This window comes from Thamnophis sirtalis, unplaced genomic scaffold (assembly GCF_051295495.1).
Source record: "Thamnophis sirtalis isolate CommonGarterSnake01/CBP01778 unplaced genomic scaffold, rThaSir2_p1.2 scaffold_6, whole genome shotgun sequence".
NCBI classification, from domain to species: Eukaryota; Metazoa; Chordata; class Lepidosauria; order Squamata; family Natricidae; genus Thamnophis; species Thamnophis sirtalis.
The window spans coordinates 120,426,184-120,498,272 of NW_028261386.1; the positions used below are offsets into that span (position 1 = coordinate 120,426,184).

At 38.0% G+C, this 72,089-nt stretch overlaps 1 protein-coding gene across 1 annotated transcript; it reads right to left on the reverse strand.

Moving 5' to 3' along the window:
• Positions 1 to 8,137: 8,137 nt before the first annotated feature.
• Positions 8,138 to 41,759, reverse strand: MEI4 (meiotic double-stranded break formation protein 4). The gene is made up of 5 exons (XM_087719039.1): positions 41,594 to 41,759; positions 40,070 to 40,315; positions 38,430 to 38,965; positions 26,907 to 27,038; positions 8,138 to 8,612 (listed from the first exon to the last, which is right to left on the reverse strand). The coding sequence occupies exons 1-5, from the start codon at positions 41,757 to 41,759 to the stop codon at positions 8,355 to 8,357; spliced, it is 1,338 nt and encodes a 445-aa protein (XP_087575165.1). The 3' UTR covers positions 8,138 to 8,354.
• Between the last annotated feature and the right edge of the window lie 30,330 nt (positions 41,760 to 72,089).

The following is a 72,089-nucleotide window of genomic DNA, read 5'->3' on the forward strand; positions in this document are numbered from 1 at the left end:
CTAGGCAGGGAACACGCTTGGCACTTAACTGGATTGAGTCAGAACATGATAACCAGTAAGTGGAACCCTTAATGTTTTGATGTTCTTTTCTTTGGCATATTTGATAATTCTTCCAGATGGCATCATTACTATGGATTGGATTCAGTAGGATGCCCTCAAGGCAATAAGGGCAAGCACAAAAGATCTTCATTAGGACTTCTAAGTAATATATCTGTTAATGTAATAAATGTGACATACTCTTCTTGCATGGTTTTGTTTGAAAAGAAAAATTGCGGTTCAATTGAAGGATCCATAGCTTCCTTCTAACAGCTATATTGAATACAGAATAAGAGTTGGAAAGGACTTTGGAGGTCTTCTAGTCTAACTTCCTATTTTTGGAACGGGTTGGTTTGTTGTCTGAGGACAGGAGGAATAGAACTGGGTAGAAATGGAAACAAATCTTAATTACATAGTAGACTTGTGGAGTTCATGTTTCCCACCTCAAATTCCCACCGCAAAATGAGAGGGCGCTGAAGAATGAATGAATGAATGTTTGCATGCAAGCCTAAACTGCTTATTCTTGTTCTAGTTGCTGACTGCAATAAATGTGGGAGAGGTAAGATGAATTACTTTAAAAGTGACTGCCCTATCAAAGGCAGGTATTTATCATCCTTTGAATACCACAATGAGAGGTTCCACCACAAAACCGCGGTAGACTAAAGCGCGCTTGACAAAAGCGCGTACGTGACGTCATCACAGCGCGACGAAAACAGCACGCTGTGAGCGGTAAACTTAAAATTAACGCGTAAATCTAAACCTAACCCCCCCAAACCTAACCCTAAACCTAACCCTAAGCCTAACCCTTAACCTAACCCTATACCTAACCCTTAACCTAACGCTAACCCTTAACGTAACCCTAAACCTAACCCTAACCCTTAACCTAACCCTAACCCTAACCCTAACCCTTACCTTTATGTGAATTGGCTTGCTTTAAAAGCGCTTTTTAAAGCGCCCTTTTTTCTCCGCAGTCGTATTTGTCGCGCTGATGACGTCACGTACGCGCTTTAATCGGGCGCGCTTTAGTGGACCGCGGTTTTGATGGGTCACGCAATGAGAAACCATTTTATGGAATCAGATGGGGTAATTCTTGCTTCTCCATTTCACTTTAGATTGAACATGACAATAGATGTCCCAAATTTGAAAATTCCTCAAAATATAACTTTCTATCCTGCACTTTGATTACAGATAATCCTTGTTTAGCAACTGCCTCTGATAGCAAAAATTCACATGATGGGGATGAAAAAACAACTTTAGAACCTTTTGTAAAGCAAAGGGAACCTGAAGTACGACCGTAAGCACAGTTGCAGTTTTACTTAATGACCATTTCACTTACTGACAGCTGAAGATCCCAATTGTAGCTAAAAAAGACTGCCTATAAATAATTTGTTTCTCATAGAATTAAAGCTTTCCATTATTTGTCAATGATCATTTAAATAACTTTGTTAATTAGAACTTAGAACACATAAAGGTATCATTACTTTTTAAAAATGGTTAGATACACACAAACAAAAGTAAAGACAAAAAATAGATTATGGTGAGATACCAGGCTGACACTGAGTGTTACAAAGGGAAATCTTTTCCTTCTAGCATAAAACAATCAGAAGAATGAAAGGTAAGAAAAATAATTATCTTTATAAAATGATGTGCTGACATATCTGAATATTTAGAATGTCTGCTATCTTTTTCAGACTTGTTGAAGACTTGTAAGGCAGTAAACAATTGTCAAAAATACTTAACTGTGATATACTTGACTGACATATACTTCTTTATACTGCTTGCTGCAATTACTGCTTAAGTGACTCCTATGCTATGATGTAAATTTGTTTAGAAAGACTTCCCTGCATATTTGGAACAAAATTAAAAGTGCCAAAATAAAATATTCAGGATTAGATTTAAATAATTTCACTTCTGAAGCTCTAGAATATCAATTCTGACATAAACCTTTGGTGGGAGAAGAGAGAAAGTAATCTGAGGCTACCCGGAATATATAACAGGTTTTTTGGGGGGTGGGGGGGTCCTCTGTGGCAAAATATTTCTCCACAGCATGGTTGCAATATTCCAGTTTCTTAAATTCAATTATGTAAAAAATCTCTTGCATTGTAAATCTAAAAATTGACAGTGGGGCACAGTTTTGCTCCTTGGAGTGTCAAGTCACTGTCTGGGAGTTAAGTATTCACTATCATCATTATGATCATCATCATCATCATTATCATCATCATCATGTCAGTTTAAAAAGAAAAGAGCCAAGAGGAGGGGAAAGGAAGGTGCTGGAATGTTTTATTTCATATCTTTGCACCTTCTACTTTTCCACAAGTGGACATCTGGACAAAAAAAGATATACTGCAGAATTCTTGTGTAGTTTCCAGATCTTTGTTTGATTTCATCTTCTATTGCATCTGAAGAAATGCAAATGAAACTGAAAAGCACATGATCTATAATTTACAGAAAGCATCCTTTTTATTTATTCTACTTCTCCATTATGTCTGTCGATTGAGTGGCAGACTTTCACGTCTGCCTAATGAGCAACATTAGCTTGATAGGAAGCACGTTGTGCTGAGCTGAGAATCAAGAGTAATTTTCAAAACTAACATGCTAACAGAAAGCTAAATCTACTAGAGTAGCTGTTTTGTCTGGCTATCTTCTCTGATATAAGTGATTTTAGAGCCTTACTGGGTAAAACATCTAATTGCTGGCAAAATGTTTAATTTGATGATTTCATCTTGTTTTATCCTAGCTCAGTGAAAGAATTTGGCTAATTATTCCCTTCAGCTATAAGTCTTGAAGGGTTATCGGAATATGTTACTACTTTGGTTGAGTAATTAGACTCCACTCCATTTTTGTGTTAATGATTCTCTCATTAACTAAAGAAGTTTAATGATAAAAACAATTAACAGTGAGCACAAAAAGAAATGTGAGCAACTGCCTAGCTGAATTATTGAACAGAATATAGTAAATTCACGTTGGTAAGAAAATGAAAATTAAAGCTACAACCAAATCAAAAAAATTCTCAGAGCTCACCAGATGTTTGGATGCAATTTCCATCCACACCTAAACCTGCCACTAATCTAGTGGTTAATCAGACCACTTTGCAGCCCAGGTAAAACAGTTCTCCACTCACGCCTTTTCATATTGGGAACCATTAATGGGAAAGATAATTCAACATAAGGCACAGGGAATTTTAAACTCAAGACTGGACTACTGTAATGCGCTCTACATGGGGCAGCCCTTGAAGAGCATTCGGAGACTTCAGCTTGTGCAGAATGCAGCCGCGCGATCGATTGTGGGTGCACCTTGGTACACCCATGTTACACCTATCCTCCACGAGCTGCACTGGCTGCCTGTTGGACTCCGGACGCGCTTCAAGGTGCTAGTCGTTACTTTTAAAGCCCTACATTGTATTGGACCTGGGTACTTGAGAAACCGCCTCCTGCCAATTACCTCCCTACGACCAATCAGATCCCACAGATTAGGCCTCCTCCGGATACCATCAGCTAGCCAATGTCGACTCTCGACCCCCCCGGGGGAGGGCCTTCTCTGTGGCTGCTCCGGCCCTCTGGAACGATCTCCCCGTGGAGATTCGGACCCTCACCACCCTTCAGGCTTTCCGCAAAGCCATCAAGACCTGGCTGTTCCGGCAGGCCTGGGGCTCATGAGTTCCCAGTCCCACTTGAATTGTTGCGATAGTTGTGTAGTTTTTAATCTGTTCTTGTATCTTGTTTTTGTCTGGTTTGTTTTTTGTATTTCCCCCTTCCCCCCTTGTTTGTTAGCTGCCCTGAGTCCCTCGGGAATAGGGCGGCATACAAGTATAATAAACATAACAACATAACATAACAAACAGAAGAAATCTGAAGAGCAAAGAAGAGATGAGGTTACGACGGGCAAAATAATAGATTCTTTGATGATGAGAGTAAACATTGGAAAGTTGACTCCAGAAGAAAGATTAATCAGAAAATGGATGGTCAAAGAGCTTTGTATAAACCAGGGGTGCTTAAATCTGGTCCGCAATGCCACCCTGAAAATAGCGAAGGCCCGTGGTGCCTCTGCTAGTGAAAAGGAAGCCTGGCATGGCTGCATGCGGTCCTCCTAGACCCCATTTTTGGCCACGATGATCTCCTTTGGCCTTCTGCCAGTGAAAATGGAGCCTGGGGAAGCCCCTGGGATCCATTTTTGCTGGCAGAGGGCTGCAGAGACCATTATGACCAAAAATGGAGCCCAGTGGCAGAGGGCTGTAGGTTATTGAGGCCAAAAATGTGGCCCCTCCAGGCTCTGTTTTCACTGGCAGAAGGCTACAGTAGGCTGTTGCAGCCAAAAAGCTTAGTTTTTGCTGGCAGAGGACTAGCAAAACAAACTAAAAGCAAAACAAAAAAAATGAGAAGTTTTCCCTTTTGTATTTGAGCAAAAGAAGGGACGGGAAAAGAGAAAGAGGAAAGACAAAGAAAGATGGGAAGAGAGCAAGGAAGGAAAAAGAAGGAAAGAGGGGAAGGAAGAAAGGAGAATGAAGAGGGAAGAAAAAAAGAAAAGGAAGAAAGATTATAATGAGGGAGTCAGGGAGGGTCTGAGGGAATGCCCGCCTTAACATTTGGCCACCAGCAGCCCTGCTGCCCATTTGCCAACTCTTTTTCTCCTTCTGACCTCTGCTGGTCGTCTCTCATCCTATTGTTGAGGATGCTTTGGTTACAAAGCTGTTCTGACCCCCTCCTCCGTCCAGTAATGAAAGCCGAGACAAGCTTAACTAGAATGTACTTTAATAGCAAGAAACCAAAACCTCAGTGGTTAAAAGCCAAGCATAACAAACAGATAAGGACCTTGACAGCAACTCAGACAAACCTTGGCAGCAATCCAGCCTGCCAAGTTAGTTACAAGAGTTCTCTTTAGTCAATGCGTTGACTTCTGCAAGAGGGGCATGTGCACAAGCAGTGTTTTTTATAGTCTGGAGAGGAGCCTAATGACCACCAGCTGAGCGCAATTACCTCCTGTAGTTGCGTAACTGTTCCTGATGCCTATTAGCTCTTCGATTCCAGGCATCCAGGAATAACTCACTGCTGGCTTCTGGATCACTCTCCCTTGTCTTCTCCCCACTGGTCCAAAGCTCAGGCGCCACCTGTTGGCCAACCAGTCTCTCTGCGCCCTGCTCAGAGTCGGAACCCTGTTCAGGGTCCCCCACATCTTCCAGAGCCGACTCATAGGGCCCCTCGCTGTCGGAGTCTGGTGGCATCTCCAACGGCTCCTGCTGGGCCACAACATAAAGCCAAGTCTCCTTGGATGGAGAGGGAGTGGGCTTCTCTCTGACATTTTGCCCTCCCGCACACACCATGAACCTGGCCAAGGAGAGTGAGAACAGCAGCAGCAGCATTGAGGAGGTAAGCGCAGCTGGGCACCTCGTTGGGGAAACAGGGCTGGGCTGGAATGTGGGGTCCCAGTGCACTGGGAACTCGAGGGGCAGGCTGGGTGCTCGCCCTCTACTGCCTAGAGCTCTGGACAGCCTGTGCTGCCATCTGGGGGTCCTTCGTGTGGCCCAAGAGGGACAGCGAGGCTCCTCTGGAGGACAAGAGTTTGGCACTCTCCCTGGTCTCGCCTTCCTCCACTGGAGACAATGGATCCCCCCAGCCCTGCCCGGGCCACCACAGGTGCCCCGACATGAAGGATGTTGAGTTGACCCCTACCCCAGCCCCCCGAGGTCAAATATAATCTTGATGTGGCCCTCAATGGAATCGAGTTTGACATCCCTGGTATAAACAAATATCTGTCTTTAAGAGTAGATAGAACATATATAGAATTTAAGTAGAGGAAAACATTTTGCCTGCAATAATAAAAAGAATAACTTTAACTTCGTATTTTCAATGTAAATAGTGGCATTATTTTTAAAAGCTATTCACATAATTATGTAGGGTGATGAAAATGTTGCATCTGTATTGTGCTTTTTATCTGTTGCAATTTATGTATGTCTTATAATTTTAGACAGTTACTTTTAGTAGAATAATGATTTCCATTTTATTTTTTTCTCATTAATCTTGATTAATTGTTAAAATGGCTAAAGGCCAAGGTACATATTATGTATGTAAATTGCCGGAAACATTTTTTTAAAAACAGCAAAATTTCCAGTTATTCAGAAACTTACTATATGTTCTACAAAAATGAGACATTGGGAATTTTCACCTAATGGTAAAATCTATGTGATATGCTTCTATTAATTACAGAGGATATCTGGAATACAAGAGGGTTTATTTAGTACTTGAAAATGATAGATCTTTCCTAAGTATAGATATGCCAATCATTTATTTCTTGAAGAAAGTGGAAAAAGCCTCTAGCCTTTTGAACTTGTCTTGTGATTTCAATTTTAAAAAGTCCTTGAACTGTATATATCTGCTAAGAGTTAATATTCTCCAGAGATATGTTTTGAAAAGGAAGATAACTATGGAAAATCAGTGAGAAATAGAATTTGCATCAAAAAGCCAAACAGTGACATAATTAACTATGGTCAATTAAGGTACCATTCTGGGAAATTTAAAAACAAAATACTTGATAGAAAAAAATCAATTTTGAATCCACATTAATATTGCTCATTACAAGATGTTTTAGGAAGCAATTCACTACTGAGTCATTAAAGTTGAAAAGGGAGACCAGCTTATTTATTCAACATTCCCCCTTCTCCATTGTAGAATAATCATTTTAGGTGACTCAATATTAATTATATTGGAATAAATTTTATATATATTTAAAATTATATATATAGTAAAGGTTCCCCTCATACATATGTGCTAGTCGTTCCCAACTCTAGGGGGCGGTGCTCATCTCCGTTTCAAAGCCAAAGAGCCAGCGGTCTAAAGAGCTCTCCGTGGTCATGTAGCCGCATGACTAAATGCCGAAGGCGCACGGAACGCTGTTACCTTCCCACCAAAGGTGGTTCCTATTTTTCTACTTGCATTTTTATGTGCTTTTGAACTGCTAGGTTGCAAGAACCTGGGACAAGTAATGGAAGCTCACTTCTTTACATGGCGCTAGGGATTCGAAATGCCAAACTGCCAGTTTCTGATCGACAAGCTCAGTGTCTTAGCCACTGAGCCACCACATGCCATATGTGTATGTGTGTGTGTTGTGTGTGTGTGTCTATGCATATATAAGTATACACACATATGCACACAACACACATCTAAATTTCAGCAAGGATTACACATTTGATTTATACAGTAAACAATATCTAAGTCTAATTATTTTACCTTGTAGACAGTGGTGGGTTTCAAAATTTTTTAGAACCTCTTCTGTAGGTGTGGCCTGCTTTGTGGGAGTGGCTTGCTGGCCATGTGACTGGGTGGGTGTGGCTTGCCACGCATGTGACTGGGTGGGTGTGGCCAACTTGTAAAATGTGGTGAAACTCACTTAACAACATTCTTACTTAGCAACCAAAATGTTGGCTCAGAAACTCTGGCATTTGAAGCATGCAAGTCTTAAAGCTGTCAAGTTATAAGACCCTTGCACCCCTAACCCTTTAGAAAAAAACCCAGGGGTGTTCAATCTTGACAGCTTTAAGACTTGTGGACTTCAACTCCCAGAATTCCTCCTCCAATCATGTTGGCTCAGGAACTCTGGCATTGAAATGTGCAAGTCTTAAAGCTGTCAAGTTACAAGACTCTTGCATCCCTAACCCTTTAGAAAAAAACCCCCAGGGATGTTCAACCTTGACAGCTTTAAGACTTGTGGACTTCAACTCCCAGAATTCCTCCTCTCGCTCTTCATCTTGATGATGGGCGGATGGGCGGAGGGAGGGAGCGGGAACCAGTTCTAAATGGCACTGTAGATTTGTGAAACCTCTTCTATAGAAGAGGTTAGAACTGGTAGTAGATATCTAGGGTGGAAATGTATTTAGTGCTTTCCAATAGAAAATAGTTCAGAACCTTTTCCTGAAAGCTGTTGGGTGGGAAAATATAGCCTACAATAAGAGTTCCCAATCATGAAGACTATTCAGAAAGCTAAAACCTAACTGGGTGCTTAAGTCTGAAAAATATAATAATTAGGCTTATAAATTGGTGCCCTTCATTGCACTACAATTTTAAATATTCTAATATCTGAATTCATAATTGCAGAGCTAATTTTTAGTATCAGAGCTAAACTGCTTTATTCAAAGGAACATATTATAAATGTTGCTCAAATTTTAGCCACCAAAAACTGAAGTGGTGATCATGAAACTGCCAAACACCCAATCAAGCAATATCTGACACCAATAAAATAAAAATGTATTAACACCTTTGCTTCAGAGCTTCATTCTCATTCGGTGGAGAATTTTAGTTGCTTCCTGCCTCTTTCTTAGCAAAAGCTGGTCAGTTTCTTCCTTGAAGTTCTGTTGGTGCTGCATTCAAAAGTGTACCCAAGCGCCATAAATAAATACAGAACAAAGGAAACTCATCAGAGAGATGGAGGACAGCTTGATCAATGTCCTGCAAAAACGTTTTCTTCTCTTTTTCTTCATAACCAAGACTGGTTTTGGTTTTTTGCTCTCTGTGTGTTTCAAGAAGCTGTTCCAAAATGTTACAAAGAAAGAAGATATTTTCATACTGTGCATTGTATTTGGCTTGAATCTGGAATGGGAAAAATAAATAAATAGCTGCATCAGTTTGCAATCAATGATAATAAGCAAATGTACATTGAAAATAATCCCTAGAAAAATGTGTATTATAGATCATACAATGCATTAATTAAACAAGAAAAATTACAGTGCTTCAAAGGAGACACGTCTGATTTTCTTTGTTTCTAACAGATCGATGAAAATGATTGGCCATATCAAATTAAAGTAGTAGTAATATGAGGAAACCATCAATAGCTTGATTAATCAATTATGCATAGATTTTTTTTCAGCCTCCATTTCAACATGCTTTTTTTATTAATGTAAGTGTATTGTTTTATTGAAAGATGTCAAAGTTTGCTTTTCTTGAATAGCAATGAAACAAATGCTTTGAATAGTTTCCACTTTCTATAAAGACAATCTAATGGGCTGAAAATGGGGTGGAATAATATCTGATTCCAAATGACAGATGACCTCACCCAGAGGCCTCATGCCAAAGTTAAATAAAAGATGTGACAGTGTAGAATTTGGATACAGTCTCTTCCTTAATGCCAAAATTGAATGAATTCAACCACAGAGAAAGCTAAACCATCAAAATACTAAGTTCCTCAATCATTGCAGTTAAGCCAGCAGGATACCACGGTTGATGGTATGGAAAGCCTCTGAGAAATCAAATAACCAAAATGTTGCACTACCCATAAATAAGTGCAACCAATGCTGTCTCAGTATATGTTTGAGCCTGAAAACCTCATTGAAAAGGATGCATATAATCAGCCTAGATAGATAGATAGATAGATAGATAGATAGATAGATAGATAGATAGATAGATAGATAGATAGATAGATAGATAGAAGTTTATTTATATGCCGCCCTTTTCCCTGGGGGGACTCAGGGCGGCTCACAATCCAAGAGGGAGGGGGAGACAAACTTTTTAACATATAAGACAATACATAATTAAAAAACACAACATTCATACCATTCGGGCGGGTTACAGTCTTAGCCCCAGGCCTGACGGGATAGCCAGATTCTGAGGGCTGTGCGGAAGGTCTGGAGGGTGGTGAGGGTACGAATCTCCACGGGGAGATCGTTCCATAGGGTCGGAGCTACCACCGAGAAGGCTCTCCTCCGCGTAGTTGCCAGTCGGCATTGACCGGCAGATGGAACTCGGAGGAGGCCTAATCGATGAGATCTAATAGGTCGCGTGGAGGTAATTGGCAGTAGGCGGTCTCTCAAGTACCCAGATCCACTACCATGTAGGGCTTTATGGGTGACAAGTAGCACCTTGAAGCGCACCCGGAGATTGACAGGTAGCCAGTGCAGCTCGCGGAGGATAGGTGTTATGTGGGTGAAGCGAGGTGCACCCACAATCGCTCGCGCGGCCGCATTCTGGACTAGCTGAAGTCGCCGAATACTCTTCAAGGCCTCAGTGATAACATCTCCATCTCTTGGATAAAAACTGTCCAATATAGTTAGGACTAGAGAAATATTATTGAGGAGGGGGCATGATACCACTCCTTCAAAAAAAACAGGGACAAGCCCCTGCTTCTACAAAACATTAGTGTGGCCTAACCACATGCCTTCCCCAGGACTGACTTCACAAATGGGGGACACGGATATAATAAATATGTGGTTGGATTAGCAGTCTTGGGAATTCTGCTTATCTCCTTAGGAGTTAGCAGGTTCTAACTTACTTTTATTTATTTGTTACATGTATTTGCCACCTAGCTAAATTTATTTGCCGTTTATCTCACCATGGCGCTACTCTGGGCAGCTTATAATAAAAAGGAAGAAATGAAAAGAGTGGAAATAAAGCAGAAGTAAAATAATAGAACAATGAAATAAACAATGGAAAATTTAAAAAAAAGAACACTTGTCTCAGCTAATCACAAAACACCACTTTGATGTGACTTGGGCAGTTGGAGTCCAATTCTGTCTCTATGGCCCTGTAGATATTCTTAAGATTCATCTTTCCCTAGCAGAGTAGGAATCACTTAAAAAGGTCTGATGGACAGCTACCTGGAGATTAATTTTAAACATTAAAAAATATTTTTGCCACTAATATAATCCCTAACATGGGGGTCTTATTTGAGTTTCATCACACACCTTATCTGTGATATAAATTTTATTATTTGAAACAGTTGATTGCCTTCTGTTGATATGAAGCTGCAGTTTTTTCCTGTATTCAATTTAATTCTGATATGTTAACAGACATTTTTCCTTGAGCCTTTTGGGGTTGAAGCTGGGTGGCTCTTGGACATCTCTGCCCTGAAACTATGGCTTTCTATTTAACTCCTAGTGTACATCTTAAACCTCTGGTAGAGAAAGGCATGGCTACCCACTTTTCCATAACAAAGAAGATTGAAGGTAAGTATAGAAGATGATAGATAGCATGAAATAAACTTATATGGAATTTACTTCAAATAGAATATCTTGTAATTCCTTAAGAAGAAAATATCTGCTATAAGGTTTACCAGCCTATATTAATTATTGTCTCATAATAAAACATAAAACTATAAGACAAATATAAAATTTAAAAACAAAATACACATTAGTAAGTTCTCTTTATTTACAGTTACATTGCCAGGCACTATTTATTTGTTAGAATTTGCTGGTTTAAATAAAGCATTGGAAGCCATTTTAAAATGAAACAATGTTCATGCAATTTTACATGTATTATCCGTTTATGGAGAACAATTAACCTACTTTTTGACACAAGAGTTTGAATTACACAGCAATAATATTACAGGAAAGGCATATGCAGCACACCCATATATTTACAGTTGAACATTTGGTGTGCATTCAAGAATGCTGAAAGGAAGGTATGATTAATCAGCCCATTGAACAGATAGAAATGAAAACAGCCCCTGTGAAAATTAATATTTAAGCTTCCTGTCCTCCTGATATTTTCTTTATTAAAAGATTCCAGGTGGTTGAAAGTAGATTAAAGTTCTAATTCCAATTGTTACTGAAAAAAGCCTGACACAATGTTTCTGCTACTCAGGCAAAATCTCTGCTGACTTGAAAAACCACTTATGCATATATATGAAAACATTAAGGTAAACTGGTAATTTCTAACTGGGTTCCATCCCAAGGTAGCTATTTTAGGAATAGGCAAGGCCTTTCAAAAGCCATTTTGTGAGGGCACCCATAACTTATCCCCAAAATCCCAACTATGCCTTTCAGTCCAAAAAGGTTGGTGACTCCTTTTATGAAATTTTATAATAATTAATTGGCTGCTGTTGAAAGATTACATAAACTATATGCCCCATATTTTGAACTAATACAGCATTTCAAATATTTTATTATTTGTTATGGCTATCAAGAATACTTGAAAACTTATTTATAGTCAAACAAAATTAACTAGTTCCATCTTTCTCAATCAAATTATTATGCAATCCTTCCCCACGCCAGGAGAAGGACTTATTCTATATGCATCTCTCTGTAAGGATTGCATTAAATAATACATTATTAGTAAGAATGGTAATTGAAGGTTGGATGATGATGATATTCCAGGTCTTTAGGAAGGAATTGATAGGTGGACAAAAATGACAAATAAATGTCTGGCTATGTGGCCAACCATAATAATAATACTCTTAAGAGTCATATGATTTAGCCACCTCAACCTATTTTTTTATTATCTTGGATCAGTTTTTTCCTCCAACAATTTGTATTTTGCATTGTTTATCTAACACATTTAAAGATTAACTTCTTTTTTAGTGCTTCCAACATTATTCAATATGAATCTAATATCAAGTAACTTATTTTTCTTGTGGTTCAAGATATTGAACCACAATTTTCCTTAGTATCATAGTATTTCTTCAGCTTTACTGATGGTTCAGCTTTTACAGCATATACTGTATTACAACTGGAAAAACCATAGCCTTGGCAATATAAACCATTGAGGAAAAGGATGATACTATTTTCTTCCATTTACAGAGAGCACTCTGCCAATTCTCCAGGATTTTCTCAAAGAAAATACATTAAAATTTCACCATGCCAAATTTTTAATCTGGAACCTGTGAAGAGCAATGTTGCTAGTTATAATTTTCTGACAGACTGTAAACTATAATGCTGAAGAAGACTGAAGCAAAGTAGAGGTTGGGTAGGTTTGCCTTTTCTTTGTTAGTATTTTTCTTTCTTAGCTGCGGAGCCAATATATTTTCTTCTTCTCCATTTATTTTGGACTTATCTAAAGAAGTCTTAGCTTTCCTTCATTACCTTCACATCATTTGGAACTAGATCTGCTCTCTACAGTTTCAGGCTACTTCTTTGGTGACTTGGCTTTCTTCTCATCTTCTGTATAGGTCTACTTTTGTTTTCAGATCTTTAAAAAACATTTTGTGCATTTATACTGACTTCTGCTGCTGTCCTCCATTTTTTCCCCTCATTTGGATTGCTTGCAATTATGCTTTTATGTTCTTTTAAAGGAACTCTAATTAGCCTTAAGCTTCTTTTCTCATTAGTTTCTTCCCATGTCCTATTTATCATTTCTCTTAGTTTATTAAAATCTTCTTTTCTGAAGTCCAAGATCTGCATTGAACTAGGTTCAGCTTTAATTCTCCTTAAAATTTCTAATTCAAATTGTTGAACATCACCTCTACGATACAGCATTGGGATACATCAGGTAACAACTTGTTAAAGTTGAACCTGCCCATTCAATTCAATACATTTTAAATTGCTTGCTATGGTTCTCTCCTGCTGGTAGCCTCCATTTTATGCCACATTTCCCCCTTGGAAGTACAGAGAACCCCCTATTGTACAAGTACACGATTCTAAAGACAAATTAAAGCAGCACCATCTCAGTGGGCATTTGATCCCAAAGGATGCATTTGATATTGTCATTTTTATTATGTTTTTTTATTATCCATATTTTTAGTTTAGTTTACTTTGTCACTGCACTTTGTACAATGAAATTAAATGCCATCTTTAATGTACATTATAATTATAAAAACAAAACACAAACACACATCCTTCACATTCTATACAATTGAATTGAAAACCAATATTGCATTAATATTGCACTATACAGTAGAATTAAATATAGTTACTACCCTGGGATAGAAGCCGTTTTTCAGCCTATTTTTCTTTGTTTTTATTATCCTGTACCGTCCGCCAGATGGTAATAGTTAAAAAAAAAGGGTGCCCAAGATAAGATGGATCTTTAAGAATATTTTGAACTTTCTTAAGGCAGCGGGAGCTCTAAAATTCTTCCAAAGAGGGGAGAGGGCAACCAATGATCCTCTGGGCTTTTAAAACTTCTTTTAATTTTGTTGTACTTAAGATTCCTTATGGATTTGAGTAGCCTCTACATACTGAAAAAAGATACATTACAGGTAGTCATTGACTGATGTTCAGTCACTTAATAACCATTCTAAATTATGACAGACTTCCCCAGAGCTACTTATGACCCATTTTCAGAGTTACAATGGCTTGCATATACTGGATGGTCATGTGATCACATTTTGGCTTCTTGGTAACTGGTTCACCTTTATGGCTGTTTTCAGTGTCCCATGGCTACATGCCTGCAATTTGCAACATTTTTGTCAGTTACTGACAAAACTAGTTACTTCTGGTTTCTTATCCAACTTTTCAAAGTTTAACTAGAATTATTTTACAGCTCTTAAAAATACAGATATAACAGCTACGTTTGCCTGATAAATCTTATATGAACGTATAATTTGTAAACCCAAACACACCATGGTTTTAAATTGTGGTCTATAACCAATCCTAAACCATGTTTAGATCTATACAGACTATAAAGGACCGTTTATGTCCACCCTTGTACCTTCTTGTTTCTTTGGGACTTGTTCATAGGGTGTTTTTAATGATCAATGTCTACCTAATTCTGGATGAAGCAAAACTGTATTTAAAATTAATTTGACACTTGCATATAAGTCTAGATTTATAATTTACAATAGATTTATAATTTAAAATTACCAATGCAAGCAAATTGAAAAAATGTATAAAAAGAATATATAGTCTAGGTATAAGAATATATGCAAAGTTAAGATTATTTGCTTGCTAAAACTGACATAGGTACAAAAGACCTTTACATTTTAACATCATCATTTCTTCTATCAAGAGCTTAGTATTTGAGCTGCAAATTTTTTTTATTGAGATGCTGAAGTATAAATGTCAAACCAAGTCAAGTTTAATTTAGTTGTTCAACCATAAGCCATAACATTCAGGGTGGAAGAACAGAGGATCAATAGGTTATCACACAGACAGCATTCCACTTAAACTTTAAAATACCATTTATACTACCATACATAACACCTTTGGATTCTAATGCAAAAGTACACATTTCCCAAAGTTGGTTAAAACATAATTATACAAAACTTAAACATTATGTATAATATTAATTCGGATTGCCATAAAACTAATAACTAATTATCTATTCAGATACACTATACATTCAAAATAATGTTTTATTAAATGTTTCTAAAGTTCTATTCGGGGAAGAAATAATTACATATATTAATTTGATTTAGACTTTGAGACAAAGTTTGATATTTTGGGTTACCAAATCTACCAAATCTGGCTACGTAAAAATTCCCACCTGTCCTGCTTCAGGCTTCTATCAAACATGATGCTCTGAAGATTATCAGTTTTACTTCAAATCTGAAGAGTTAACAATGAACAAAAGGATGTAAACAGAGCAGAAGCTTGCCCACAGAGTTTTCTTTGAAATAGAGCAAACAGAAGAAATGTCCAATGCCAATCCAGGGTTATTAGTCAGTGCAGAGGTCACAAGTTCAACGTTTCTTTTACAATCAGGAACATCACACGAAAGCCAGAGGTCAGACATTGATCCAGCAAAAACATGGTCAGAACTGTGATGGCAGCTAAGACTGCAGCCAGCTGTCACTAATCAAGAGATTTACTCCCTTGCTTGATGAATAAACTTCCATTGCTCTAGTCTCTTCTCTACTCATCAGGAGACCAGGACTGGAGGTCTTACATCATTCTCATCTGACTTCTCCAGCTGCTGAAGTGGTGCTTATGGTTAATTAGCCTCATGTCATTCCTGGCTTTGTCTCTTCTGAAGCTGTCATTCCACAGACTTAGCCACTACAGCTACTTCAGGCTCATATTCTGAATAAGCCTTGAGCCAGGGCTATGACACCCACCACTGCAACAGCTAGTACGCATGGTGCATGACGTCCAAAAATAATTTGTTTTTTTAATCACAATCTCTTATGAAAGTCTAGATCGTGTGTGTCAAACTTACAGCGTTACGTTGCCGTCCTGTGACGTATTGCGATGTTTTTCCCTTACGTGGAACCGGGGTGGGTGTTGCCTGCGCGTGATGCATCTGGCCCATGGGCCGCCAGTTTGACATCCTTGCTCTAGATTCTGTGGAGTCCCAGTTAAGAATGATGTATAGAATTGTGATAGAAACGTATTTTATTGATACCAAATATTTAGCACATATCAAAATCAGAACTATGGTTGAAAGCTATAAAATTTTATTTCTCTCTGTAACCTGATATAGGACAATGGCCTGTGCTCCCTGATGATTACTTGCAACCTTTCCATCTCTGGGACAGGCAAACAGCTATTTAATTCAATTTTATGGTGGAAAAAAGATGGTAATTAAATCTGTTTTCCAAAAACAATATGGGGATAGATTGGACCGGCATGCTATTCTAGAGAGGGCTGCTAAATATATATTTTCATTTCATAATTTGATATTTTAAACATTATTGGTCCTTTTTCATGCTCACACCTGTGCCCAAGATATTTTGTTGGGAAGAAGGAAATAGAAGCACTATAATTATTTAGCTGACCCAAAGTAATGCTCTCTTATTGACAATTAACTCCAAATATGGAAATTTCAACAGTTTTATACCATCACACCTGGGAAAGTGTCAGTGAATTCTAGCTTGTTAACTAAATTATGCTACGTCCATGCTGGCACTTTAACTCTTGAAATGGTTCCCTTCAGACCCATGAGCTGATCAGCAAATTTGAACCTGTTAATGCACATGTGTCCTTGTTTTTAGATGATCTTTTGTGTTTGAGAAACTTATGTCTGAACCCCATCTATGAAACTTACTATCTTTTTAAAAACACATTTTGCACATTCCATGTGGCTAATAAATGCATAATGTATGTTTCTCAAGTGCTCCAAAGATTCTATTTCTAGCAATGTTTTATTATTTATGCCTACTTCTTTATTGTAGTCTTGATTTAGTTTTTGTTACATTATTCAGGATCTTCCTTGGGTAACTTCCAGCACTGAATACAGTGAAACACCTCCGTGCAACATCAACCTTTATATACATAAGTTGCCCCAAGTTTCTTAAATTCACAATACTTTAAAGAAGTATGTGGACAAAACCTGATCCCTTCATCCAAAATAATCTGTTAAAAATAACACCCCCTTCCATATCTCAAAAATCTCATTTCAAATAACTAATCCTTCCAATCCTTTTCCCAAGTTAATACTAAACTTCTGAATCTTTTGTTCACTTTGCTATCCACACAGACATACTATGCAATATAATGGAATAATTCAAGAATGAAAGCGAACATCCCAAGCCTGAAACTATACATTTTTTAAAATTCCTCATTTGATTACAAATGAATCTTGCCTTAACATAAAAAATGCATCATATAGTTTAAGCACTTCACCTCTTTTGCTTTCCAAGTAGAAGGTGAACCAATTGATAACACCATGTGACCTTGCTTTATTTCCAGTAAATCAAACACATCTGAAATGCAGTCCATGTACCTGAAGTAAAGGAAATGTTCTGTTGAACTTCTGATATATGGTTTAGTTACAAATTCTCTTTTGTAGCATTTCTGGCAATTGCCTTTACAATGTAAAGTAAAAAACCAAAGATGAAAAGGAAATGGATTTTTATGGTACTATAAACTCTAGTTCTCGGGGGACAAAACAAAAACAACATCAATAAAACCTTACTCTTCAGCAGGTGATTTATTAATCCTCACTTTGCTACTTCTTTGTTAAGCATCACATTTCAGAATAATTAGTAAATTCTGCATCTATAGAAGAGTAATTCAATGATAGATATATTGTTAAATTGTGGATATTAAATTGTGTTATAATTTTTCCTGACTGATTTGCAGTTGGAAAAATCTAGAGCGAAATTTACTGTTTCTAATCAACTCATCCTCCCCAACTCTTATTTTCCTTAAACACTTTGATGTGATGATGAATTGAAAATACTGATTTCTGAACAAGGGGCTTTTAAAATTGTTTCAACTGTAAAATATGCTAGACAAATTATAAAACACAGTTTTAATCCATATGATACTTACAAAGATTGATTTTGCTAAGAATGACAGATGAGTTTTAGCACCAGAAAATTAGTGTTTGCTTTAATTCTTATGAATGCCATAAACTTACACTGTTGTCTGTAGAATTTCATGTGGGGACTCACCTTATTACTTAAAGTATTTACAACCTACTTTATTTCTATGGATTTCTGGGAAAGGAACAAGAATAAGCCAAATAAACCTACAATAATAATTGCTTCAAATTCTATAATGCAATATTGTAAAATAAAACTATAGTTCCTAATGTCAGAAATGTTTGGATAAATAGCCACGTTGGAGGAGCCACGTCACGATGTCATAACATGCGGTCTCGATACTCTGAGACCGCCGTTGACACTTTTGCCACTGGACGGTCCATTGAGACCTAAACCGTCCTGTAGAGATGGTGATCAGGAAGACGAAGCCAGCGGTAAACAGGCAGCCCCCAGGCTGATTAAATCGGGACGCTTTGGAAGGAAGGAAGTGAAAAGAGAAAGTGAGTCCATCTGGTGAGTTATTTTTTCTATTTTTCAAAAGACTGCTCAAAGAAATTTTTCTTTAAAGACAAATTAGATCCTTAAGCAAAAGAACTGAGCGGCGAAATTAACCCTAATTGGATTGCTGTAGAAAGCTCTTTTTTTTCCTTTGTAACTATTCTTTGTGGATTGAAGTGCTCACAACTTTTCTCATTTCTCCTCTTAAAGTGAACGGATTGATTTTTTTTCTTTTGCTTTTTGTTGCTTTATTTTTTGACTTTTGGATTAAAACAATTCTTCCTATTACTTGTTATTAACTTTCACTAAAAGAAATCTAAAGAACTTTGTTTCCTATAAGCCAGAGATAAATATTAGAAAGTGAAAAGTAGCACACTGCCACTTGGAGATCAGAGGCTGGGGTTTTTGAAACAATGTATCTATTTTCTTTCCTTTTTTGACTTCACTGACTTTGTTTGCAACTTGTTTACAGAAACCAATAAAGAGCTAAGGGCATGAATTGTTTTCACAGGTGCCTTTGAGAACTATTTTGGCAAGGGAAAGAAAGGGGGGGACGACAGAACTCTTCTCCTTTGAAGAGCATAAAAGAACTTGTGTTCCAGTCAATCTAAAATAAAAAATAAAAGAGGCCCGGAAGGCTAGAGTGGCAGTGGATATTAGTTTTTTTCTTCTTTCTTCTGTTTTGGAAACATGGATCAATATTCAGATGAGGAAACCTTAAAATTCCAAAATATCTTGGCTGGAATTCAAAATCTATTGAAAGGATATGGGAGAATTGAGAAGAAGTTGGAAAGACTAGTCTTCCTCACAGCAAAAGATGATGGGGTTGGAGCCCCAAAAATTAAAGAGGAGAATGAAGATATAGAAGATAAAGATAAGACAATAGATGAATTTATTAATGGAGCAAATGTGGGTAAAAGTGGAAAGAAGGGAATATGGAAAAGGGAATTCGACGAATTGGAGCTCTACACCAGATTCCAGGACACAGAAGAAAAAAAATAGTAATGATGATGGACTTAAGAAGAGAAATTTTTTCAGAAGCAAGATTGACAACCAAAGACAAGCTCATTTTAGTAGCAGCTGGTGAGCAATGAGATTACCTGAGAGATCCTTCAAGCAACAAAGTGCGGAGAGAAGTCTATAAAAACTTTATAAAGGAGATAAAAAGAAGACTGAGACCACAATTGGCAAGAGAGGTAAGACTGTTTTGTTACTGGAAAGATACAGGTTGACAATGAAAGTTGATAAAAAATTAATTGATTTTGGTGATTAATAAGTAGGAATTTTGTAACTCTAAGATTGTTTTAGATTGTTATCAAATGTTTATTCGCTAACAATTAATTAACTATAATAACAATAATGAAATGATAATGGATACAGCTTAATGATATATACATGTATTGGCAATCTAGTAAAAGAAATTTGGATATAAATTGCAAATTGTGACTTGGGAAAAAGACCTATAAATTTTATTAACAAATTTTTATTTAGGTCTTGTTATAAAGGTGTAAGGTTTTTTTTGGGGGGGGGGGGTCTGACAAGAGGACATGGGACATAAATAGTAAATGATTTTTAGCCAATTATAATGCTAACAAGAAAATGTCAATGGACATTGTTTAACAATATATACATGCTATGGTATTGGCAAAAGTAACTTGGATATAAATTCTAAACAGTGAGTTGGGGGGAAAAGGGAAGGGGAAAGGCTTAGAAACTTTATTAATTGACTTTTACTTAAAAGATGTTATAAAGGTGTAATGTTATTGGAGGATTTTTTGAAATAGCTAATGAATGCCATTATGTGGTTGTGTCTTTAGGTATGAATGATTTGAGGTAAAAGAATGTTCAAATAATTGTAGTCAAATGCGAATTGTGGTACATTGATAGTAAGATATACTAAGATTTTTGATTTAAAGTGTATAATCTAATAACTGTGGAAGAAATGCATGAAAGTTATCTGTAACCAATCGACACACTTTCTACAAGATGTAATGAAGGATGATTCTTTTTTTGTGTTTTTGTTCAATTAAAATTAAATTATTTTTTTAAAAAAAAGAAATGTTTGGATAAATAGCCAACTCTTCCTTTGGCTCTGGAATGAAACTGACAACTAGCCTTAGCATAGGACATTCTATTACTATTATGAACTATGTATGCAGATATATTCTAAAAAGTAGCACTCCAAGGGGAAATACAGGGATATATATCAGAAGTACTTGTTTAGTGACAATTGGAACTGGCAACTCAGTGATTAAGTGAGGCAATTACTAAGTGAAAACCACATGACTGGATGCAGGCTTGCAATTTTACTTCAAAGACTTCCTTTGCTTTATAGAGTTAGAAAAATAAAGCAAGATTTCAGCTTGACTGGATGAAAGCATGAAGGCCAATAACCATGGTTTCAAAGGAGGAAAGAGGACACATTTGAATTGTAAGGCAATACTAACAAGTCACAATAGTGCCCTTGGGTTTTTCTTGTCTTGCTAGTTGTAGCTAGGACTGGGTTAACCCAATAGCAATCCAACCTCAGCTCTGATGTAACCCAGATTTCCAGTGGGAAAAGAGTATAATAATGTGATATTTTTTAAAAAGCACTAATATTTGAGATTCGACTGCAAGTTCTCCAGCTGGACAGACGAGGGAGGTGTGAGCTCTGAAGAGTCTCACATGAACTCTGTCTGACAAACCAATTCTGAGATCCTTTTTGGATCAGAACCCCGCCCTTTGGGGGGGGGTGAAGAAGGAGCAGCATCTCATCAAACCCAGAGGGAGTGGAACAGGTCCCTTGTACGTCGGAGATTTGCCCTCTGAATCGGAGTCAGGGCAGCAGCATGGCAACATGGCTACACAAGAAGCTGGCTTCCAGCCAAAGCAACTGAACAGGAACATCCAGGACAAGATGAAAGCCCAGTAAGAAAAACTAATTAACCCACAGTCATAAATCAGAACTTGGAAAGGGCAAAGAACCTTGAGAGTATAAATAATAATGGACATATTTGGATTTTGGCAAAAAGAAAGAAGGAAGGGGCAAAATGGAGGGTTGAACCACTAGCCCAAAAAGAGCCATTTGCTTGAAACACGTGTGGACAGAAATCTGGACAGAAAAGGAGAAAGTAGAGAAGTGACAAACCCACTCAAATACAAACTCTAAATTTCGTCTTGGATTTGAAAATATTGTGTTTTTAAAAGAGACTAGGAGGTTGAAATGGAAATCAAAACATACAGAGGAGATTTGCTCCGTTCGAATTTCTTCTAACTAACATATCTCAAGCAACTCCAATGAATGAGAGGTAGAATGTAACAAGGAGAAAAAAATCAAGGAAAGAGCACTATTTTCTCACTGATAACCTAACCTTGCCTATGCTGCAAATGGAATGTGAAACCCTGAGCAGGAAAATTTTATTAACCAATTGCCATAAATCAGAACTTGGAAAAGCAGGAGGTGAAGAGAAACATACCTGAATTTGGCCATATGCAAGTTTGTTCCAATTAATATATTTTGAGCAACTATAACCAACGAGAGGTGGAAGGTAACAAGGAAAAATAAAATAAAATCAAGAACTGGGAAAATACGAAGTTTTCTCTCTGCAAAAGATCAAGATGGCTCCCACTTTTCTTCCTTTTTTACATTAGCTGAATTAGCTAAATTTAAGCCGCCACCACCCCAGCTGTGTTTGCAAATCCCATTCTAAAACTTCAAATGAGTTGGAAATAAGAGGGAAGTTGTTTCATTTAGAACCTTTTCATGTAAAACATTACCCTATCTGGTTGCTTAGCTGACTTCCATGGGGAGAAAGATCCAGGGCTGTTACTTTGCTGTTTCTTTTTTACATATCATTATGAACCCACAGAAAAGCTTGCTCTGTCTCACTCAGAATAGTGTAACTTATGTTTAAAGAGTCCTAAATATGTTAATATAATTAGGGATAGGAGAGTTGTGAAATGTGTGTTACTAAGTTGATGTCTCAAGCTCCTTCAACACATTGAAAGGAATATGCAAGGACTGGCTATTTGCCTAGCACGCTTGTGGCTGCAGTTTAGAAAGCAAATTAAAAGCCTTCGGTGTGAAACTGATTAGGGCCTTCTCAATATTAGGCAGCAGATAGTAACGGGCTAATTAAGGTCACAGAACTGAGGTTGTTAATTTGAGGTTAGTGCTTTCAGCAAGGAGCTCTACTACCAGAAGAATCTCAGGAAGATTAGTTTAAGCAATCGCTTCACACTGGAAAAATGGGTCAAGCACAGGACAATGACTACTGAGTGACTGTAATGCTGAACAGATAATTCAGAAATGCGGCAAAGGTCATAAAAGCATGAATTGGTCACAAAGGTATTTTTTTCATCATCGTAACTACAAACTGAGGCAGTCCCTAACCAAGAATGGTCTGTAGATGAATTTGTAGTATTATGAATATGGATTTATCAGATGTAAATAGGGCTTAGGTGAACTCATGGCTGCCGTTCTATTGAATACAAAACACATAGGAGTCATGTTTTAATACTCTACCTTGCTTTTTGGATAGCAATAGCAATAGCAGTTAGACTTATATACCGCTTCATAGGGCTTTCAGCCCTCTCTAAGCGGTTTACAGAGTCAGCATATCGCCCCCACAGTCTGGGTCCTCATTTTACCCACCTCGGAAGGATGGAAGGCTGAGTCAACCCTGAGCCGGTGAGATTAGAACCGCTGAACTGCAGATAACAGTCAGCTGAAGTGGCCTGCAGTACTGCACCCTAACCATTGCGCCACCTCGGTGGATGGTAGAGGAGTGATCAGCTGTGTCAGAAATGTACATCGGCATTTCTAAAACACATTCTTATCCATTCTATAGGTACCAGTTTCTCACAATCTGGAACAATAATACCTTTCTGTTTTCATTTCATTTAATTACTTCCATCTAAATAAATTTCTCTTCCAGAGTTGTCATCTATCTGACTTCTACATAGACTTGAGATTTGCAGGTTTAAATTCTATATTTGACCGTTACTATCAAGGAGATCCCATATGTTTCAACTAAAAAGACTAATTCAGTAGGATTGGCCATTCAGCATTTCAACTTTGTATAGTTAGTCCTCGATCTACAACCATTCGCTTAGTGGCTGTTCACTGTGGCACTGAAAAAAAGAAGACTTATGATTTGTTTTCATACAACTGTTGCAGCATCCCCATGGTCAAATGATCAAAATTCAGATATTTGACAACTGACATGGGTTTATGGACAGTTGCATTGTCCCGAGATTGTGTGATCACCATTTGTAACCTTCCCAGCCAACTTCTACAAGGAAAGTCAAGATTCACTTAATGAATCTGGATTCACTGAATGACCAAATGATCCACTTAACAGTTGCAGTAATTCACTTAATTGTGACAAGAAAGGTCACAACATGGCAGTGGTGGGTTTCAAATCCCGTTCCAACTGTACCGGTTGGAAAAGGCCCGGCGGCATCCTCATGGACACACGCAGTGTGCGCATGCATCTTAGCGCCTCCGGGATGCTCCAGCTGCTTTGCGGAGTGTCGCGCAGGCACTGTAAGCACCATGCGCATGAATGGAAGGCAGAAGCCTTAAAACATAGGTAAGGAGCTCGGGCGGGTGGGTGAGCCCTCCAGAGTACTGGAACGGAACGGTATCTGATGCTCCGGGCTGCCTCCGGTATGCCTGTACCGGGGCGTACTGCCTGCAACCCACCACTACAACATGGGGTAAAACTCACTTAACAACTTTGCTTAGCAATGGAATTTTTGAATTTAAATTGTATTTGTAAGTCAAAGACTACCTGCCATGTATTTTTGTAGACAAGCTTCCCAGGGTTTTGCTATTTCATGCCAAAAATCTGATAAAATTAAGTTGCACCTTCCAGATAAAATGGGATTATTGAAACTGTAAAGCAACTAGAGAACTTCCATTTGTTAAAAACATGTTTTACTCAGAGCAAGAGGGGAATAGTAAATGCAAGTGCTTTAACAGCTGTTATCCATAGTATATAATTATCTGTTTTTATCTGAAAGAAATGGTGACCCATAGTGACCACACATTATAAATGAAGTGTACTTCAATTTGTTTTTTCTGTAGCATGAGAGGTGCATACCTACTTAGTGGAACAGCTCTAAAACAAATGAGTCCTACAATCATATTATGGATATGTGGATGTGTTTGAATGATTTTTGGCACAGCTTTAGAGAATTCTCAGGACTCACTCAAACCTTCAGCAGCCACCTGTTATTTGACAGCCCAAAGAAAAGTGTGAAGCAAAGACTACCATCAGTCTTTCTCCTGACAAGTACCTATCTCAGCATGTTTCTCCACAAGTTAAATCATCTTCAGCAGAGCATATCAGATCTGATTTTCTCCATTAATGTCTTTCTGTTTGTTTTACTGTTCTGTACTGCTTTTTAATATTATAATCCATATCTGCTGTCAATAATATATTGGACAAACATCTTATTCTGGATACCACCATTTTTATGCTTGGTCATTGGGTTCAGAATTCTTTCTTCATCAAAGTTCCTGGCTTTCTGTAAGCATTCCTAAAACTGATCCCATTAGCTCCTCACCTTGCATGTCACCACAGAAGGTCTCTAGCTCAAGTGTGTCCAACCTTTTGGCTTGCCCGAGCTGTACTGAGTGAAGAGGAATTGTCCTGGGCCATATATAAAATATATGGTTAATGTATATAAGCAACAAACTTCCTTTATTTTGGGGGGGGAGTGTCTTGTGTGCCCACATGACTAGTTGTTCAGGGCTGCACGTGGGCCACAGGTTGGACATGCTTGCTCTAAGTCAGGGCTGTCAAACTCCTGGCCCATGGAACAGATGCATCACATACTGGCCACATCCGCTTTAGCGAAGGGGGAAAAAGCCCAATATGTCACGTGACGATGCAATGACACCGTGAGTTTGACACCCCTGATCTAAGTTGGTTTCTTCCCAGAACCCTGCTACTACAATATTTTGGGTGTGGAATAGATAGACTCGTGCTGGCTAAGTCACAATTACAAACGTACAGGATGTATTTTCCTAATAGCAACAACTTGTTAACTAATGGTGTCACTTCCCAAAATGTTTGGAGGCTCTTTTTTCTCTTCCAGAATACATAGAAGATTAAGAAGATTCAAGAAACAATCCGTGGTATCTCTCACCATTTTTCATCAGACAATGGACTGTCATACAATTGTTACTACAGGGACTTGTCAATTATTTTTACAGAAAGAAAATAGGCCTCACTCAACATGCAGATAAAGATGCCCTAAATGCATTTTATCTTAAACTTTCTTATAATAAATCATTTCATGTTCATGAAATCAATTTCATTGCTTATTCAGCTGAAGAAAAAATAACTTCTGTTTTCTGATTGTCACATTCGGTTTTGTTGTACAATAAAAGAAAACAGCAAACATCTGCTTCAAATCTGCAGAGTGCTGGTTTTTGGTTTTTTTTAAAGCCATTGATCATTCTCCAGATTGACTGGCAGGTCACATTTTTTAAATATTTTCTTGCCATTTCTAGAGTTGACTTACATCCAATGAAAGTTCTGGTCAGCAAGAAACTATTATGCCTCAACTGAGACAAAAGACAAGGAACATCATAGAATTCAGCTGAAAGTGCATAAGAATATTTCTAGTACCCCTAGTATATTTCTGTGGGTGACAATTCATGCTTTCTTCTGCATTATTTATATGCCATCTATGTGCAGAACATTTTACAAAGAGCATGTTATGACAGTGCTCTATTCCCACAAGCTCAAAACAGATACAGGAGCACAACAAAGGAATGGGATATGGGGATACAATAAGAAGAATGGATAAAAAAAATTAATTTATATTTTGACGTATTTACAATAGGATAAAGGAACTATCTTTTCATCTCATATACCACTGTCAATTGTGGTATAAGACGCTAAGAAACAGTTTAGTGAACTTATTCCATTTTCTGGAAATCAAATCATTCTTAACAAATACCTAATCATTTCATTTAATTTTGTTTCTAGGTATCTTTTAATTTTTCTATATTAAAGGCATTGAGCCATATGATCTAATTATCTAAACACTACAATCAACCTGTATAAAGCATTCAAAACATCCACTTTGCAAAGCATGTTGATATAAGTCAGGCCTGCAAACTGACGGTCCATGGGCCAGATGTGTCATCTGCAGGCCACACACAGCTGGGCTCCGCAAAGGCAAAAAAACGTGATACATAACAATACGTCATGTGAGGTGATCGACACCCATGATGTAAGTGAACCAGTCTGTCTTGAAACATTAAAGCAGCCATGTCACTCAATGAAGCTGCTTCAATAGCTCCCCCTAGTTGCTTTTGGATGCAAGTGCATGCATGGCTGCTTCCCCAAGGTTCATTACTGAGATGAATTTCACCACTGGCAGGATTAACCATTCCTGCATATATTGAAATCTGGTTAATAATCTACAGATGTCAGTCAGAATAGTTATAAAAAAAGAAACCGTCAGTAATAATAGTATCAAGATAAAATCTATAAAATTTATAACAGCATAAAACTACAGAGTTGTACCTTGTTTGCATACTGCAATTTATTAGCAAATTGACTGATTTCTCTGAAAAGCAGGGATATTGTAGAACGCTTCAGTATGCTACATTGTCCAAACAGAACAAGGGTATGGGAGATGGAATCCTGAATCTGAAACTGAATAAAAATATCATTAAGTTTTATCCCATTTTAAAAATAGTTTTAACTAAATTAAAATATGCAGATATATTTAGAACATTTATAGGACATCCAAAGGACTAATAGAGCCTAAAAAAGCAAGTCAAACACATTTTATTGAAATGTGCATCAACTATGCATCAATATAAAACCATTTTGTATACTTCACAACCATTACAAATATAAGTAGATATAGTCAGAAGATTATTTGATCATAAACAGCATGCTAAATTACTGCCTTTCATGCCAATGAACCAATTTTAGAACAGCTTCCATGCAGTGAAGCGACACTAATTTACTGAACACCATTTATTTATTAGATTATTATCCTGCCTTCAGAAATCCAGGGCAGGATAGATAATGCTCCCATCTCCTATTTTCCCCACAATACCTTTGTGAGGTGCTTTTGGCCGATACAAAGAAACTAGCCCAGAGTCACTCAATATGCTTCAGTGTCTGAGGGGAACTTAATATCTGGGTTTACCTGGTTCCAGGGAGAGTTTAAGTTCAATGTTTATGCTGATATCTGACAGGAATAAAATCAGAATGCAATAAACACTTCTATAACCTGATTTGGTGCCTTAAAGGGGTAGGCGTTTAGCATGCCTATAGGATTTACTACCACAATTCTCTATTAGGTCGATATCAGAAGTGGTATTCTGCCAGTTTGCCCCAGTTTGGGTGAACCGGTAGCAGCGGTGGGAGGCTCCGCCCATCTGCCCAGACATCTTCATAGAGCGGAGAAGCGTTGTGCGTGAGCAAAACAAGCGTGTGAGCTCCCAGTTCCAAACCAGTAGCGAAGGTAAGAGGAAACCATTACTGGTCGATATATAGTGTGTTCAATATATCAATGATTAATAAAGAATGATTTCTGGAATGCATATACTGGTAGTCTTTGCTTAATGACTAGTTACTTAATAACTGTTTGAGGTTATAACAAACTTCAAAATACCTACTCACAACCTGTCCTCCAATGTATGACTGCTGCATACACACTCTCACACATACATTCCCATGGTCACATAATTGCATTTTGGTGCTTGGCAATCAAGTCACATTTACTACCAGTTCTAGCATCCCTTAGTCACATGTTCATGATTTACTATATTTCTTGCCATTGTCTGGCAAAAACACCCATTAGATACGCTGGATTTTAATAATGACCACTTGGTTTGTTTTATGACCATTGTAAAAATGGTTGTAAAATTGTATCTGGGCACACAGTGACTCGTTAAACAACCATAATGATAAATATTCCAGACTCAATTACAGTATGATCATTAGTTCAGGACTACCTGTGAACACAAGCAAAACCTCTGGGATTGGGCGGCCTATAAATCAATTTAATAAAATAAATAAATAAATAAATAAACCTAGTACCAATGCAACAGAAGTGCAATATTTTTCTCCCTTCACCCTAACCCCCCCAAAAACATGTTCAGTTCCTTCCTTCAAAAGTACTCTACCCTCTCCCTTTTTCCTAGCACAGGATTGTATGGCATTTTTGCTTATTTTTGGAATTCCCAAAACAATGTTATATAAAATTGGAAGCATAAGCCTACAACAAATTTGTGGTAATGAATTGCCAATATTTAATGGTTTGTCAACATCAGAATATTTTTACTTGTTTCTTTTAATTTCAGTTTGTATACAAACAGTTAGTAATGTTACTATTATTAATTTAAATGACACGGATTACCAATATTTGTAAAACAGTAAGAGATTCTCAGTACGTTATTTGCACGTTTGTTAATGTTATAAAGCACCAATTTTAAAAGCCATCTTCACATTCTATGCTAAATCTCTGTTGATGACAACCATTTACTCTCAAGAAATATACTATAACTATACATTAATTTTGAGTAAATAGCAAAAATGGAAGACAGTGAAAGTCCCGTTGCTTTGTTCATCTCCAAGTTGAGTTTCAGAATTTCAAAATCTCAGTCATCCTGCTATCATTGATTTATTTTTAATGGCTATATATTAAAATAGTACAAGAGATTCCAATCTTCCATTGTTTAAACTGGCAAGATTTTACACTTTTCTATTCATATGAAAAGAAGATATATAAAATTGATAAACTTGGAATAGAAATCTCAATAATTCAAATGCCTCTTTTTACAGAATATATTGACAGCGTGGGAACTTTGTCCAAATTTAATCTGCTGTTTAATTCAGCAGTATAATTATTAAGCACTTCGTTTTTATTATTGTCTAAAGCTGTTATGGTTGTTTGGTACCTCCAAACCATTTTTCCCAAATTAGTTTCATTTTAAAACCACATAAGTAGCACAGCTATCTAAATCAATGGTATTATTCTGGATTTCTTCCTATGCAGGCAACAGACCTATATAATTATAGCAGATTATTCTTAAATTGCTGAGAATTGGGCAGTGTACAAATATTTTTTATTTGAATTATTCATATTTACAGATTTCATTGGGATTTACTCCCATCTATTAATAATTATGTGATCATCTAAACATAACAACTGCAACATCATTCAGATACTCATTGGGTTGGGGTCAGTGGTGGGATTCAAATAATTTAATAACCGGTTCTCTGACCTAATAATTTCTTCCAACAACCAGTTCACCAAACTGCTCAGAGAGTTAACAACCAGTTCTCCCGAAGTGGTGCAAACTGGCTGAATCCCACCACTGGTTGGGATGCCATTCTTCTGGTGAGGTTTTTTTTCTCTCTGCTCCATCCACCAGCATAGTTAAAACTGGGGAACATAGAAAGAAACAGCAACATTAATATTTATCTCCTATTCCATATTTTTTCTTTAAATGTTTTGCCTAATGAGTCTAGATTATTTGAAATTCTACCATTTATGCATCTTAATCATTTATTTACGCTGTGACTTTTGAGAGGGACTATTAATTCTATATATCATTGTATAGAGCTGAAGTGGTGCAGTGGTTAGAGTGCTGTACTGCAGCCACTTCAGCTGACTGTTATCTGCAGTTCGGCTGTTCAAATCTCACCGGCTCAGGGTTGACTCAGCCTTCCATCCTTCCAAGGTGGGTAAAATGAGGACCCAGACTGTGGGGGCAATATGCTGACTCTGTAAACCGCTTAGAGAGGGCTGAAAGCCCTATGAAGCTGTATATAAGTCTAACTGCTATTGCTATTGCTATTGTACACTAAACAAAGAAAAAGTTACATACAATTTTTTTTCTCTTTGAAATCCTTCCCTGGGCTTACTTATCTATAAACAACAGCAGAACATTGAAGAAAAATCTTGACCCAAATCATATTAAATATAGAAACAATTTAGCATCCAGCATAGCTGAGTAGTTATTCAGGGATATGGAGGGAGAACAAGACAACACAGTGATAGAAATGGTTATATTTTTGATTGTAATCAATTTATGACCACAATTATCTCTGGAATCTTCTTTTGTCGAGGGAAATGATCATTAAGCAAAGCATGATATGATTGCTTTGTTCAATGAATGCACTACTGGCTCCCCCATTGTGATCATTATCTCATGGCATGGATGCCTCAAGATGGGGAAGACTGCAACAGCTACATGGGCCGCTGATATGTGGAAAGTTGCTGTGAGCTAGGCGGCTTGGCCTGGCTATTATACAGGTCTTCCATTATGCAGAAGACTGCTGAGGGTGCCCAGGCCTTTTCCCTGCCCCACCATACCTGGGAGACTCAGACTTGTTCACCATCATACCATACCTGGGAGGCCTGCAAAAATTGGAGCAGCATGCATAAATGTCTCCACTTACTTTGCCGCCTTCTACAACTGCTATCAGGCAGGCCCAGCTGATGTGCAGTGCATCCTTCCTACAGAGGCTGTCTCATGCCTTTCTGAAAGCGGGGACCATTCTCCCGATTGGAAAGCCCCTATTCCAAATTGTATGATTTGGAGAATCAACCTTCCAAATGATTGTGAGAATGATTGTGAAGCTTTTGTGATCATTTGGAAGGTTAGAACGTTTGTATGGGTGGCTGTAGAGCCAGGATGGCAAACCTATGGCACGTGTGCCACAGGTGGCATGCAGAGCTCTCTCTGCTGGTACGCACACTGTTGCTCCAGGTCAGATCTCGTTGGTGTTTCTTAGGTAAGCTTCTGTTTCCCAGCAAAGGACGAAACAGAAACTCACAAAAGAAAAAGATCTTACCACTTGCTACGTTGCCGGTGTTGGGATGTCCTGCCTCCTGCCGGTCTGCCGCCCTTCAGGTCCCTGCTGTGCATGCGTGCATATCTGGGCATGTGCATGTCCCACATGTGCCCATTCACACATGCACGCAAATGCATGCCTGTGCATGCACACATTCATGCATGCCTGTGTATGCACTGTTCAATTTGTGCATGCGCAGGGTCACATTTTGGGCACTCGGTGCCTAAAAGGTTCCCCATCACTGCTGTAGAGTAAGCTAGGACATCAGTTAAATATATTTTTCCCTGCATTTGTATTAACAAATAAGTAGGTTACTTGTTGAAAACTCTATTTGCTGATTCAAAAGACTTAGTAAATTCCATAAGGCTTACTTCTAATTAAGCTTGCATAAGTTTGTAGACATACAAAGAATACAGCAGCAATTTCTCCCCCTCACCTTTTCTAGACAATACAAAATCATACATAGAAATCCCCCCCCCCCCGCTTTTTTAGTCAAGGATAGATAATATACTGCTAATCCAAAATATCCATAGACGAGAGTGGCCAAAAATTTCACAAGTGGTATTAATTTAAACTTTTACAAAAAAAATGTTTAATAAAATGCAACTTAGCAGAATTAAACACAAATGATAAATCATGATTAAAATTTTACCAATAAATCCTTTCAGTGATGCTTATAATTAATAAATGAAACAGATCAATGAAATGTAGAAGGAAGAGATTAATTGGGGGTATAAAATATAAAAGTTAATACCCAAATAATAAAATGAGGCATGAAGAGAATTTGCGTGATTAATTCAATAAATCCTGAGACTATGATATATTGCCTTTTTTATATCAGTAAGATAATTTAACAAAGGACTACTGACAACTGCATACATTCTTCCATCTAGATTAATGTAAACTCACTTGACAAATTTTATTTGGACTGATTATGTTAATATATTTACATTCAGTCCCTTGGACATTTAAAAAATATATGCTTAGAAGGTTACAAGCATTACTGTTTCCAGAAGAGAAGTTTTCTATTATAGGAAGTATCTGAAATAATATCCTGAGTAAATTTTTTAATGTTGAATTTGATTGTTCTATTTTTAAAAACAACTTTAGTTCTCTCTATATAATTACATCATGATATCTGATAGTTTGAGGCAACAGGTAAAGTGGCATTATAATCTCAATTTCATATTGCTGATAGTTGAAATTTCAACAGCGATGAAAGCAAACTTTCAATTGAAGGCAACAAATTGACAGCTTAAGCATACGGAGCATTATCAAAGATTATTTGACCCTCCCAATATTGCTGGGAAAATATTCCTTGTCCTAAGCAACAAGGAAGGACAAATGTTAGAGAGAAACTGACTGTTCACAATCATGAATTATAATCTGCCAAGTGCTTGCAATTGAATTTGGTTGGCCATGTTGTGTAAGCTAAATCATGATTTAGCTTTCTGATTTCCAGACTTACAGTATTTTCTTTTAGCAGACATATGATGTACAAAATGATAGGATTCCAATTTGAATAAGAGAGCCACAGACACAGATACTGTAATGGCAGAGCAGTTTTTTTTAAAAAAAAAATGTTTAGTCTCATATTACTTTCCTTGTTTCATGAGATTGAAATAAATTGTCCCACAGAATGGTTGGGCAAATGTTGATAGCAGAGTCCAGGGTAGATTCTATTTCATGCCGCTGCAACCTGTTTAAACCTCACATCTGGCATGTAGTAACTGGACTTCGAAATTTTACCATATATTATGTCTGCACTATTCTTCTTACATTCTATGTAATCTACAAAAGGGTTAAGCACATATTCCTTGTGTTCTGCTGTCTCAATTTCTATGATTCTAGATATTGGCCATATTGATAAGAGTGGTGGTAACTGAAATATAACTTTCACCCACTTCTCCTAAAAATATGATAAAGTAATTCTTTGTTTCTACAACACAAAGATATAAAAGGTTGTATAAGTAGAATGAATATGATTAATGCTCAATTATATGGAGAGCAATTGCCTGTTAACACAAGTAAGATGAATTTGATTAAATTAACATATTTTTTAGATTAAGTCAGCAAAGCCTAATAGCACAATCAGAAATATTCCACTGGTCTGTATTTTTATACAGTGTCAAAAATGCTTCCTTGTTAACTGCATTGAGCATTGTTGTTGTTTTTTTTGCAAAATATTGTTCTCAAGATTGTTACTCTTCAATAGAAGGAGCAATGCTATTTAAATAGATACCGAAACAAAAATTTCAAAATTAAGTTAAATTATATTTAATTTCTAATGTTCTACAAATTAATAATTTTAACTATTTTTCAGTTTCATGAAATACAGGATGAAAGAATCACCATGTCCTTTTTTAAAACCTGGGAAGAAAATGAGCCATATCTTTTAAATGCTAAGCACTAGACCAGATCATGACAGAAATGAAAAATATAGTGAAAAAGTATACAGTAATCATTTCAAAGTTTACTGGTGTAAATAAGTCATTTTTTTACTATATTTATTTAGTGGATGTACTCCTAAATAAATAATCCTAAACCTATTTATATTTAAATTCCAAGAATCATGACCTAAATCAAACAAAATTTCTCTCGTTTCTTTTCTCTAGCTCAAATGAAGTAGGAAAGAATAAAAGGTTAATGGAACTTTCAGCAACCCCAATGCCCCCCATCAAATTCTGATGTTTTACTGCTTTTATCCCTAGCTAACAGATTAAAGGAAATCTAGTCTACGCTAGTGGCTCCAAAGAAGTTAAATAATTTTATTGGCTTTCAAAAATACTCAAGAGATACATTTACAATGACTTACCAGATACAATTCAGCCATATTTTGTTTTTCAATCTCGCAAATTATTGCTAGCATATGATTCCAACGGAATATGTAACATTTGGGGCTCTTCATTTCAGAGTTTTACCAACGAGGCAAATTCCTTCATACTCAGGTTAGTACTACACAATTTGCTTTACTAGTTGCTGCAACGTATTCATGTTATTTATAACCATAATGTAGAAACTGATTACAAACCAGATTAAAAAGATATATGCTTGAAGTGTAAGTGACTTCAAAGTAAAGTCACTTGTCAAATGACAAGTTCTATTATATTCTAAACTTTATTGAGAAACTATTGATCTGCAATTTCAGATTGAAAGACTGAAGATCCAATGGCACTATTAGGATCATCCAATTCATTAGTGATTATCTTCATTTTCATAAACTGAAACATCTATGGGTGTCTCTAGCTACATAAAAAAAGATCTTAACACATAGTCATTAAGATTTTCATTTACTGTAGTTTTATATAAAATTTCATAGGTCTCAGCCTAGTGCTCGGGATATAAATGACTCTAAACATCAATGACCATGAGGTGCTTTCCTTGGCATTAAGTATCCAGCCCACCAGACATAAACATATACTCACACCCGGAGGGACCTATGTAAAGATGGGAAGCCTTTAGGAAGCCTCTTTACTTCAAATAATACTCTAGGCTCCAAAATGGCCTCCATAAGCTTTCTTAGGAGGAAAAAAGGATGGAGTGGCTACAATCCTATTGTTGTTTGGAACTGTACTCACTGGCCCAGAAAAGGGGCTAAAGTAAACAGGCCCAGGGGTATTCCGCAACAGGAAGAGCTAAGATAATTAACAACAACAACAAGCACCTTGAGGGCAATCCCAAAACAACTGGAGAAGCCCTTGAACACCATTGGCATTGACAAATTCGCCATCAGTCAATTGCAAAAGGTGGGAAGGTAGACAAAAATGCCAAACCCAGTCTGAACATCTGGCTGACTGTGCAATGAACAACAACAAGAAGAAGAATTTTCAATTATTTGAAAATTGCATTTAAAATTAAATAGCTGTCTGGAGCATCAGTCTTTTGCGCTTGTTTATATTTTATGAACAGGTAAATCTCTTCAGAAGCCATTTTGCAAGATTCCTCACTATAAATTCACAAAATTTAAGTTTACCCATAATTCTTGAAACATTTGATAACAAATATTGTTGCAACCCAACTGCTCAAAAGTACATTATTTTAAATACACATAGGAAGCAGATTCCAAGCTATATCAAATCTAACTTCTTCACAAAATAAGGTTTGAGTCTAAGAAGATAGTTACAGAAACAAGCTTCAGGGTTGACAGAGTGACTGAAACAATATCCTTAATAAAACAATTTTACAGTGACAATCTGTGTTTGTTTTTAAATTATACTCCTAGTATAAATTACATATTGCTGATCATATTTGCCACTAAAAACAACTGCTATTTATAAATAATTGATTTTTAAAAAAATATCCTGAATACATTAAGAGGTTTCTTGATAGAAGTGATCTGAAATTGAGAACATTAATCAAACAGTGACTTTTGAAGAAAGCAATTTAACAATACTACTATTGTCCATATTTTTACTATTCACCAATGACAAGAATCTAATTTATAATTTTTGAATCAAGAATACTTTACTATCATTTCACAATCAAAGACAAAGTGGTTCTTTAACGTCTCAGTGCCTAAAAGTTAGCTGGTATGTCCTACTATTGTGATTTGAAGTTTAGATATTACATTTTGGTCCTTGGCCTATAGTACTCCAAACAAAGCAAAGCCAAGATCTAATGAAAGTCTTGTAAAACTTTTATGTTCAGGTAATTTTATATTCGAGATTAATAAATGTACTATAAATATTCTATAAAATACTTTTTCAAAGTTTCTTAAACATTATTAGTATCATTCTATTTAACAGGGTTTTCAACTATTATCTAGTCGAGAGCCGAGGTGGCGCAGTGGTTAGGGTGCAGTACTGCAGGCCACTTCAGCTGACTGCTATCTGCAGTTCAGCGGTTCAAATCTCACCGACTCAAGGTTGACTCAGCCTTCCATCCTTCCGAGGTGGGTGAAATGAAGACCCAGACTGTGGGGGCAATATGCTGACTCTGTAAACCGCTTAGAGAGGGCTGAAAGCCCTATGAAGCGGTATATAAGTCTAACTGCTATTGCTATCTAATATCTGAAAACCATAATATTAACTATTACAACTTCAATCTGTAAATATTTAATACCAAAAAGAGCTATTTTCTGGAACTCCAAAGATATTACTTTTTAACAATGTATTACTAAATTTAATTACTTTACTTAAACTATAATCAGGAAAGTCTGGGGAAACCTATAAAGATTATACTACCCTGGATATTTCACAGATTTTCACTATGTTCCAATACATCCCTTAAATTATAAAATATTTTCAAATGCTGACATTCGCTGAAATTCTGTCCTTATCAGAAAGCAGAACTACCTGGATATATTATCACCCTTGAGCTCCTTTAGTAGAAAAGAGATGGATTCTCTTGCACTATGAAGTATTTGAATTTATATGACACAGGCTAATTTTCAAAATGCATGCATAATATTTATGGTGTACTTCTTGAGCACTTTTTAACCAGATTACAAATTGTCAGCCTGCTCACTGAATGTGTTACAAGTTCCATCTAGAACCATCAAAAAGCATGTGAGCATGTAACATGAGCACTTCTTTATTATGAAAGATAGCTTTTTACAAGCTGAACAAATGAACTAGACTCTGCTCCATAGTTAGCAACCTTTCAATAAGGTATATACATTTTGCCCAGGCGGAATTTGCACAGGCTCCACAAATCCCTATGCAAGTAGGAAAATTTATTTATTGCAGCTTTGTGACACAACCTAGTGAGATGGATTGCCTAGGGAGAAAATTCATAGTGAGGAGGAGCTTGGCAACTTGCAATTATAACAAGCTGACAGTAATAATCTTTAAACTGCAGATTTACATTCAATTCCCAGGACATCTTAAGGTAGCTGTTCCAGAGACAATGCTAGATTAGTTGGACCCAGTGATGTGCGGTGAGGTTTATGGCTGGTGAGGCACTGACACAGGGGTTTCAAATTTTTTTAGACTTGTGGACTTCAACTCCCAGAATTCCACAGCCAGGCATGCTCTGTTTCGATTTAAAGCGACAGCATTTGTTTTTCTCCTTTGCGAAAAAGTTTCCTTCATTCTTTTTCTTCTCCCTCCCCTCTTTCCTCCCTTTCTCCCTCCCTTCCCCCTCTCTCAAACCGACACAAGCACACAGAGAAGTTGGATTGGACTATCTCTCCTACCCCCTTCCCTCTCTCACTCACTTTCTCTCAAACAAACACAATCACAGAAGTTGGATTGGAGCCACTCCAAGCCTTTGATTGCAGGCGGAGCCACGTTGCCTTTTCAAACTTGTAATCAGTGAAGCTGGGCTTATATAGTTTTATCCAGCTGTGTCTGTGTGTGTGTGTGTGTGTTTGAAAAGCCAACATGGCTCTGCCTTGCAATCAAACTACACTTGGGGAGGGATTTAAACTTGAGGATGAAGTTTGAATTCCTCCCACTCCCTCCGACCCACACGTACCTTTTCCAGCTGTTTCAGAGAGGATTTCAACTCTGCCCTTGCCTGTCATCATGAAAAGAAAAAAAATGTAAAAGGAAAAAGACAAGAGCTGAGGTCAGGCTGAGCTAGTTGCTGCCAGAGTCACCATGGATGACTCTGCTTAACTGTTTAAAAAAGCCTCTAAAAAGCGCCCTCTACAGGAGGCGGCAGGAGAACGACGTGCCTCACCTACGTCAGGAATTTTTAGGCTTTTAATTCTGCTCGAGTGATCATAAAATGCTTAAAGTCAGACTAGATGAGGCACGTCGTTCTCCTGCCTCCTCCTGTAGAGGGTGCTTTTTAGAGGCTTTTTTAAACAGTTAAGCACTAAGCAGAGTCATCCATGGTGACTCTGGCAGCAACTAGTTCAGCCTGACCTCAGCTCTTGCCTTTTTCCTTTTACATTTTTATTTTATTTTCATGATGACAGTGGTGAGGCTCTGCCTCTTCTGCCTCCCCTGACTGCACGTCCCTGGTTGGACCAGAGTTATGACTTAACAAGAAGTTTCTTCAGCCTGGTTCTGTCAATAGACTCTACACACTCTAAAAATATAGGCTGCCCATTAAACAGTAAATATAATATTTTGACATGTCTGATTCAGACATATATGGGTTGTATACTATTTACAAACTCATTGCTCTCCATGCTCTAATTCATGCAAAGGGTTGGAAGCTCAGAATTTCCAGCAATGTAAAATGGTTAACATCACATAAATAAGCATCATACAACCAAATGGTCATTACTCTTGCAAACTTAAAAATACAGTAATTCCTGGAATGTATTTTACTTACTCTGTTGAGATAGCTGCTGTTTAAAATAATTTGTACAAGTCTTCCTACAGAGTCTTCCAACTTTTTAAAACACCTTCCCAATATCCGACAAGAAAAATCAGCATCATTTAATAATGTAACTATGACAAAAACAGCCTGAGCCATAAAATCTGGAAAGGGTTGTTCAGGAAGGTTATATGATATAACCAGACCATCGAGTAACTGGGAAAAAGAATTGGAAACCACGGAGCAATCCCTTCCAAGTTTCATCAAATCTATTTTCGCACTATTGGACTCTGCCAGATTTCTTAGTTCAATGAAATGTTGTAGGAACTGCATGTGCAGCCTCACAGATTGATTCTTGCTGGAAGTCAATGTGGGAAGTACATTTGACAAAATGGGAGGGCCCAAACTGTTGAAATCTTGTCCCCTGTGGCTTAAACTAGGCAGGTTTTCTGTACAATCACTTGAGATATCACATCCAGAGTCTTCAAAAAGATCACTGCACTCTGTTGCATTAGAACCTGCCACAGACTGGCCTGTAAGTGGCAGAATCCCTGAAAGACAAGAAAAAAACTAGACACTCAGTATATTACAATGGATGGAGAACTGGATTCTAAATCAAGAGACCTGAGGGGGGTGTTCAAATTTTCCAAAGGCTTCAAAAGCTCCCACCACTTCCATTATTTTCAATCAATGTCACTGAACAATTTAAAAAAAAATCATAATACAGGTTTTATCTAGTAGTCAGTGTCATTTACTTAGAGGAAATGATTGCTTTTGTCTGCAAGTCTCATCTAGTATAAGTCTCTCTAATACTGATAAGTATGGTAAAGTCAAAAAATAGGCTCTTATGGAATATGCCCCCGTGTCTTAGACCCTGCTCTTAACACTATCTGTCACTCAACACACCTTCAGAGCGCCAGGCTTTTGGGTATTGCTGTTGAAGCTATTCTTATTTGTGATCTGATCACAGTTAAGAGGAGCCACCTGGTGTGTTATTATTACCAAAATCTGGCTGGCTTTTAGGGCAGTTGTGTTAATTCAAAGACGTGGATGATCAAATAAACAAATATGTTGATTGCTTATTTAGTATCCTATGACTATCACTAAGTGTTGTACCTTATGATTCATGATGAGTGTATTTATGATGACTATGATCATGATTTATCACTTATAATTTTTATGTACACTGAGAACTTAGGCACTGAAGACAAATTTCTTATGTGTCCAATCATACTTGGCCAATAAAGAATTCTATTTTTTCTATTCTATAAGGACAAGGAAAACCCTCACCTGTTTAATTTAATTTATTTGATATAATCGTATGTTTAATAGTAACCATCTTCTATTACATAAACATTAAAATTCTGTAAGTACTTTTTGGGAAAACTTTGGAGAGTACATTCAAGGCTTCAGGGATCCACACACACATTGTAATCACAAAACCTAGAGGAGTCTGCAGTCTGTTACTGCCCAAAAGGCAGTGAAGTCAGCAAGAGATTTGGGCAACTCATCAGTCTTCCATGCTGGCTGTCTAATCTGCTTCACTTCATTTTAAGCTCAAATATTAATGGCAAGGAAATTTATAATTTCCCAAATATATGAATAACACACTTACTTTTAAAGAGATAGTTACTAGAAATACATTTGAAACTTACTGTTTTTTAAACTGATTCCAGAAAAATATTTATTCAAAAGAAGCTGTTGCCTTAAATGAAGAACTTCCATTTCTAATGCTTCAACTCTTGTTTTCCATTTGGAATTCTGTTCAGATACTGTATTAGCCAGGTGCACCGCATATTCTTTGCTGCTTTTATCTGGTGGCTTGGAGCGGATAATTGCTAAAGCCAGTGCCAACTGCAAGGTTTTGAAATACCATGTTGCATCTTCTTTATCTTTTATGTCTGTTAGAATGAAAGCAAAGCCATATTAGGTATTTCTCCCCAATTAAAAAGTTGTTTTATGTTTTATTTATTCAATGATCTAAAGGAAATATTCTAGCTCTGGCAAGGCTTATATTAATCAAAAGATTCAACCATCCAAGACAAGTAAAATTAAATATTTACAAATTGCAATGACACGTTGTCAAAAATAAATTGTAGCTTCAAAGTTTGAAAACAAGAATATGAATCAAAGGACTCTCATACTACGCTAACATATAAGGACCTAGTTTTGTCAAACTTTAGATAGTGCCTATGTATATTTGTAAGTGTACAAATGAATTCTACTAAATTAACATTCAGAAGCTATATCCTTTAAACCTAATCAATAATTTGGGGTAGAACTTCCGTCTATGTTAAGCCCCTTTGAGGCTTAAGGTGAAGAAGACCAATCTAGGAGTTATTCTAAAGGCTGACATTAAACTCGAACACTGGCGAGTCAAATTCTTCAAATGCTGATCTTGTATTCACAACGTTGTCTTTTAACCAACTACCTATAGCAGCTCTCCCCCCCCCCCCCAAAATAAATTTCTCAGCTGGATGAGTTGAGGCCACATATAGGGGAGATTCCTGACATGCTTCCACGGCATGAGTCTTATATTAAAAAAAGTGAATCAGGGCTGACCTTGGCTGTTTTTTGAACTAAGAAATTCCAGACGGAGAAAATAGATTGAGAAGTTTAAAAACACTGAACTATCAAGTCTAACAAGAAACTCTTTATGCTTTTATCTGATGTGAAGCTACTGATTCAGACAGTGCTTGTGAAAACAGCTGGATCCATAGTCATTCTAGATTCTTGCTCTTTAAATATTTCAGTTGAAAGATGCAGTCCAGACACTAATCCCGATTAATAATCAATGAGCAAACATTGCCTTTTCTGAGAGTATATTCAACCCAGCACCCAAGTCTCTGCTGCTAATGTTTCTATCTAAGGACTTTTAAGAGCCAAGGTGGCGCAGTGGTTAAATGCAGCACTGCAGGCTACTGCTAGATCAGCAGGTCAGCGGTTCAAATCTCACCAGGCTCAAGGTTGACTCAGCCTTCCATCCTTCCGAGGTGGGTAAAATGAGGACCCAGATTGTTGGGGGCAATATGCTGACTCTCTGTAAACCGCTTAGAGAGGCCTGAAAGGCCTATGAAGCGGTATATAAGTCCACTGCTATTGCTATTGCTATTAATTCAGGGGGACTTACAATCAACTTTGGATTTCAACTATCTCTATAAATGAACAGCATTACAAACAATACGTAATAGGGCTAGGCATGGTATAAAGATAATTTGGACAAATTGCTTTGGATTCAGTGGTGGGTTCTGGATTCCGTTCCAACCGGTACAATTGGAACGGCCCTGGAGTAAACATGTGGTTTAGCGTCAAATGATGCTTCTGCAAGCCTCTGCGACACGCCATGCGCGTGCGCAGAAGTGCCAACAGTATAAAGCACTGGTAAGGAGCGCGGGCGGGCAGGCGCTCCGGAGCACCATACCGGAATGGTATCCAGTGCTCCAGGCAGGATCCGGTATGCCCGTACCGGGGCGTACCACCTGCAACCCACACCGTTTGGATCTCATGTGAACACAGCATCTCATTTATTTACATTTTTTTCCCAAGTCTGAAAACAGATTCCTTTGCTTTCAGAGCTCTATTATAGATTACTTTAATGATTCTATTCATTAGAAGAGCGCTAACCCTTCTCAGGGTCAAGAAGAAGCCTGAAAAAAGATTTGAGTGCTTTAATTTACAGTGGAGATATTGTATTCACATGAGATTCAAACCACTTCTGAATAATTTTCAAAACACAAAGCTTTATTAGCTACTATACATTACAAAATAAGTACGTTTGAGCAACTTCTTGAAATAAATTGTACTAAATAATGAATATTTTGTATATATTTATAATGGCTTGAGTTCTGTTGGCTTTTAACAAATAAACTACAACATTTCCTTGAAAATATATATTTTAACCCCTAAAATAATTATCTTTGTACTGGAGGAATGTTTAACACAAGAAAGTAAATTTTTCAGGCAACCTTACTCATAGAGTACTACAGACAAAGTGAGTAATAGAGATGAATTAATTGTCTGAATCAGACAATTTTATTTAAAGGAAGATAATATGTCTGAAAGAGAGAGATTAATTCTCTCTTAATGAAAAAGCAACTCTATGAAAATGAGACAAAGTAAAGAAGTTTGGCACTAGAACATAGGATTTGTGATTTGGTTTATCACTTATCACTGTCTGCTCTTCTGCTTTGGAGGGTTCATTTAAATGCAGGATGTTTCCTTTTGGGTAAATACAATAATTTTACCAGCAATTCTAATTTCCATATTCTCCTATAAAAAGGGCAAAGATTTCCCCTGTCCAGTTGTGTACAAATCTAGGAGGCGGTGCTCATCTGTTTCCGAGCTGAGGGAGTCAGCATGTCCTAAGACACTTCCATGATTATGTAGCCAGCATGACTTACATTAAGGCACATGGAACACTGTTACCTTCCCACCAAAGTGTTATCTATTAATCAACTTGCAATTGCATGCTTCCAAACTGCTAGGTTGGCCAGAATATAGCAATCCATTAATTTAGATGCTTTTAGGGCTTTCCAATGTTGTACAGTTAACTAAAGGGAGAAAAATAGCCATCTATTAGAGGTGGGAAATTTTTTTACCTATTTGTATGAATTTTCTACACCCAAAAAAGAAAATAACTTTAGCCAAGCCAGAACATGATGAAGATTTGGAAAAGTTAGAAATATTGACTTTTTTATACAAACTCAAAATTCCTCTCTCAAAGTACCATATTTTTCGGAGTATAAGATGCTCCAAAGTATAAGATGCACCTAGCTTTTGGGGAGGAAAACAAGAAAAAAAATCTACCTCTGCCTCCCAGCAATTTGCTTTTTTGCAGCAAACAGCCTGTTTCAGTTTAGCCTGATTAGCACAAGAAAAAAAAATCTGGCTCTGCCTCCCTGCAATTTGTCTCCTTGCAGCAAACAGTGTGTTTCAATTTCAACACAGCTTGATTAACACAAGCAGCTGATTGTCAGTTGGATTGGCCTCCCAACAATCAGCTGTTTCAGGCTGCAGGGATTGCCATAGCCTCTTGCTGCCTCCAGGCGTCCCGTTTTCAGTCTCTGCATGCCCTGTTTTCTGCCCGTTCCAGGTGGCGGGGATCGGAATGAGTGGACAATGTGGTGTGCAGAAGCCAAAAATAGGGTGCACGGAGGCAATAATAAGCAATGGCAATCCCTGCAGCCTGAACAGCTGATGGTCAGGAGGCCGATCCAACTGACAATCAGCTGCTTGTGCTAATCAAGCTGTGCTGAAACTGAAACTGAAACAGGCTGTTTGCTGCAAGCAGGCAAATTGCTGGGAGACAGAGGCCAAAGGGTGGAGCCGGCAGGTGGACAGGACTACATTCGGTGTATAAGATGCACCCAAATTTTTGTCCTCTTTTACGGGGGGGGGGAGTGAATCTTATACTCAGGAAAATATGGTATTTCACTTCATATTAAAGGATTGGAACATTAAGAATTCTGAAACCACAAAAGTAGAAAATGTGCTTACAATTATGAAACAAACCCACACATTTTGTGAAATCCTATCTCTTACCTGTAGGGGCCACAAAAAAGAACGAGTGCCAAATTTGCAAACGTATTTGTTAACCCTATCTTGAAATACAAGGGCACATTCAAACTGCCAGTTTAACAGGCTTTCCTCCAATCATGAGACTGCATATTAGTAAGTCAGTATAAATCTACATCAATAACTATTTCTCCTCAGGGTGCCATCGGCCAGACAGTGTCGGCTAGTGACCCCCAGGGGGACAGCCTTCTCTGTGGGAGCGCCTTCCCTCTGGAATGAGCTGCCCCCAGAGCTTCGTATAATCCCCAACCTCCGGTCCTTCTGACGCGCCCTAAAAAGTTGGCTTTTCCAGCAAGCCAGCTTGGCCTGAACAAAACAAAACAAATTATTGATCATTGTTAATTTTAATTTGATTTTTTAAAAAACATGTCATTGTCAATTTTAATTGGGTTTGGGATATTCTATTTAATTTTTTAAAAACTTTTGTATTATGTGTTTCTTTCAATGTTGTACGCCGCCCTGAGTCCTTGGGAGAAGGGCGGCATATAAATCTAATAAACCTAAACCTAAACCTGTGCTTTGGTAAATTGGGAGGTAGAGGGTGCTGGCCTAACAGTTTTCTGAGAAGTTAATATGCAATGTTTTATGGATTTCATGCAGAAAATAAGGACATCTACCAATAACTCTCCCTCACATGTGATGTAGGGTTGGGAAAAGAGGTAAGGTCTGATTTATGGCTAGACTATTGTCTAGGGTTTAGCCATTAGTTTAGTACTTGATCCAGGCGGTGAAAGGGAGCTTTCCACCTATTCTGCTGTACCCAAAAATCCTTATATATCCCATAGATGATCTGTGGATTATTCTTCTCACTCTTCTATCTAACACTTATCTGTCTCTTATTTGCTTGTCTGTCTTTCAAGTTGTTTCTTGCTCAAGTGCTCATTTTATCACTTGCATACTATCTCCAATTCATTCATCTTTCTCCATCACTTGTCTTCTTTATTCATCGGTTCTCATGTTTGCTATATTGGTTACTCATGCACTTTTATCATTTACTCTCATTTATTTTCCCTTTCTTGCTTTCACTTGTCTGTCTTGCACAACTATCATTTTTGCTTGTCATTTTTGCTGATTTTTTAACTTGCTCATCTTTCTTGTTTTTGTGCGTCTATTTGTGTTATATTCTCTTTTTGTTGTCTATAGGAACTGTTGATACGGATGGTTGATAGGTGCTCCAAAGCGGCTTCCCCATTTTATCCAGGTACGCTTTGGCATTTTTTAAAATGTGTCTAGTAGTCACACATGACAAAAGAACCATATAATGTCTGACCTGCATTTGGTAAAGCACTACTCAGGCATCGTGCAGACAAATGCCTTATGTCTGAATATTCCTATTATCCATGCCAAAATAGCCTCTCCCTTGACTTTAGGGGAGAATGGTTCCCACAGCAACAAAAAACTGGAATTGGGCTAACTTGAGTGTCTACAAGTAAAATATTGTACACCGTGTACATAGCAAGTCCTATGATGGGAGAAGATAATAAACACAATTATTAACAATTATGTATTGGATAAATGAAAAAGTTAAAAGACTTAGCACTAGGATGCTAATAAAAAGAAGGTTCAAATGAGGACATTTCATTTGAATGATTAGGAAAGAATTATTAACCCCTATTAGGGAGACATGTGGATGTGCCCTGGAGTACACAGTGCAAGTATTTAAGCAATTTTTGTGCATGTCAGAATCAGCACAAAAGGGACCTACTTATGTATAATGATAGACACTGATTGGGGGTATCAGAAACAACAGATTAAGAAAAAATAGTCTTAAAATTATAGTATGTTTGTTATATTTACCACCTCTGTATACATACAAATACAGAGTATTTAAAGCATAATCCATAACATATTAAATCAGGACTTTAATCAGTTTTATGTCTTGGGCTGTAGAAGCTTGAACCTTTTAAACCTTTCTTAATAACTTCTGAACTAAAAATATAGGCACTAGCTTTGCTAATTTGGGTTATTTTATTAATTAAACATTTTCCTCAAATTTAAGAGAATATATATAACAATTCTTAGTAGCAAAATAAAAAGATTAATGATGTATCTTCTTAGCTACAAGGCCTAAAATGTGTTTGCATCAATGGTTAAGTCCTTGAAAAAAGATGAATGTTCTTCCTAACACATGGTGCTTTTTTGATATTCTCTTCTGAGACCTCATTTGTTATTTCTTCTTCTTGTTTCACTTTTTGCATCTTTATAAACCTTAGACGTATACAGTAGCAATTTCCAGAATGTAGAAGATATTACTATTTTGATAGCTACTTGAGAATGTGGGGAAAACAAGTGACTGGGAAGAAAATAAATTTCAACAGAGATGCAAACAATGAGAGGATGAGAAATGAGATAGATATATTAAAAGAGTAATGTGATACACAATGTGTATCAAAATCTTGTTGCACTCTTAATCTGCAATTCTATTTGTAGTTAATCGACAATTAAGCACCACTGAAATTAGTGAGATTTCTTACAAGACATTAATACAATACATTAATTTTGTACAAACGCACTAAATGAAGATCACTAAAAATAGCATGATCTAAGGAGAATATTTAAATTAAATTAGGAAGTTTTACTTATGGGCCATTTTAACAAAATGTCTAGAAAGTTCCCAGATATAAAACTTTTATGGTTTTCCTTGTGTACTACATAACTTCCTTCCCCCCTGAAATAAAACAATGACAGCATCTATATTAATGGTTCTTACTGTTCACCCCTTTTCCCAGACTCCAATAATATTGTTACCCTGCATCCCTAAAAGAGCCAGACATTGTTGTTTTACACAAACACCCTGTCCATGGCAGTCCCAAACTGAACTTGGATTCCTAAACAAGCAATTACAAACTGTTCTGTTATAGCAATAGCATTTAACACTTACGACTTACATACCACTTCACAGTGCTATACAGCACCAAGTGGTTTACAGAGTCAGCATATTGCCCCCAGCAATCTGGGTCCTCATTTTACTGACTTTGGGGGGATGGAAGGCAGAGTCAACCTTGAGCCAGTGAGAATCGAACTGCTGGCAGCCAACAGTCAAAAGAAGTAGCCTGCATAACCACTGTGCAAGCATAGCTCTTATCTTTAGAATATGCCCAAATCACCACCAGTTTAAGAACCACTAATCCATGTATGCAAGAGATGCATGAAAATGGTTACTTGAGTTTACTATTTTATTTCAGCTCAGGTTAATTTTAAATTAAAAAATTAGAATAGATGCCACTTTTCATTTAATGCTTCCAACAATATAGTTGAAGTTACATCTGCATATGCCAGCATCTAATAATTTAATCTTGCTGCATGGTAGGTAACCTAATGCCATTTCAGCCAAGAATTGTTGTATTGAGTTTACCCACATAATCTTAAACTCAAGAGGAAAGGACTTCAAAGGGCAGCTTTCAAATGGCTTTTCAAATCTTACCCTTCTGCTTATATAAAACCTATATCCAATTTTTATGTAAAGTGGAGGAATGAGGGGCCCAATTAGTCTCCTGAAAATGTAGTACATTTACTATAGATCTAAATGTACACAAGATAAAGAAAGCACATCAAGTTTAAGAAACCCAATAAAAGAAAATAATGATAATTTCCTGTGAGTTGTATGTCTGTGTAGAAAGATGGAAGGGAACGGGAGGAAAAAGAATGGCCCCTCTTTTCTTAAGGCTCAGTGAGCACACTACAATATCAGTGGTGAATTAGTAGAATGACACAAAGGCATAGCCTATGTTATTAAATACAGAAGTGCCATAAAAGGCAATGGGGAATGGAAATCAGCATTCATGACACAATACTCAAGCACATTATGTACAATGATGTATACAGACTGTAGAGATACCTACAAATCCACTGCTGGAACTAGGGAAATATAACATGTTGCACAACTGAAATATAGAATAGAATTCTTTATTGGCCAAGTGTGATTGGACACACAAGGAATTTGTCTTTGGTGCATATGGTCTAAGTGTACATAAAAAGACAAGATACATTCGTCAAGAATCATAAGGTACAACACTTAATGATAGTCATAGGTATAAATAAGCAATCAGGAAATAATCAATATTAATATAAATCGTAAGGATATAATCTTGGCAGAAAAATTAAGCGTACTTATGACACTAATGCATATCTATTTGAAACATAACTGTCCTTTATTCTAGATTGGCAAATATTGGTAAAGTTCCTGATTAGAATTACATGCAGAAGAAAGAGTGATAATGCGGGATTGTGACTAAAAATATATATTTCCTTTCCCTTCTGGCTTTCTTCATGGAGAATATGCTTATGCTACATGCTACGATAGATGATGACCAACTTTTATTAGCTTAAGGGCTGCATCAAACTTTGTGTGGCAAAGAAGGGCTATATACCAAAAGTTAAGTAAGAGGGCCAGGTTCCAATTTTGCATGGGGAATTTTGGATTTTTCAAAAGGTGAAATTGGTGTCTTGAGTCTCTGTAAACATAATGGTATAATTTTGCTCCTTAAAATATGCAAACTCTGGGGACTGGAAAATAGTTGTGGTCTTCTATATTAATCATATTAAGCTGTTGAGAGAGCAAGAACTTTAAGAACAAGAGTATATTCTGAAAAGTGAATTAACTTTCAGTTAAGCAGGAAGCAAAAAATATATCAATAAAGAAAAACCTACCATCATATAGGTACCATCATACTTAATACAGTATGAAAAACTATAACTGATTCATAGCTGGACACAAAATGATTCTAGATGCTTAAAGTTAGGTCAGCAAAATTCAGGATCTCACATGACAGAAATTGTCTGCAGTGTGAAATAGATGTCATTGTCCTTGAATACCTAATATGTTGGATGTCTGTGTATTCTCCCTCTATATCAGTCATTCTCAACCTGTGGGTCGGGACCCCTTTGGGAGTAAACGACACTTTCATAGGGGTTGCCTAAGACCATCAGAAAACCGAGACACCAATGTTATGGTTGGAGGTCACCATAACATGAGGAACTGTATTAGCATTGGAAAGGTTGAGAACTACTGCTTTATATATACAGAAGAGAGATACTGAATAGTATGGTATAAAATTAGTACTAATCTATGGTACATGTGATTTCCCTATCCATGAAGAATTGTAGCATTGTTATATTTTTTTCTCTTTCAAAAGAATGTTTAAGTTGCTGACATAACTATGGCAAGAGAAAAATCACTCCCATTCATTAAGGCTCCATGGCCAAAATAATCAGTAGCAGGAATTGTGCTTTCTAGGGCAAGAGAAGAAAAACTTACATGATTAATTAACTTATGCTGTTTATTTTTTTTTTAAAAAAACAGTCTTCTGGTTTCAAGAAAAATCACAGTATTTTAAGGTGCAGCAGAAAAGACAGAGCACACTTTTTTTTTCTTAGAAATTACAATTTAGAGCCATATTGGTGGAGTGATTATGGTATCAGTCTAGAAACTGGAAGATTGTGAATTCTAGTCCTGCCTCAAGCACAAAGGCAGCTTGGTAACCTTGGGTAAGTCAGTCACTCCCAGCCCTAGAAAGAAGGGAATGGCAAACCACTTCTGAAATCTTTCTAAGAAAACTGCAGGAACTTGTCTAGGCCATCACTAGAAGTTAACATTATCCAGAAGGTACCAAAAAAGATTACAATTCAGCAAATAATTGTAAAGCTTTAATTGATAAGCTTCATGATGGTATAATTAAAATATGTAAGGTTGCTATACTATATATATCTTCTTGAACTTTCAACCCATTAACCTCGCCTCCCAATCTCATTTCATTGTTAGAAAAATAAGCTTTTTCAGTGCCGTCTCATGAGAATATTTAAGAGACTCTAGATTTAGTGAACAGTAACTCTAAACTTCAATGATAAAGCAGCTGGTAAATTTAATATGAGCACAGGGAATCTATTTCATCATAACCTTACAAGGATGAAAATGTGGTTCCTACATCCAAGTTTGATTTCCAAACACAAATAAATATAAAAATGTTAGCATAAATATGAGCTTATTTATAAACTAAAGTCATTTGTATTACCTGATCACTAGCTATAGCTAGACAACTAGCTTTACCTATATCAAGTTTCTAATAGGTGTTTTTTAATTATGAAAATTTCAGAGATAACATTCATTCATTTCATTTTATTATATTTATATGCCACCCTTTTCCCCCGAAGGGGACTCAGGGCAGCTAACAAATCAAATCAGGGAAAGGGGGGTACGGACAAAAAATAAAAAACGAAACATAATAATACATAATTTAAAAACACGCAACAATCATACCATTCGAAACGGGGGCAACAGCTCTTTAGCCCCAGGCCTGTCGGAACAGCCAGGTTTTAACGGCTTTGCGGAAGGCCTGGAGGGTGGTGAGGGTTCGAATCTCCACGGGAAGTTCGTTCCAAAGGGTCGGAGCAGCCACAGAGAAGGCTCTCCTCCGGGAGTCGCCAGTCGACACTGGCCAGCGGATGGAATTCGGAGGAGGCCTAATCTGTGGGATCTAATCGGTCTAGTGGAGGTGATTGGCAGCAGGCAGTCTCTCAAATACCCAGGTCCAATACCATGAAGGGCTTTATAAGTGACGACTAGCGCCTTGAAGCGTATCCGGAGACCAATAGGCAGCCAGTGCAGCTCGCGGAGGATAGGTGTTACGTGGGTGAACCGAGGTGCACCCACGATCGCTCGCGCGGCTGCATTCTGGACAAGCTGAAGTCTCCGAATGCTCTTCAAGGGCTGCCCCATGTAGAGCACGTTGCAGTAGTCCAGTCTGGAGGTCACAAGGGCACGAGTGACTGTTGTGAGGGCCTCCCGGTTCAGGTAGGGACGCAACTGGCGCACCAGGCGAACCTGGGCAAATGCCCCCCTGGTCACAGCTGACATGTGGTGTTCAAAAGTCAGCTGTGGGTCCAGGAGGACTCCCAAATTGCGAACCCTGTCTGAGGGGCGTACTGTTTGACCCCCCCAGCCTGAGAGATGGAAAACTTGGCCAATTAGTAAGAGGGAAACACACCAGCCACTCGGTCTTATCCGGATTGAGACACTCAATCCAGGTAGGTTTTTAACAAAGGGCACAGCTTCGAAAATCATACTTCTATTCCAGGATGAGAACATCACTCAGGCTAATAGGAAAAGGTGTCTTGCACTCAAGAGCAACAAGAGATAATTTTGTATATTCTGGTTTTTGAAGAAATACCATTCCTCTGGCTAAGAAAAGGGAAAATGCCTTGTTTAAACTTGCATTTATCATTTTATAAGGATGAATTACATATTACAGTTCATCTATAAATGTTCCACCAATTAATCGTGACATTTTTTCAGTTGGTTAATATTTTTATCCGACTGATCAATTGGATGTCACCATCATTGAAATCATATTTTTTGGAGCCATAAACTTGATGCAGTTCCTAACATATTGCCAAAATGTTAAATAAACAAAGCTAACAACCGTTTTAGAAACAGCCTGGCTGTCAAAGCACAGTACAGGTAGTCCTCGACTTACAACCGTTCCTTTATTCATCATTCAAAGTTACAATGGCACTGAAAAAAGCGACTTATGACTGTTTTTCACACTTATTACTGTTGCAGCAAACACTATGATCACATGATTTCCATTCGGATACTTAACAAGTGGTTCGTTTTTATGTCAGTTGCCATGTTCCAGGGTCAAGTGATCTCCTTTTGCAACCTTCTGACAATCAAAGTCCATGGGGAAGCCAGATTCAAGTTGCCAATTGCAACTTGAACCAAGTTGCTAATTTAACGAGTGCAGTGATTCACTTAACAACTGGGGCAAGAAAGGTCATAAAATGGGGGCAAAACCCCCTTAACAATTTTCGCACTTTGGGAAATTCGGGGCTCAACATTAAATCGAGGACCGCCGGCACCTCTACAGAGGAAGAGTTGCATCAACCAGGAGGCTCTCGCTTCCCCTCACACAACCTGCTGCAAAAATTGTGTGACAGGCAGACAAACCCTCAATTCCAAGCGTTTACCCGCAACCTGGGCGGGCTCCATGTTGAGGAAAGTGACTGATGGTTAAAACAAGCCCGAGGAATTTCCCTATCCTGTCCCACATTAAACCAGTCAGGACAGCGTCAGTCAGCGGCCTAGTTCTACTGGGAGAATTGCGATTAGCGTGGAAGGGAAAAACGGGTTTAGGCCAGAATGCTTTTTTTAAATCGCCTCAAACCCTGCAGGATAACATAATTTAATGGGGGGTGTGTGTGTCTGTTTTTCTGCCTTCTGACTGGCCTTAGGAACTATTTTCCCACTTAAAAGTTCGCTGGAAGGCAACACATTCCGCAGAAGTTAATCTGAAATTGGGATAGACTCGGGGACATTTCAAAGGCGCTGGGTTCCAACACGAGGCCAAGCCGCTATCTCTGCGTTTATGTCGTTGGCATCCACCGCATCTGCCCGGGCTCCCCACTTTTCAGCAGCCCTGCCCGCTCACCTGCAGCCCGCCGCCCTGCAGCAGCCGGCAAGCTCTCTGTAGGGCCGCTGCCTTCCAACCAGGGAAAAGCCGAGGCCTCCATGCCTTTGCTGATCTCGGAGCTGCTTGCGCGGCAGCAATCGCTCCACGCAAAGTCCGAGACAAACCACGCCGCCCCTAGCGAGGCCCGCGCGCCTCAGCGGGGGGAAAAAAAAGCACTCCCGCGTTCAGGACGCGCCGAAGAAAGCGGCTAGGATGGTTGGGATTGTCCCGCGCTGTGCTAAATCTCCCTGCAACTATTACGCCCGTTCCCTTTTTTAAAAAAAAGTCCGTTATGAGTCCCCCCCCCCCAAAAAAAAATCTGATTAAGCGCTCATAAGTGGGACGGTTTTGCGCTTAAAAACCAAAGCAAGCCAATGGCTGGCTTGAGGCTTTAACCGTGGCTTGAATTTGAGGGGAAACGCGTCTGAGGTGAAAAGGAGCTGTAACAGCTGCCCTCAGTAAAACCTCGCTGATCTTTTGAGAGCAATAAGATAATGTAGTTCCCTCAGGAGAAAAGTGTGCATTTATTTTCGTGTGGGTGTGTGTGTGTTGGTAAGGGTCCATTTGATGGTAAATCGGGTAACTTGGCTGGAGCAAATTTAGGCACTCAGCCAGCCATTAGTGGATATTCGTGTTTCTTCCCCGAGGGTGCAATGATCTTCATAGTCAGGGTGGAAAATCTGATTGAATAGAATAGAGCAGCGTTTCTCAACCTTAGCAACTTGAAGATGTCTGGACTTCAACTCCCAGAATTCCCCAGCCAGCGAATGCTGGCTGGGGAATTCTGGGAGTTGAAGTCCGGACATCTTCAAGTTGCCAAGGTTGAGAAACACTGGAATAGAGTTACTTCTGAGGAAATCCCACAGGTTTGTAAAGCAAGGTTGTCTATAGTTAGTGAGAAACGACCTTTTGCTCTACAAAGAGGAAGTAAACCTATGTACTTTATTATCATTCTTTAGTTATGGCATAGCAAAATAATTTTTTAAGGTGTTCAACTCATCCTGCCCTTGCTTCCAACTGACTTTATCCTCCACCATAGTTCATTGTTAAGATTTATACCCACATTTTCTTCCTGTAACTCAGAGCAGTGGGTATAATAGTAGTTCTTACACAGTGACCCCTGCCCTTCCATCCTACATCTAACAAGTCTGAGGAAGATTGAGCTGGGAAAAATTGACCCAAGGCATTTAGCTTCAATGACTAAAGATGGATTTGAACCCCGGGGGGGTTCTTCATCAACGTTAGAAGTCATATTCAGAAGTCTTTCCATCAGTTTTCTGCCTACAATATTGTTCTGAAGTTGGTTAAACTGAAACAGCGTTAAACTACTTAGAAAATCCATATTTTCTACTATAATGAAAATGGTCCTTGAACTGAAACATCAGAAGGTTGACAATGGAGGCAAAAGCAAGCAAGCATCTGAAGAACAATGGCATTAGGCAAAAAATACATTGAAGACGGAGAAGATTCTGAAAAGCAGGTAGAATTACTAAAACAATTTCAAACCAGTGATCCTTTGTATTACCCTTATTATAAATGTGCCTTTTAATAGAGTTGTTCTGGAAAAATCTTCCATACTTTTTTGGGGGGGGGTTGATAAAAACTATTATAGTGCATTTGAAGGACACCTCATTGGAGAAGGATGCTTCAAAATTAAACATTTAAAATTTTGCTTCCATCTTGCCCAAGATTTTGTTTTGCTCATTGACACTATTACTATCTTTCTAATGCAAGATAAAACATGTGGATATCTTCACTATGTACTGTGTAATGAATTATAATGAATTTGTAACTATTGGTGCCTTATAATGTTGATAATTATGACAGGAATACAGTTCAAATATACACCAGCTCTTTTGATCTCAATTTGCAACTATAAATGGATCTATTGAATCAGGATGCTCAGGGAATAATGAAATGTTTCTCTAGCAACTTTTCAGAATATTGCAATATGGCTTCAGGCTTTTTCACTCAGTTGAATTCCTGTTAATATGGCTCAGAAAATATGAAACATGGTGCTTCTGTTTCATTTCTAATAAAAGAGGAAAATGCTTTTCAGCATATTGTTGTCCATGTCACACGGATTCAGAGCAACTCACAATATATGAAAATAGGCCAACAATACAAAAGTAAGAGCAATAACGTAGCTCTTACTTAGCAACAACAACAAAAACTCATAATAAACATGCATAACTAATACAATGCAACCAAGACTTCTGATACTTAAACTGGGGGGAAACCACTTATTCATCATTATATAAGGGGTTCATCTAACATCCTGGTTGAAAGTCTGAGGGAAAAGCCAGGTATTCAAGGTCTTATAGAAGGCTAAAAGGATTGGCTCCATCTAAAATTGAAGGGGTGGTGGTGGTAGGGAATCCCATTTTAAGGCAAGTGTATGGGCTCTGCTAAACTTTATTGTTTTAGAGAAGGGACCCATAACGTGCCTACCCTGTTGGATTTGGTAGGATGAATGGAAGCAATTGGAGATGGCAATCCCATAAATCTTGAATTGCACCCAGAAGCCTACTGAGAGTCAGTGCAGCTTATGATGCAGTGGTGTTAACATGGTGTGTCCAAAATGGGTGAGTTCCTGCCAGTTCTAACCTCTTCTGTAGAAGAGATTCCACAAATCTACAGTGCCATTTAGAACCGGTTCCAGCTCCCTCCCCCCGCCCTTCCGCACATCATCAAGATGAACAGCGAGAGGAGGAATTCTGGGAGTTGAAGTCCACAAGCTTAAAGCTGTCAAGTTTGAACACCCCTGGAGTTTTTTTTTCTAAAGGGTTAGGGGTGCTGTCAAGGTAACTTGACAGCTTTAAGACTTGGTCACATGGCTGTCAAGCCACTTCCACCTGATCACATGGTTGGCAAGCCACTCCCAACCAGTCACATGGCCAGCAAGCCACTCCCACAAAGCAGGCCACACCTACAGAAGAGGTTCTAAAAATTGTTTAAACCTACCATTGGTCCAAAACTGCATTTGTTACTGTAAAGGCCCTCCTACTCACAGCTGCCATCTCCCCAAGAAGCAACAATGACATCCCCAAATTGCGAACAACTCTGGAAGAATCAATCCAACCCAGAGTCAAAGGCAGAAAATCTCCAGGCCCCTAAAACTCAAAACTGCTTGATGTTATTAAGACTAAACTGAAGTCTACTTTCCTGCAGCCTACAGGCACTAGGAAAAAAGCTTGCTGACACCATTTGGGTGGCCTGGGTCTGTGAATTTTCATCAGCATACTGAGAATACTTAACTATGTTGGCAAATGACCTTTAATATTTACCATGTAGATATTAAATGGATCTGAGAAAAGAATACAATTCTAAGATGTCTTGTAATGTTAGATCATTCTTCACTTCCAACACTAATTGCAACTAGCCTTGAAAGAAGGTGGAGAGCAACTGCAAAACTGTGTCTCCCACATCCACCTCCCTAAAGCAGTCCAGAAGGGTAGCATGGTTAATGGTATGGAAAACTTCTAAAAGATTCAAAATGCCGAGGACAGGTGTACCTTCCATCCTGAGCCTCCAGAAGTCATCAATACATATGACCAATAAATTTCAGTACTATAACTTGAAAGCTGACTGAAAAAGATCATCCACCACCTTTCTAGGGTCCTCCATGAGCTATAAGCTTACTATCTTCTGAATAATCTTTCCTAAAAACCTTGGAAAAGATATGGGTACTCCAAAAATAAAACTGAGAATAAGAGGAATCTTTTCCATATCTTTGGGACCATTGTTAACAAATTATGAAGTGTGAATGTCATTCTTTTTTCAGTGGTCTCTTTGAGCAGTAACTTTAACCTTTACTTTGAACGGCATGAAGGATGTTATCTTTAGAAATTGCTCCTGATGGAGACATTAGAGGTAGCTATTAAAAAAATCTGGTTTTAGTAAAAAGGTCAAGGCTACATGTGACTGAATCTTCATTTTTGACTGTTTAGGTGCCTCAGCCTTCATCCCAGGAGTGTTTTATTAAGGGTTCACAAAGAAAAATGCAAAACTAGGACTGATGTGAATGTGTAATCTTTTTGCCTTTATTGGCTTAGTAGAATATGACATTTTAGTCCTTAAAACCCACTTCAGAAAAAAAATTTTTTTTTGCATACCATCATCTCAGGTGGCAGCCTTTATATTTTTTTCAAACTTGCCAAGTTTAACTACTGCAGAATAGAGTGCTCTCCTTTTTGAGAATTTTATTTACAAGACTGACGATTCAGGTCATTTTTCCTCTCTGGGGAACAGATCTTTTTCTGAAGGAAGGTACACATTGACCTACCTTCCCATAAACTATCTGTGGGAATTGAGTTTCCGGAATTCAACTTAAGGAAAACTGACACAGATACCACAAAAGAAAGTGCTGTGTGGAGAGATTCACACTTGCATAAACACAAGGGCAATGGGGAATCAGCAAAAGAGATCCTCATGATTAGAATAGAATATGTCTGTCACATTTCCTTACATCATGGTTAGAGTTACCATCTCTGTAGAGTTTTGACCCGGGAAGATGAAGTCAGTTATTCTTTCCACAACATCTTCACCTATTTGTATCAAGTGGGCACTAACAGCTAGTATAGTTTTAAGATTTCTTTCCTCCCATGATGAACATTGGACTAGTTTTTGCATTTTCTATCTTCAACAAGTCATTCCCTTAAGTGTTCCCTGCTTCCAGCCACCAACGGTATTAGCAAAGCTGGAGTTGATCATATGTCTTACAGCAATTTCCAATTCCAGTTTCTACTCCAGCATTTCTCAGGATCTGCATGAGAAACTAAGTAGACAGAAAATATATAGTCTTGATGAAAACTTTTCCCAGCAAGAACCATTTTCTTGCTTATACAATTTTATTTTATTGATGGAGAGGTCTAGTACGATTTCTTTAAAAAACACTATTTATAGTTTGTTGGTTGCATGCAGTCAAAAGATTTAGTATAATCAATAAAACAAAATTTTGTGGGAAGTCTCTTGCATTTTCCATTATCCACTGGATATTTGCAATGTGATCCCAGATATCACTGCCTCCTCTGAAGCCTTTGATAATTCCCTTCCTTTGTGTTGTTAAAGTCTGAGTTGTAAAGTCTGGAGGATTATTATTAGAAGGTGAAATAAGTGTAATTGTTCAGTAATTGAACATTTAAGGAATATCAGTAGACCCAGGCAAAATGTGTGAGCAAGCCATTGAGGGATATGAGTATCGGCACGACCTGGTAGAATTATATTCCCCAAATAATTTTTGCACATGCCTATTTTATATTTTCTGATTGACAGTTTGTGGGTATGCATTTATACTTTTTAATGCAACAATATGGAAATAGTTTGGCATTATGCTTCTTCTTGGAAGGCTTTTTTTGTCTTTCTAGTCTTGCCCATAACCCTGTAGTCCTATGATATAAGGAGTTTGCATGCCCAACCTTGCTTAGCTTCTGAGACTAGACAATAGAGGAGAACAGATGCTATTGGCTAAGTAGAATATTCAGTAGAATATTAATATTAATCTCTTGCATGTATAATAATCCAGAGTAATTATTGTTAAACCATTATTATTGGCATTATTGGATTCATCATGTCCAAAAGTATTTTTTGTCGTGTCTCATTGGATGTTGGGATCTACTTGGTTTCCAGTCTAATATTTTAACTATAATTCTTTTTCTCTCCATAAGTTGTTATAAAGTATAACTGGATTGCCCTTAAAAAAACAAATAGCATTAAATCTTGTTTTGTTGTATTAAACTTTGAACTTTGGGGAGAAAATATGTTTCATAATAAATGAATTTCTCATTCCTTCCATTTCCTTGGCTGGAAGGCACGGGGTCCAACCAAGAAAGGAAAATCTTCAGCAGCAGCTGCCAATGAAGACAATTATTTCAGAGAATCCTGTTCCATTTAAAGAGGCTGTCAACCTGGCTGACAGTCTGATTGATTATGAACTGGAGTTGAATAATCAGACTTTGAGGCACTCATTATAAGGTTTCTTTATTGTTGTTCTCATTATGTTGTGCTTTTTTTTAATGTAAGACACCTTGAATTGCCTTGTGATTGAGGTGGCATTCAGGTTGATTAAATAAAATCAATCTATCAATCACTCTTACAAAGTATATGTTTACAATTGAAACACTCAGACAAAAAGTTGTTTCCACACAGAATAAAATTAAAGAGTTTGAGAAAATGTTGAAATCTCATGATAAAAGAACCCAAGCCCTGTAAAAGACTGAGAAACCACATTGTGAGGAACCTGGTGACATGGCATGGTGAGCTAATTCCAATCCAAGGCCATTTATGCAAGACAAATTTTGGAATTTTTTTATGCAGCCTCTACTAACTGATAATGTTTTTGTGAGGTTTCCCTGTCGAAATTTAATCAGCTATCTTGGTTTCATCAAGATGTCGATTTATCATAAATCAAGTATAGTTGTAAGAATATTACTTTGGCAATCCCCAAGTGATTCCTTGCTGTTCTCTAGGCAAACAAGTTCATTAGACTATGCAGAAAAGAAATAATCTCCCTTGACTTGACTCCAAGATTGTCAACAATCATAAAGAATTTAATGAAGTTTGGGAGATAATGAGACAACAAGGGAATAAGTCTTTATCCTGTCCCTGGAAGTAGAAGGGAAAATATTTCATGATCCTAGGTTGTTACCAAACACCTGAAAATATGATGTGAAATCCATTCGGATGCCGAATTACAACAGTAGTCCTAATAATTCTGCAAATATCAATGTAATCAAGAAGGGCTGTGGTGGCACAGTGGTTAGAATGCAGTATTGCAGGTTACTTCTGCTGACAGCTAGCTGCCAGCAATTTGGCAGATCGAATCTCACCAGGCTCAAGGTTGACTCAGCCTTCTACCTAGGTAGGTAAAATGAGGACCCAGATTGCTGGGGGCAATATGCTGACTCGGTAAACTGCTTAGAAAGGGCTGGAAAGCACTCTCTAAGTCTAAGTGCTATTGCTATAAGGAGCCGAGGTGGCGCAGTGGTTAGGGTGCAGTACTGCAGGCCACTTCAGCTGACTGTTATCTGCAGTTCAGCGGTTCTAATCTCACCGGCTCAAGGTTGACTCAGCCTTCCATCCTTCCGAGGTGGGTGAAATGAGGACCCAGACTGTGGGGGCGATATGTTGACTCCGTAAACCGCTTAGAGAGGGCTGAAAGCCCTATGAAGCGGTATATAAGTCTAACTGCTAACTGCTATAGATATCAACACGGTTAAAGAAGCAGTATCTGTGAAAGAGAATTCCTTCCCTGGCAAGATGAATGAGGTTTGGATCTTTGGGTTTCAAACTTTGTTTAGACTGCCCAGCACAGGAGTTTCCCCCTCCACTGGGAGTACACAGAATGATTTTATTTTATTTTAGCAGGCAACTCTTTTACTCTGTGTCTGTCTACTTAACAACTCTCACAATTGCTTAACAATCACAATTGAGAAAGTTAGGACTGTGATCACTGTGGGCATCTTGCTTAACAATTTGAACTGAAATTCCATGCTCGATTGTGGTCCTTGGTAACAAATTACACCCCAACCTCTTAAATGTTAACAAGCCAGCATATTATAAGATCTAATTAACATTATTTCACATTGTCCTGTCTACAAGTTATTCAGCACAAAATATGTGTTAATGTTTACATTCCTTAATATGCTGAATAATTTGTAGGCAGAACAAGATGAAATAATATGGCTGATAAACATTTGATAAGTTTTTTAGGGGTTCATTTGTTATTTGTTTTTGCTATGTTAAAGATTAAGAAAAACAGACGAATGTGTTCCACATTTCCTTCAGTTAAATACCACCTTAGGAACAGCTCTCTCTCTATATGACTTAGTTTCTGCCAATTGAAAACATTTGCTCTCATTTCTTTGGAAAAAGTACATAATCAATCCAAAAGCAAGTACTATGTAGGTTTGATTGTCCTCATGACATCAGTTAATCAATGACAATTAAAGATAATTATCTCTACCCACTATTTGTAATTATGCCCACTGTTTGTAATTGGAACCAACCTCTTATCAACTAATTGTAATTGGAACCAACCAATACTATTGCGTTAAGCATCAAATTAATCTCCATTAGCTAGTTCTCCCTAATACTTTAGAAACAAGTTTTCAATACTTTTGTCATTTAAATCATGTAATAGTTGTTATCTTTTAATTAAATTGATAAATTATTCATGACATCAGTTTGTAGAGAGGTCAACAAATAATCAGGTGGTGCACTGATCTGAATGCTAGACAAAAAACAAAGAAACTTTTAAAGCTCAATAAATGTTCAGGTGGCAATCAATATGTCTCAGCTTACCTGAGACCAGCTGAAAGGATAAAATGGGGGAGTCATATATGTTATATGCTGCTTATTAATCATTATGTAGCATCTCCAAGCACAGTTACATTACCATAAATGAAAGGAGGCATTTATTCTGGGCATGGCATAAATGACATAAAAAAATCTATTACAAAATCAGCTTTCAAGTGTATTTACTAACATTATCATCGGCTCTACCATCTGATTCACACAATTCTATTACAAGTCAAGTTAATAAGGTTAATAAGATTGATCATGGTATTTACCATAATTGTCCCAATATAAAACTGGTTTTAGTGAAGTTCTTCACCGACACTACTTTTCGCCCTTAGTGTTTGACTGTTCCATTAAATGTAACCCATTTTATTTGTTGCATAATATTACCTTCCCGAAGATTTTACTGTGAGTTCATATCTAATATCTACTGTTTTCTTGAGCACCTTGATTTAGACATAGCAGATTTTAGGCACTGTATATATGTGTATAGCTTTATTTAAAATCATATTGTGTTAGTACTATCTTAATAAAGAAACTATATTGTTCATTTTGCTGGATTAGATTTCAAATAATTAATTCAAAATTCTGATTGTAACCCTTAAATGTTAGTAGCTTTGAAACTGCTTGAGTACTATTGTTTCAACTCCAAGTTTGTTTGATAACAGATGTATATACTATGCCTAGTATGAAATCCACTTGTTCAGAACTGCCATTCTGCGAATGAAAGTGCTTCAAAGTGTAGTCTAAGCTATGGTTTACCTAATAAATCCTTATAAAACAGATAATGGGTTAGCATGGTGTGTTCACAAAGACCAAGTGCATATCAATTTTTCTCTACCTCCAATTCCTGCCATGGAAGGCGAAAATTGCAACCTTAACTATTAGAGATATCTGCACATAATTTCCCTTTGCCACAGTTATTACTGAGTGTATCATTATTTTACTATGGATGAAAGAGTTAGTCTAAAGTGAAAAAGGCATTGGCTTTGATCCAACAATCTCTTTTGACCAGGTATTTATATATAATCCTCCAATTTCTGATAGGACAGGTTCGGCACCATGTAGCCTCCTCCTCCTAATCGGGGGACTACAAGAGCTTTCCATGGAAGCATACAGAAGCGAAATCTCTTACTATAATCCTCAGTTGTTATAATTTCATTACACTGCTTTCAATGACATGTGGCTGCCACAGAAGCTCAACGTAATTTGTGGTTGAAATGTCTTTGAATATTAGTATTTATTAATATGTATACAATTTGTGGTAACACAAAAATGGCATAACTTTCTGTTGTGGCCCAGCAAGAGCCGTTGGAGCTTCCACCAGACTCCTACAGCGAGGGGCCCTATGAGTCGGCTCTGGAGGATGTGGAGGACCTTGAACAGGGTTCCGACTCCGAGCAGGGCGCAGAGAGGCTGGTTGGCTACCAGGAGGCGCCTGAGCCTTGGACCAGTGGGGAGGAGACAAGGGAGAGTGATCCAGATGCCAGTAGTGAGTTGTTCCTGGATGCCTGGCACTGAAGAGCTAATAGGCATCAGGAACATTTGCGCAAGTACAGGAGGTAATTGCATTCAGCTGGTGGTCATTAGGCTCCTCTCCAGACTATAAAAAGACTGCTTGTGCACATGCCCCTCTTGCAGAAGTCAACGCATTGACTAAAAGTTGGAGAACTTTTGTAACTAGCTTGGCAGGTGGATTGCTGCCAAGGCTTGTCTGAGTTGCTGCCAAGGTCCTTATCTGTTTGTTCTGCTTGGCTTTCAGCCACCGAGGTTTTGGTTTCTTGCTAATAAAGTACATTCCAGTTAAGCTTATCTCGGCATTTGTTGCTGGATGGAGGAGGGGGGCAGAACACTTTCCAATAAAGTCTCTGCTGCAACATAGGCAGCCCTTCCGCAAGGTTGCCAAACATCTGTTGTTCTACACCTAGACCAGGGGTCTCCAACCTCTGGTCCTTGGATCAGTACCAGCCCATGGCCTATCAGGAACTGGGTCACGCAAGCGGTGAGTGCGTGAATGAAGCTTCATCTACGAATGAGCGGATCTAAGTTGCGCGTGTGAAACTACCCTCCAACTTGTGGAAGACAATTTTTCTTCTGAAACTAGTCTCTGGAGCCAGAACAGTTGGGGACTGCTTACCTAGACATCTGCACAAACCTTGGGTTTTCCAGAAAGAGAAGCTATATAAATGTCTGAGCAAGAACTGCTGCACACAGAAAGTCTTGTTGAGTCCAAGTCTTGTTGAGAATGGCAAAGGAAGAAAAGTCCTGAGAAGAACAAGCAACATTTCTGAATTAGTCATAAGTCCCAATAGAATAGATAATTAATCACAGGTAATTAGAAAGCATGAATTTTATCTTCCTTCCCATTTTCTGCCTTCCTTCCCATTTTACAGCTTTAGATTATTAATTTAAAACTGGCAAAAAATGCTTTACGACACAGTTGGAAAATGGGATTACTTAGAAAAATCTCTTGGTGATACAACCAGATACAGATTTGCCATAGCAGGGAATCCTGCATATATAATCTATTCAGGTGTAAAATGTTCAAAGGTTTCGCACTCTAGAAGACCTTTTTCTTCATATCTAAATGAAGTTCTTCTGTATAAAAACCACTGTATGAATATTTTATGAGTGAATCATAAAAATAATTTTGGTAGGAAAAAAAGGGAATACCAGGTTTGTCCACCAAATTGAATTCTGTCTTCCTTATCATTTCCCAGCTTAGAGTATTAATCTAAAACTGGGAAAAGTGCTTTAAGACAGGATTGAAGAATAAGGTTATTTTAAAAAATCTCTTGTGTGATACAGCCATAGTTTGCCATAGCAAGGACACATGCACCCACAATCCATTCAGGTGTACAATTGTTCAAAAGTTGAACACGCCAGATGATTGTTTTTTTCATATCTACACAAAGCCTTTCTGCATAAAAACCACTGTATGAATATTTTATAAGTGAATCATAAAAATAGTTTTAGGAAGAAGAAGAAAATAAACATTGAATTTCTCTGCCAGACTACAGACATAAGGAGATTTCACAACATCATTCTTATCTAGAAGGGAGAAATAATTATCTGTATTAAATGTGCAAATATATATATATTATACTTTGGCTTAATACAAATATACAAAGACACAGACATTCATATTTTGTCTCTTTAATACAAAATTTAAAAGGAATAATATTTTAAATATCTATCCAGAGTTATGGTATCTTTTTGCAAACATATAGTTTATTCCCCTCGCAGACGGTTTTGAAAAGGAATGGGTAGCATAACAAAATCCCTTGTTTTTGAATAAAGTGTCTGTATATACCTGAGGTTATTTAATTCACAGCAGTGGCAAATCATTTCCCCAAAAACAGCTCTTAAGTCAAAGAATGAATTAAAAACACAGACTGTAAAATACAAGCAGATGCAATTAGAATATATTCACATTGCAATGAAAACGTGAATAAAATAGAAGCCAACTGCGTTTATATTAATTAGGCAAACAGAGGAGGCATTGCCCCAAATTTTTTTAATCAACTTCTTGCTTTTACCTGTACAAAATGTTGTTGTTTTTTCTACTTGTCTTTCTTTAGCTCTATTTTCCATGGAAGTAAAAAATCTTCCCCAACCTCAATGAATCACTTTTCTAGTTCTCAATTTAGGAATGTTCATTTTAGTCTCCTCCTCCTCCTCCTCCTCCTCCTCCTCCTCCTCCTCCTCCTCCTCCTCCTCCTCCTCCTCCTCCTCCTCCTCCTCCTCCTCCTCCTCCTCAGATCAACAGGAACTTTTCTTCAACACTTTCCACCAGTCTAAAGGCAATAGGAAAGTGATATCAGGCCGGCAAATTATGAAACAAATCAAAGTATTTAACTTGTATTAGTAATATATTGGAGAAATAGAAAATTGTCACTTGGCAACCATTTGAAATTACATTGGACACACCAAAAGATTCTTACAACCTGTTTCCAAAGTTCCAATAGCCAAGTTTCCCCCATGGTCATTTTGTAGTGCTCAACAACCAGTCCACATTTACAGAAATTTATGTCCCATGGTCACGTGACCATGATTTTCAAGGTGTTTATAAAAAAACAGTATTTACTTCTGGGTTTTGACAAAAACACCCTCTAGAGAACAATGGGTTTATTTAACAACCACAGAGATTTACGTAATAGCTGCCATAAAAAAGATTGTGAAATCGGGTCAATCATGTGAGTGACCCGCTTTAAAACCATCATGTCTTACAGCCATAATGGGCAGATTTTATTACCATCATAAGAGCCATGATGGCACTGTAGTTAGAATAGAGTACTTCAGGCTACTTCTGCTGACTGCCGGCTGCTAGCAGTTCAATTCTCATGGGCTCAAGGTTGAATCAACCTTCCATTCGGCCAAGCTCAGTAAAATGAGGACCCAGATTGTTGATGGAAATATGCTGACTCTGTAAACCATTTACAGAGGGCTGTAAGACACTACGAAGTGGCATATCAGTGCTATTGCTATCAGTTGAGGACTACCTTTCGATATATAGACAAATATTATCAAACTGTCTGTTTTCCAGATAGTTGATACTATCAGATAGCAATGATATAGTAATCTGCTGAACATGAAGAAAACAGTTTGGGTGCTTGACAGAATATTTGTCCTGTATTTCAATATCAATAATTGAACTCCCCAGTTACTTAAAATGCAAGTTGGCTCCTAACTTCGGGACCTCGAAACATTTGTGCTTAAATGAAATTTAGCAAGCTGAGTCAAGCATTTGAACAGTGATTGTCATTGATTTCAGGCAGGGAAGTCACTGAATTTTGTAGTCTACTGGAGATATCATGATTAAACCTTGGACATTTTGCATACAGAGATTTGTCTTCCTCCAAAGACACAACAGAAATAAATACAGAAAGTTGGAGGGGGGGGCGAAAGAAAGGGTGTATGGAGGGTCGAAGAGGTACATTGGGTTTCTATTTTGGGGGGTATTATTGACAAGAGGAATGGCTGTGTTTATTGTTTAATGTTATATGGCCCCGGTTCTGTACAGTATATGTGTGACTGTACGAAAATGAAAATGGAAAATAAAACACATTTACATAAAAAAAAAGAAATAAATAAACAGCATCTGTGAAAGATGAACAAGATTTGTCAATGTTATTATAAGACATTCTGTGGCCATTACTGGGTCAAAAATAGAAAAAATGGCCAGTATGTGGTTAGTGCCACAGTGTTAACTGCATTTTAGTACATTCTCAAACAAATGACTACATCATCAGAACTTTTTAGTTGTTCTAAACCAGGGGTATGAAACACATTGTCATCACGTGACATATCAACTTTCCTCCCCTTAGCTAAACCAGGGGTGGGCGTGGGCAGTGCGTAACACATCCAGCCCACGGGCCGCGAGTTTGACACCCCTGTTCTAAAACAAAGCACAGATCTTACATCATTAGAGCACTGCCATTATTATCACCTCATTAGAACACTAGCATTATTATAACCTTCCTAGTTTTGACCATTCACAGTAGCCCATTCATTCAGAAAACATATAAAATGGTACAGATCATTAATATTAGAGGTGATTTTTTTTCTCCCTTTGGAAAATTAACCAGAAATTGAATATCCCTTTTAGGATCTAGAATAATAAACAAAAAAAAAAAAACATACAAACAGAAATCCTGTCCAATGTCAGGCATATTATTTTGATCATTGCTTTGAGCCAGTAGTGACTAATACAATATAGTTTCTTCTTGAGAGCCGAGGTGGCGCAGTGGTTAAATACAGCAGTGCAGGCTACTTCAGCTGACTGTTATCTGCAGTTCGGCTGTTCAAATCTCACCGGCTCAGGGTTGACTCAGCCTTCCATCCTTCCGAGGTGGGTAAAATGAGGACCCGGATTGTTGGGGGCAATATGCTGACTCTGTAAACCGCTTAGAGAGGGCTGAAAGCCCTATGAAGCGGTATATAAGTCTAACTGCTATTGCTATTGCTATCTTCTGAATACAAGTATACAAGTATTGGTAATTATTGACAAGACTGAATTTCTCCTACTAATTAGAACTTATGTAAGCAACTATAAGTTTTTTTTCTAACTGATTCATTACATTCTTACAATATATAAAGTTCAAGAAGTTGGGACCAGTACGAATGGGCTGGTTTTATGAATTGCTTTTTTAAGATTCAAACACGAGCCCTGCAAAGAGAAAGATTTGGCAACATTGCATTTGTTTTGTCCACAAGCTTGCTTCTGTCTACAAATTTTTTGTTGTTCAAAACTATGGTGGGCTGCTATGGGACAGTTGTCAGTTATCATTTAAAAGGGACAATAACTCTTTTACTATACAGATTGTTTGATTGATGAGCCGAGATGGTGCAGTGGTTAGGGTGCTGTACTGCAGGCCACTTCAGCTGACTGTTATCTGCAGTTCGGCGGTTCTAATCTCACCGGCTCAAGGTTGACTCAGCCTTCCATCCTTCCGAGGTGGGTGAAATGAGGACCCAGACTGTGGGGGCGATATGCTGACTCTGTAAACCGCTTAGAGAGGGCTGAAAGCCCTATGAAGCGGTATATAAGTCTAACTGCTATTGCTATTGCTATTGCTACTTCAGCTGACTGCAGTTCTGCATTTCGGCTGTTCAAATCTCACCGGCTCAAGGTTGACTCAGCCTTTCATCCTTCCGAGGTGGGTAAAATGAGGACCCGGATTGTTGAGGGCAATATGCTGACTCTGTAAAACCGCTTAGAGAGGGCTGAAAGCCCTATGAAGCGGTATATAAGTCTAACTGCTATTGCTATTGATTCAGTTTCTAATCCTATTAAAAATCATCTGCCTTTATGAAATAATGAAAACTTTAGCTTCCAGTAAGTCAGTAACTCTATGGACAAGCTATGTTCTCATAAAGAGTATTTGATGAACATCTATTCGAGATTGACCTCGGTTTGAGAGGAATTTATTATACAGGTAGTCCTTGACTTACGACCACAATTGGGCCCAAAATTTCTGTTGCAACACAAAATGCTGTGTTAAGTGAATTTTGCCCCATTTTACTACCTTTCTTGCCCCAGTTATTAGTGAATCTCTGGAGTTAAATTAGTAACATGGTTGCTAAGTGAATCTTGCTTCTCCATCTACTTTGCTTGCCAGAAGGTCACAAAAATGGATCATGTTATTCTGGCCGGCACTACTGCTGGTTTGCTCATGTGCATGCTTTGTGCGTGTGCGTTTTGTGTGCTTGACATGCACTATGTGCGCAGTGCAATTAAAATTGTAGTGCATATTAGCAGAACTGAAAAACAAGATGGTGGCACTGACTGCGCCAACCAGGGAACCGGTTTGGGGGCGTGGCAGGCCTGCCGATTCCAGCAACCCAGGTCACCAAACCACTACCAGTTTGGCCGAACCAGTCCAAACCAGTCCGAACCGCTAGGAACCCACCACTGATGTGACCCTGGCGCACTGCAAATGTCATAAATATGAACCAATTGCCAAGCGACTGAATTTTGACCACATGGCCTTGGGAATGCTGCAACAGTCATAAGTGTGCAAACCAACCGTAAGTCACTATTTTCAAGCTAACAAGTCCATCCAGCTGGAAGGTGATTAGTTGTCTGCCACATCTATTCATCTCCACCCTCTGTCTTTTATCCCCAGAGCTAAGGTGGGGCTTCGCTAGCAGCAGTGGCTCTTCCTTCCCAAAAACCGGCCCATGGATTTCCACTGCTCTTCTCTCCTCTGCTTTCTGTGCATCTGCGTGTCAGGCAATGGACTCAGCTGTTCCTCTTCTTCCTCATCAGCCACCTCCAGACCTAGGGGCTGTTGACTCTCCATTGAAGGGCTCTCTTTATATTTCTCTGCCACTTCCACTCCCTCTTCCCCTCGGAGCTCTCAGGTTGCCTTGATGCTGACTAGTGGTGGGTTTCAAAAATTGTTCAAACCTACTCTGTGGGTATGGCCTCCTTTGTGGGAGTGGCTTGCCGCCCATCTGACCAGATATGAAGATGCCTTAAACCACCTTAAATTACCTCACACACAGCACTGGCATGCATAAGAATATGATGTAAACTTGTTTTTTTTAAAGGCATCTTTGGTTTGCGTTAAAACAACTTCAACACACGCAATGTTCTGATTGCACCACAAACGCAGTAGTCATCCTTACCTTTCACAGAGGCACTGAGTTTTATAAATATGGGCATGATAGTGTAGAATAATCATATCCAAGGACCAGTGGTGGGTTTCAAAAAAATTTGGAACCTCTTCTGTAGGTGTGGCCTGTTTCCCGGGTCCACTGGTGGAACCTCTTCTAACCAGTTCGGTAGATTTGACGAACCGGTTCTACCGAATAGGTGCAAACTGGTAGGAACCCACCTCTGATGCTGACCCTGACTCCCATGCCTCCTCCTCTGATTCAGCTATTGGAGGGCCAGTGGCCAACAGGCCACAACACCCTTGCTAGCAATGCATAATTCTGGGCGCAACTAATATTCCACTCTTCTACGACTGTCGCCCCTTCCCCACACACAACTGGGTTAACGGGTATATTATGATATCTGGTGCTGACTGACAATTAGTGACCTTCATGTAAATTCCATTAATTTAGAAAGCAGCCTAATACCAAATCAGGCCATCAGGTGACCCTGACTGGCAGTGGCTCCCCAGAGTTTCCAACAGAGCGTTTTCTATCCTGACTTGCTGGGAAACATGCTGAAAATGATGAGTGGTATCTTAGCATGCAAACCAGATCCTGTACTGCTGAGCTGCCTTACCGCATAAGTGGACTTGTGACTCTTTTCTTAAATCAAATCCACTTCATTCCTCTCTACTTCTGGAATGAAATAACTGATTGAATAAAGAATTAATCAAAATGCAAAGGAGCTATACCTATTGATTATGTGAGCACGAATTGTGAGTGGAAAGGTGTAGAAAACCAGAATTTCCTATTATATCCAAAATTGGGACTTTTGGTTCAAAGCCAAGGAAGTGGAGTTCCTATTTGTGGCTATGTCTAGTTTAAAATGAATGCCTATAGTTTATAAAGTCGTAAATGAGCATCCAAAGAAGATCAGGAGGTCACTTGAAAGCATTATTCTAATTTGAACATTCCATCTGCAATGTAGATTTGAAGGTGTAATCTTGGATCATTGTTCAGTTATTCTGAATAATGGAAAAATATAGGTCATGTGCTGCAAAGAATCAAGTACAATACAAACTGATATATTCTGAATTATGGTCAGAATAATTCTTAATAATGACACATGATGTGCTGGAACAAGGGATGACGTTCCTTGCTGAGTATAAAAAACACTTTCTGTGAGAGGACCAAAGATGTCAAGGATTAGACTACACATTGGTTTTTATCAGAGGGAACTTGCCTTTAGTACAACCCAGCTAAAAATATTCAGCAGGGAGTATTTCCATACTCCCATTTTTTCGCTTTCAACCACTTTCACTCCAGAAATCAAATCATTAGTTTTCTTATCTTTGTATTCATTTTTCTCTTCAATTTTTGGGGCTCCATATCCATCATTTTTTTTCTAATATAAACTCTATCTTCTTCTCAATTCCCCCAGTTACCTCCAATAAATTTTGAATTGTGTCCCAAAGGTTTTGCCTTTGTGCTCTTGGCTCTTATCACTTTTAATTACGGAGCTTTGAAGTACAAAGACAGTGAAATCAAAGGGGAAACAGGAATGGATGTGTGGTTTCAGAAACTCTAGCCTCTAGCCTCTGAGCAGCAGAATTCCTCCTCAAAAATTTTCCTTTCACTCTCTTATGTTGTCTCAGGTTTAGGAGGAACAAAGTTCTTAAGTGGAGTTTAATAGCAAATAATAGAAGACTTTTGTTAGAGTAGAGAGGGAGATTTTAATCCTTAAATTAAAAAATAAAGCAACAAAAAGTCAAAGAAAAAAAACCCGGTCCACTCACTTTAAGAAAAGAAGAGAGAGAGAGAAAAGTTGCGAGCACTTCAATCCACAAAGCGTAATTACAAAGAAAAAAGCATACTAACCAAAACAATCCAATGGAGATCAATTCCACTGCTTACTTCTTCTGCTTAAGGATTTAATTTAGCATAAAAAAGAAGTTCTTTGGGGCAATCTTTTTCAAAACAGAAAGGATTCACCAGATGATCACACTTTCTCTTTCCATTTCCTTCCGTTCCTTAGCCATCCCAACTTCATCAACCTAGGCTGCCTTTTGTTGCCAGCTTGAAGGCATTCTCTTGGAGCGATCAGAGACTTGCGGGGTCCCTGAGATCAGCAAGACGTGGTCTTCCTGTTCACCGTCTCTTCTGGATGGTTTAGGTCCGATTGGACCACCCAGTGGCAAAAGTATCGGCGGCAGTCTCAGAGCATTGAGACCGCATGTCCATACCATTGGGACATTGGCTCCTCCAAGGGTTATGTAAAGATCTTAATGTGCCTTAGATCTCTTAAAAATTATCTAATTAATCCAGTGACAACTTCCCTTTTAATGTATGTTCATGGAAGATCATTTCATCCATGACTAGATTGGAGTTACATGGTAGATCAGATGAGGTAGCTGACAAGTTGGCATAGAACAAAAGGGAATGGTTGCCCAGAAACGCACTATTGCTAGATATTTAAGAATACAGGCAATCCTCATTTACTGACTCTTCAAAATTACAATGACGCCAGAAAAATGTGACTTACAACTCATCCTTGTACTTACCACTGATGCAGCACCCCCATGCTGACATGATCAAACTTTGGGTGCTTGGTAATAGGAATGTATTTGCAGAAGGTGCAGCATCCTGGAGTCATATTGAATACCACTTCCCAGCTGTCTTCCAGCAAGCAAAATCAATGGGAAGTCAGTCTCAGTTGTGGTCATAAATTGAGGACTATCTGTATCAAGTTAATCTCTGTCCCAAACGTTTGGCTCAAATTCATGAACACATACACATCACTTTATTTGTCTAAACTTGACTCTAGAATACTGGATATTCTAGGCCTTCCTTCCTTCCTTCCTTCCTTCCTTCCTTCCTTCCTTCCTTCCTTCCTTCCTTCCCTCCCTCCTTCCCTCTCTCCCTTCTTTCTTCTAACTCTACTGCCAGCCACCTGTACTAGAAATGTGTGTTGGATGAATTGCTACTGTATATTGAATAAAGAGGATGGCTTGAAAGACAGAAAGAAGGTTGACTCCCAAGGCAAATATCAGATTAATCAAACCTAAACCCAGATCAAGAAAATAATTTGTAAAAACACCTTAGAAGCCCCCAACTCCAGCCCCAATTCTCATGAAGATAAAAGAGGGAAGGTAAACAGTACATTCATATTGTAAGATTTGAATAATTGTTCTAATAAAAAGTAGCTTTTTGTATGGGTGGAGTCCATACTTTTACTTTTAAAGCCCTACATGGT

Excerpts from the sequence above, each read along its gene's own strand:
- MEI4 (XM_087719039.1), bottom strand. The coding sequence starts at position 41,759 with ATGGCGTGTCGCAGAGGCTTGCAGAAGCATCATTTGACGCTAAACCAC. Across the intron at positions 27,039-38,429 it reads ACAGCAGCTATCTCAACAGA|TTTCAGATTCAGGATTCCAT; the intron begins GTAAGTAAAATA and ends ATTTTTATTCAG. Across the intron at positions 8,613-26,906 it reads AATTGCAGTATGCAAACAAG|ATTCAAGCCAAATACAATGC; the intron begins GTACAACTCTGT and ends TTCCCATTCCAG.